Raw genomic sequence first — 72,089 nt, forward strand, 5'->3', positions numbered from 1 at the left:
CGGCGGGATCGAGTATTGGCGTTGGACTTTCCGGGAGGACAGATTTCCGCATGAACTTGCGCACCTTGTGAGGGTTCAGTTCAGCGACGTTAACCTGGCCGCTATCGTCGCTGACGGCCAGTCCGTACGGATTGCTAAAGGCGTGATCCCAAAGGCAGCGGCCTTCGATTTGTTTTGATGTTATGGACACTACCAGTCCGTTGACCGGTTCCGAGGTGTTGAACTAATGTCCGTTGACCAAGTACAGCAGGCTACCGTCACGTGGTATGTACTTGACGCTCGTACATCGAGTGCGATCTTGTGCACAATCGGTGACACAGATCAGATTCTTTCCGGCGGCGTACGTGAGGGCGTGCGGAATTGAAGTTGACCGGGGTGGGACCGGCTGGAAGCATGAAGGTCCTCGGCAGGACGAACGAGTTCTGGCCACATTTTCGAAAGCTAATAACTTTTCAGAAAAAAATTCTAAAAATATGGTGTCTTCGGGAAAGTTATTTAAAATTTAATGAAGATCCTACATCAAAGAGTTGATAAAAATTGGACGACTATTGCGCCCTCCACAGGTAAAAAACTGAAACAGTTGCTTTTCTCCATACATTTTGACGATTTTTCCCATACAAACTTCAAGCAATTAGAGGGAGGGGTTCCCGTGGTCAGAATGAGCTCAAATTTGGAATTTAGCCTAGTGATGGGTCAATCTATGATTTCAGGGGGTAGCCCCGAGAAAGCCCGGATTTGGACCACCCTATTGCACATGCAGTTCCGGATCATTGCGAGTCCCATGTCAGGTTTCACCATAGTTTCGGCAGGAAGAACCGCTTTGGGCGGGAAGCTGAGCTGGAGTAATACAAGTAAATTATTTCGTGGAGCTTCTGGAAGCGATCACCACGAAGTAACGAAACTCTTCCTTTCGAGCAGTTCTTGATTTTTCTACAATGAATTCCTTATGGGGTTTCTACCACTCGAATCCGGTGCTCCATTGTACATGTCCTCCAGTGATAGAGAAAGAGGTCAAGATGTCATCGAATCGGCTGAGCAGCCAGGTGTTAGACAATCTGCAAGAGTTTGCGAACGTGACGTTAGAGTGAATTTATTCGGCAAATATTTATCAATCACAAAATATCTCAATGTTTTCTTCGTCGGTACAGCACATGCATTATGATCTAGCAACTGAGCTCGCCAGCGGCCATCGAGTGCTAGAATCTTCGTAACCTGCACATTCAGTAGCGCCAGTGAATTTCTGATCATCTGACTGATTTTGGTATTTTTTTCACTCTTATCTTCTTCTGGGTCGCAACATGGGAGAGAAGGAAGAAGAAATAAGAAAAAATCACCTTCAAATATTTGGCCAAGAGAAGGGGAAGACCCCCTCTTCGGCGATGGTTTTGGACAGGTTATGAAATGTTCTTCGATAAGTTTCTGGTCCTGCTTATTCTCGGTCGGTGACGTCGACCTAGACAGAGTTCCGTGCCGTCAACAGCTCAGGGAATGGGGACAGCGGAATAAAAAACCCCAACGAAGGTGAAGGGCACTGGTTCCGGCCCCAGCGTTAGCGAAATGTCCATCGACCAGATCAATGCTAAGCATAGCCGGAGTGCGGGCTGGCCGAGCTGAAGACCTCGCTAAACAAGCTGCAGTATGGGATTGACAAGCTGGACCGGTTAAAGAAGATACGGCTGGAAGAGACCAGGAAGAAACCGGTTCCGCCGAGCCCGTTGACGGCGGCCAGGAACCTGAAAGAGTTTTAAACGTAAGAGCTGGAGCTGCAGGTGAACCCACACAAACCTTTCGTTGCAATTGCTTATCAAAATTTTGCACTGCACCCCGCTCAAGGACAACCACAGCACGCGAATGTCCCCGCAGAAATCGGCCATCACGCTGAATCTTCTCGCCGCTCTAATGACCCCCACCAAATCTCCCTCGAAAGCCACCCCGGTGACGGCAGGCCCGACCAAGGTTCCGGCCTACCAGCGTTTCCAAAAGCTGGCGGATTCAGGCCGTCCGACACTGCAGTTGCCGCACAAGTACCGCTGTCTGGACGAGCTGTTCAAATGCATTGACACCTTTTGCGCCATGTTCCATAACGTTCCGGAAGATGAAGCTGGCGGTGCATCGTTTAGCAAGGAAGATTTTTTACGAGGGCCGTTCCTGCACCACAAACCTGCCGGGGCCACCGGAATGAAAAGCGCAAAAAAAAATGAACCGAATTGAACAAAAACAAAACATAAAACAGCTGTTTCCAATGTTTGTAAATATTGAGTAGCTAACAGTGTTGCAAGAAAAAAATATGTTGAGGAAAACCAAGGGGTCTCTCAAAGTTACCGTGACTTTGATGCATCACGGCACATTCACGGGATTCACGGTGGGACCACATTTTGCTTTGAATTTTCCACCGAGTGTCTTGTCGTGTCGTCGGTTCAACTGTTTCAGAGATTTATGTTTTAATACAAACATAGTTTTTAAAAATCGTTCAAAATGCAATATTTTGGAACACCCTATTTCTACAAGTATCGGTTTCAAAATTTGAGGCAAATCAAGGCAAAGTTTTATTCTCTAGGCAGGCAAACGGATGACGAATTTGGAAACATTTCATTGTTTACGAATCCGTTAACAAAGAGCTGCCGGATATGCTAACAATATTTTTATTCGTATAACGTCATGATTCGAATTCCCGGACGCTTCGAAACCCGGACACTTCATCTTGTTTTATTAATTATTTGGATATAAGTTCGCATTATGAATGTCAAAACTGTGTTATTTGATGAATTTCAACATCAACTTTCATTTAAAGTTTGTTTGAACGCTGTAGTTAATGCCAAAACAATTAAATACAATAAAATAATAATTTTACCAAAAATGCGAAACATTTCACTTGAAATATTTCATAGGCGTTCGAAGCACCGGGAAGGCAAAGCAGAAATTTATGGTTTCGATTTCCTTAAATTCTAGCAAATTTTTATATAAACTATCGATTGTTTTGATGTTAACAGCTTATTTGATATCTAAACAATGCCATTCACTAACATTTCAGTCCAAATTTGTGCGATTCATAACTAAAATCGAGTGTCCGGAATTCGGAGCAAAAGTGTCCGGATTTCGAATCAGCTTTTATCAGTGTCCGGGAATCGAAGCACAACAAGTCACTTTAATTTTAAAATTCTGATGAAAAATGGTTTGAAAAGACATAGTTTGCATGCATTTTCTTGAAACTGACTGTTTATACTACATTCTGATGATATTTCTACATTTACAACTTATTACATGATTTTTTGCCAGCTATAACAAAAATGATATGCTACTAAGTGTCCGGATTTCGAAGCATGACGTTAGAGGGTGAGGATGCACGAGATTTTAAATTTCCCGGAAATCGAGAGTTGAATTTTGCAACTTCCTGGGAATTTCTAGGATCCGGGATTTTTTTATGCAAAATAATTGTTTTGAAGAATTATAACAAGTTTGAACTTTTGCATAAATTTAATAAAATAAAGTTATTCTTGACAATGTAAGTTTCAATACCAAAATTTCAATTACTTTTTGGAATACTTTCTTCTTGTTGAAAAAGCTTTTCAAATTTGCTATTACAAAACTGTACGGGGTTGTTGGGACTCAAAACTGTAAGAATTATTTTTTTTCAATTTTAAATTCTCACTAAATGATTTTCCTGAGTTGAATTTGACTGTGTCGTAGTTGGTGGTGTAGACATCATCATGTTATTTGTTATTTTTTGTGAAACTTAAACAATAGTTCAAATATTAATGTTCAAGATCGCGTACAAGACAAATCTAAGCAACATTTGGAAGTACCGTTAACCGGGGTGACAATCAAGGGTCCTGATTTTCGGTTCAATGAACAGAAACCACTCACTCATCGCCTATCCATTCAACGCCTATTCCAACCCGCTAGCATCCATGAGACACTCACACACTACCATGCTCAGAGAAAAGCCACTCTCACAAAATGCCAGCGCGGCAGTCTTTTTGCCTTCACGCCCTCAGTTTGCCATCAATTTGATTTTTTCTTGGTGGATGTTTCTTTGAATGTTGTCTATAATGTTATGAAATCAAAATAAATGCACAATTTAATTGATAATATTGATTTTAGGCAACCCAAATCAATGAGTATAACGCAGCGCATCAGAGAAAAAATGTTTTCATTTCAGAGTCATCGGAGACGATCGGCTTGTCTGAAACGTTCGGAGACTGAGCCGATCAGAGAGAGAGAAGAGTAGAAAAGAGAGTGTTCGGGAGCGAATGGTGATAGAGTGACAAACAGTAGGAATTCATCAGGGCAGTATCGCGTCGCCTGCTATTTGTACTCGCGAATGGAGTGGTTGATTTTGAGCAATCAGGACCCTTGGTTTAAACTTTATTCTCACGTCAAATGTACCATCACTATGGTTATTTATAAAGTTTTCATGAATAAAATCAATGTTTATATTTAGCAAACTAAGTTTATAAGCATTTTAACAAAATACATACAAATTTAATTTAAAATTATTAAAAATCAGAATTCTGCATGAAACTCGTTAAAACTGGTTGTGTTCTTGAAATTATCGATGAATAATGCATTTTAAACTGAATTCCAAGCATGAATCAAAAGTTTGCACATAATACATGAAATTTGTTCAACAAAAATTGCCTATAAATATGAATATTTTTTAAAATTATGTTTCAAAAACTCATAATATTTAATATTTACAAACTTTTTTAACCTTCTCCTAGTGGAATATTGTCCAATGATTCCAAAATGCATTCCATTTTCCGATTTTAAATCTTGTTCGTTGTGAAAATCATGACACTTTGAAAAGATTTAAAAAATGCTATTTGTCAATATATTCTACATTATTATAAACTAACTTCTTGAACTTTTTAAAATGTTATGAAAAGATCTTCTTAAGGTAATTTAAACACTTCTCTACCACGTTCAGAACGATTTTATACCATTCCGTACGAATTTCATTTGTACCCTTAATTTTGCAGAAAAATTTCAAACCTCACATCATTTTACGGTAGAGCAAAAATATGACCGAGTGAAATTGTTAATATTTTCAAATTTTAATCTTTGTATTTTTCTAATACAGCTGAAACTTTTTTGATGCCATCACTATGCCCAAAGAAGCCATTTTGCATCATTAGTTGGCCATTTTATTTTCCAAACAAATTTGGCAGCTATCCATAAAAAAATGATTTATGAAAATTCGAAAATCTGTATCTAGGAAAGATTTTTTTTTATCGATTTGGTGTCTTCGGCAAAGTTGTAGGTATGGATATGGACTAAACTGAAAAAAAATGAAACACGGTAAATCATTTTTTGGTGATTTTATTTCACTTTTTGTTACAAAAAATGGATTTGCAAAAAAACAATGTTTTTATTTTATTTATTTTTGATATGTTTTAGGAGACATTTAATGCCAACTTTTCTGAAATTTCCAGAACGGGCAAAAAATCATTGACCGAGTTATGAATTTTTGAATTAATATTGATTTCTTCTAAAAATCGAAATATTTTTCGCAACATTTTTAACTTTGTTTTTCGATGTAAAATCGAATTTGCAATCAAAAAGTACATCAGAAAAATTTTGGTAAAGTGCACCGTGTTCAAGTTATAGCCTAAATGGTTTGAAAATAGTCGCAGGTATTCATATTTTAAAGTTAGTGCCCGTGTTTGCCCACTTTTGAAAAATATATTTCAAAAGCTGAGAAAATTCTCTATATCGTTAGTTGTGTGCTATCTTGTGACAACGACAATTTAGTACTTTTTTGAGAAAATTGATTTTTAAAGTTTGTTGGTAAATAATTTCAAAACTATGAATGATAGAGCCAAACTTTTTGAAGCAATCGGTTGGTATACTATCGCTTAACAAACGCTCCAAGTTTCAACTTATTTGGTTACATCAGTCAAAAGATACAGTAAATAATGTAAACAAAAATCTGAAACGTGCTTGTCATAAGTGTGTTTCGAAAGTAAAATTGTACTACGTGTCACAAGTGTGCACAGAATTCCCATACAAACTAAAATAAGCTCAAATCAATAGTTTAATCGACTTAATCAGTATATTGTGTACATAAATTTGTGAAAAACTAGAAAAAAAATCTACATTTTCCAACAACATGTATGACGTGTCACAAGTGTGCACAATAGGATGTAACAAAAATGACTTTTTGGCGGGCATTCAGGGGTTTGTTCAGGTGGCCATACTGAGCCTAAATCCCAAATATGAGCTTGATTGGACGTAACAGGAGCTGGCGCTCCGCCCTTCAATTTTAAATGGGATTTAACCCGTAAAAACGTTACTTAATCCACCCTTAGGTGGTTGGTGCCTTCCTCACATTTAGAGAGTAATGCTATCCAAAATAGATACAAAAGGACGGACCTTTCAGTGTTCTATCAACTTGATTCATACCATCAGATTGGGTAGTAAGATCATCATAATTCAGGGCTCTTATGTGCCTATAACTTTTGATAGGGTTGTCAGATCTGCAATCTATTGAACTCGTTGGAAAGGTCTTTCGATTACCTATCCAACGACCAGTCGCATGATAGATCCGGACAACGTTCTCATCAAAATATCTGAGATTCTGCCTCTAAAATGTGTATAAATAACACATAAGTGCTTATAACTTTTGATAGGGTTGCCAGATCTGCAATCTATTGAACTCGTTGGAAAGGTCTTTCGATTACCTATCCAACGATCAGTCGCATGATAGATCCGGACAACGTTTTCATCAATATATATGAGATCCGGCCTGAAAAAAGTTCATAAATAACAGTTAAGTGCGTATAACTTTTGATAGGGTTGTCAGATCTGCAATCTATTGAACTCGTTGGAAAGGTCTTTCGATTACCTATCCAACGACAAGTCGCATGGTAGATCCGGGCAACGTTTTCATCAAAATATATGAGATGAGGTTCATAAATAACACTTAAATGCTTATAACTTTTGATAGGGTTGTCAGATCTTCAATGTCTTGAACGCGTTGGAAAGGTCTTTTGATTACCTATCCAACGATAGGTCGCATGAGGGATCCGGACAACGTTTTTATCAAAATATCTGAGATCCGGCGTCCAAAAAGTGCACAAATAACACTTAAGTGCTTATAACTTTTGATAGGGTTGTCAGATCTTAGATGTTTTTGACGCGTTGGAAAGGTCTCTTTATTACCTTTCTAAAAATGTATAGCATGGCGGGTTTTCTTACAAAAACCACCCTTTTTACAATCTTCCGGACTTTTGTCAAAATCGTTTTTTTAGCATAACTTTTGAAGTACTTAACTAAACTTTATAATTTTCAATAGCGACTTATGGGACCCCAAGACGGATCGAATGAGACCAAAACGGTCAGAATCGGTTCAGCCAGCGCCGAGATAATCGAGTGCATATTTTTTGGTGCACAGACCCACATCCCTACACACACACACACACACAGACATTTGCTCAGAATTTGATTCTGAGTCGATATGTATACGTGAAGGTGGGTCTAGGAGGTCAAATTAAGAAGTTCGTTTTTCGAGTGATTTTATAGCCTTTCCTCAGTAAAGTGAGGAAGGCAAAAAAGATTTTTTCAAAAATGTCACTTTTTGAGGCATTTCGGCCACCAATGCGTTTACCAAAAACATCACTGGCGTATAGGCCAGATCCTTGCGCATCTTTTGGTATATATAACATTGAAGTTTGGAGCATCCTGGAGCTCGGTACAGACCTTCAAAGTATGGATTTTTTTTTCGAAAAATCGGTCCCAGCAAAATCAAATGGCGTCTCGGGCGTCGCGAGGTGCGACGCATATCTTTTTTGCCGGGGCCGATTTTTCGAAAAAATGCCAAACTTTGAAGGTCTGTACCGAGCTCCAGGATGCTTCAAACTTCAATGTTATATATACCAAAAGATGCGCAAGGATCTAGCCTACACGCCAATGATGTTTTTGGTAAACGCATTGGTGGCCAATATGCCTCAAAAAGTGACATTTTTGAAAAAATCTTTTTTTATGGGTTAAATCCCATTTAAAATTGAAGGGCGGAGCGCCAGCTCCTGTTACGTCCAATCAAGCTCATATTTGGGATTTAGGCTCAGTATGCCCACCTGAACAAACCCCTGAATGCCCGCCAAAAAGTCATTTTTGTTACACTCTAGTGCACAATCATTTTGATTATAAATTGGTCTATGTCACAAGTGTGCATCGCGATATCCGGGAAACGGAAGCGAGTTTCCAAAATCGGGTTAAAGCATCTAGTGTTTGTTAAGTATAGAGCAGTTCTCTAGGATTTCGGTCATTCGATTTTTTTTGTATTTTTTAATCCGACTGAAACTTTTTTGGTGCCTTCGGTATGCCCAAAGAAGCCATTTTGCATCATTAGTTTGTCCATATAATTTTCCATACAAATTCGGCAGCTGTCCATACAAAAATGATGTATGAAAATTCAAAAATCTGTATCTTTTGAAGGAATTTTTTGATCGATTTGGTGTCTTCGGCAAAGTTGTAGGTATGGATACGGACTACACTGGAAAAAAATAATACACGGTAAAAAAAATTTGGTGATTTTTTTATTTAACTTTTTATCACTAAAACTTGATTTACAAAAAAACACTATTTTTAATTTTTTTTATTTTTTGATATGTTTTAGAAGGCATAAAATGCCAACTTTTCAGAAATTTCCAGGTTGTGCAAAAAATCACTGACCGAGTTATGAATTTTTTAATCAATACTGATTTTTTCAAAAAATCGAAATTTTGGTCGTAAAAATTTTTTAACTTCATTTTTCGATGTAAAATCAAATTTGCAATCAAAAAGTACTTTACTGAAATTTTGATAAAGTGCACCGTTTTCAAGTTATAGCCATATTTAAGTGACTTTTTTGAAAATAGTCGCAGTTTTTCATTTTTTTAAATTAGTGCACATGTTTGCCCAGTTTTGAAAAAAATATTTTTGAAAAGCTGAGAAAATTCTCTATATTTTGCTTATTTGGACTTTGTTGATACGACCTTTAGTTGCTGAGATATTGCAATGCAAAGGTTTAAAAACAGGAAAATTGATGTTTTCTAAGTTTCACCCAAACAACCCACCATTTTCTATCGTCAATATCTCAGCAACTAATGGTCCGATTTTCAATGTTAATATATGAAACATTTGTGAAATTTTCCGATCTCTTCGAAAAAAATATTTTTGGAATTTTCAAATCAAGACTAACATTTCACAAAGGCCAAACATTCAATATTACGCCCTTTTAAAATGTTTGTCTTGATTTGAAAATTCCAAAAATATTTTTTTCGAAAAGATCGGAAAATTTCACAATTGTTTCATATATTAACATTGAAAATCGGACCATTAGTTGCTGAGATATTGACGATAGAAAATGGTGGGTTGTTTGGGTGAAACTTAGAAAACATCAATTTTCCTGTTTTTAAACCTTTGCATTGCAATATCTCAGCAACTAAAGGTCGAATCAACATAGTCCGAATAAGCAAAATATAGAGAATTTTCTCAGCTTTTCAAAAATATTTTTTTCAAAACTGGGCAAACATGTGCACTAATTTAAAAAAATGAAAAACTGCGACTATTTTCAAAAAAGTCACTTAAATATGGCTATAACTTGAAAACGGTGCACTTTATCAAAATTTTAGTAAAGTACTTTTTGATTGCAAATTTGATTTTACATCGAAAAATGAAGTTGAAAAATTTTTACGACCAAAATTTCGATTTTTTGAAAAAATCAGTATTGATTAAAAAATTCATAACTCGGTCAGTGATTTTTTGCACAACCTGGAAATTTCTGAAAAGTTGGCATTTTATGTCTTCTAAAACATATCAAAAAATAAAAAAAATTAAAAATAGTGTTTTTTTGTAAATCAAGTTTTAGTGATAAAAAGTTAAATAAAAAAATCACCAAATTTTTTTTTACCGTGTATTATTTTTTCCAGTGTAGTCCGTATCCATACCTACAACTTTGCCGAAGACACCAAATCGATCAAAAAATTCCTTCAAAAGATACAGATTTTTGAATTTTCATACATCATTTTTGTATGGACAGCTGCCGAATTTGTATGGAAAATTATATGGACAAACTAATGATGCAAAATGGCTTCTTTGGGCATACCGAAGGCACCAAAAAAGTTTCAGCCGGATTAAAAAATACAAAAATTAAAATTGAAGAAAAAAGACCGATTTCGTAGAGAATTGCTCTATAGCAAAACGTCATCATTAACTCATTTTCGACCAAAATGGTCTATGTCACAAGATAGCACACAGCTGACGATATTTTACTTTTTTGAACTTTGTTGATACGAACCTAAGTTGCTGATTGCCATGCAAAGATTTAAAAACAGGAAAATTGATGTTTTCCAAGTCTCATTTAGTTGATTTTTTTTTGAAAATATTGTATTCTGAAAGTTCAAAAAAATTCACGAATGTTTCAAATTTCAACTTTGAAAATCAGATTATTAGTTGCAGAGATATCGACACATGGACACTAATTAAAAAAACAATTTCACTAAAGTACTTTTTGATTGTAAATTCCACTTTACATCGAAAAATGATGTTGAACAATTTTTGCGACCAATATTTGGATATTTGAACAAATCTGTATTGAATAAAAAATTCATAACACGGTCATGATTTTTTGCACATTGTGGAAAAATTTTGGGCCTCGTGGCACGGTGGTTAGCGGCTTCGGCTACCGATCCCTAAGTTGCTGTGGGGCGCGGGTTCGATTCCCGCCTTATCCTCCTGGCCTTCTATCGGTTGGGGAAGTAAAACGTCGGTCCATTTGCGTAAAAGAGGTTTTGGGTGACTTACCACACATAACCTTCGGACGCCTAGAAATGAGCAGAAACTTGGATTGCTTTACTTACTTGGTGGCCCACACAGTAAAGCCCCTTCAAAAGCCACCATCTAAAAGTATCTGTATCTTTAAAGGGTCACTTCCTAGCATGTTGGTATGTTCTACAAAGTTGTTCCCCAGTTCAAAACCTATCTCCTACTATAAAAATCAAGTCATTTCATCGATTTATAAAAAAAATCCTAATACAATGTAAAAAAAGATAGTTCCCCATGGATAATAAATCAAAATCCCATATAAATTTCAAATTAAAACTGGAGCTCCTAGACCTTACCAAATGGGCTCAAATTTTCAGGAGTGCTTCTGGGGACATAAAAGAACGGAATTCCGGTTGATGCAAGACAAAATAACAACTTTTGTCTTTTTCATAGAAACGTGAACCACGCTATTATCCATACAAACAACATTGCCAAAGACACTAAATTGATAAAAAAAAATCCTTCAAAAGATTTTTTTAATTTTCATAAATCATTTTTGTAAGAACAGCTGCCAAGTGTGGTTGGAAAAGTTATATGGGCAAACTTTCGAAAAATGTTAATGGGCAGTAATGGAATATTTACAGCTTCAAGAAAAACTGAAGTGACTATGAACAGTAGGCATTCCTAAATATAATAAAAAATGCCACAATTTTTTTAAACCAAAATAGATTTTTGGTGCCTTTAAGAAACTATTGTCGCTGACTGGATTGTCCAAACCATGCTGTAAATAAATAAAGCAATTATTAAAATTGCTTCTCAGAACCGTTTGCTCAGCTCAGCTTTGTATCTAGTGATTAAAAGAACCCCAGCACAATTTCTTTCCGTTTCCGAACACCTACAAAATTGTACTGACGATTACCATTGATTGCTTTTCCGGTGAATTCCTATTACATCAAATGGCCTCTCTTGTCTATGTCGTTCCGCCCTTCTGTTCCCTCCCAAAGGGGTTTACCGTGAGATTCGGGCCCGCTCGCAAGCAACAGTTGGTCCGCGATGATTTCGATGAATATTGCAAAACCGCCCATCTGGGCCCTACCACCTACGCGCACTAATGACTTTTCCAATTTTGGCGCTTCTCAACGGGGATTTTCGCTCGTTTCTTCCACCAATAATCGCAATTAGTGAAAAACATCTGCTCGAATCGTTTTCCAGCGAATATTATCGATATAATTCGTCGTTTTGTTGAGCAATTTCGGTGAAAATGGACCTGCCCCTCCCTCCGATCCTCTTCTCGTTCCGTTTATGGTCCAGCGGGAAGCTGCCGGCGGTGGAGCGCCAGATACAGCAGATAGAACACAATCGTTATGCAGATGATGCTTCCGCCGATCCGGAGGGACATCTGCAGGGTGGCTTTGGGATTTTCCTTCACCGGCTGGGTTGTGGGTGTCTGCGGGTTGAAGATCGGGCCAGGAATCGGCTCGGGGTGACGACGTGGGAGGGCTGGGTTTGGGCTGTGGTGTTTTATCATTTTTAAGGTGTTGATAACAACGATGACAACTGAACTGAATAGTTGTCATTAAGTAAATCGCTTACTGAGATTAATCTTGCAATACAGTAGTTGAACATTAGTAAATTGTATTTATTGCTTTAAGAGGCAGTATTTGTAGATTCTGCTCGGTTTGTTCTAGAGGTCGTATCGAGGTGCTCCGATTTGGATGAAACTTTCAGGGTTTGTTTGTCTATACATGAGATGAACTCATGCCAAATATGAGCCCTCTACGACAAAGGGAAGTGGGGTAAAACGGGCATTGAAGTTTGAGGTCCAAAAAACATGAAAAATCTTAAAATTGCTCGCATTTCCGTAAAACTTCATCAATTCCAACTCTCTTAGATGCATTCGAATGGTCTTTTGAAGCCCTTCAAAATGTGCTATAGACATCCAGGATTGGTTTGACTTTTTCTCATAGCTTTTGCAAATTACTGTTAAAAATGGATTTTTTTAAAACCTTAATAACTTTTCCCAACAGCCTCCAACATCCATACTCCCATAGGTCAAAAGTTAGGGAATTTCATGGACTATAAGCCTACGGTACTAACTTTTTGGCCAATCGCAGTTTTTCTCATAGTTTTTCGATTTTTCTAGATCAAACATTTTACAACGGTGATTTTTGCCCTGTAGACCGAGAAGACGGCACTTTTTGGTCTCAATTTTGTTATATTCGGAATCCTCGGACAATTTCACGTTAGTTAGAAGTATTGGTGTTGTAATATTTCTTTAAAAAATAATTAAATAAAACATTTTTGAAAAAAGAAAAAGATCTTATTAACCCTATGACCAATACGTCAAATGCTGTATCAAGTAGGCGAAAACATGTTTTACCCCCAATCCAACAAATTGTCAAAACATATTTTAATTCATTTTAAACGGCAATTTTTCCAATCAAATTTACAACTCCAATACTTATAACTTACGTGAAATTGTCCGAGGATTCCGAATATGACAAAATTGAGACCAAAAAATGCCGCTATGGCGGCCCACAGGGCAAAAACTAACGTTGTAAAATGTTTGTTCTAGAAAAATCGTCAAACTATGAGAAAAACTGCGATTGGCCAAAAAGTTAGTACCGTAGGCTTATAGTCCATGAAATTCCCTAACTTTTGACCTATGGGAGTATGGGTGTTGGAGGCTGCTGGGAAAAGTTATTAAGGTTTTAAAAAAATCCATTTTTAATAGTAATTTGCAAAAGCTATGAGAAAAAGTCAAACCAATCCTGGATGTCTATAGCACATTTTGAAGGGCTTCGAAAGACCATTCGAATGCATCTAAGAGAGTTGGAATTGATGAAGTTTTACGGAAATGCGAGCAATTTTAAGATTTTTCATGTTTTTTGGACCTCAAACTTCAATGCTCGTTTTACCCCACTTCCCTTTGTCGTAGAGGGCTCATATTTGGCATGAGTTCATCTCATGTATAGACAAACAAACACTGAAAGTTTCATCCAAATCGGAGCACCTCGATACGACCTGTTTCACATCGGTGAAAAACTCGCTCTTAAGTCTTCTTCTTCTTTCCCGAACAAGTCAGCCTCCAAAGTCAACGCGACAACGAGTCTGACCAAAACCGCCACCAACTCCCATCGAATGCCAACAAGAAGCTCACACCGAAGCTTTTCCTCGCCCCAACAACACCGATAAAGTCAACGCTGGAAGCCATTGGTAAACACAATCTTCCGTGCAAACAAGCGAATGCTTTTTTTCCCCTGATAGTCGTCACCATTTTTCAACGTCGTCGTGTCTTCCTGCGTGGGGTGGGTGTGAGTGGGTGGGTGGCGCAAACAACGTTCTTGACAGCTTCTTGCCGCATTGTTAAGCTTTGCGTTAATACCTCTCCGCCAGTCACCACACCCAAACCACTATCCACTTTGTTAAAAAGGGTTTGTGGAGATTGGTTCTAATAGTTTGACGGTGTCGTGCTATCTTGTTGCACGTCGCTTTTCGATGTTCCGAGAAAAACGCTTTTTACTGTTTGACCTTAAATAAAAAATAAATAGAGCACGCCATGTGAATAATAACAAACAAGTTTTGTTTGGTTGACCATTTTGTGCATTGTCCCAAAAATTGGTTGAATTTAGTTGCCAGAGTCCCGAGTTATAATTACAATTGTTTGTCTGACTTGTACGTGCGTCAAAAGCGTTTTGTCCTGAAATCCCATTGACCAGTTGTCGCACTTACATCAATTTTCAGGCTGTGTCAAAATAGCACGACAAGATTGAAACTTCTTTCACATGAAAAGTGACAAAAATGAATGGAGTTTTTTCGATTTTTATTGAATACCTCAGGATTGAAATCAAATTTTGGGCATCTGTGAAGGTCAAAAGGTGAGGCATTGTGAGCTGCACAAAATGGCGATCTTAACTCAATTTGGCCCAAAATGCACGTGCGACAAGATAGCACGTCAGCGACACGTTGTTCACCCACTGGTGGTTGATCATTCTTTGGAAGATCTGGTAAAATACATTAAGATGAGCAATTCTCTACGAAATCGGTATTTTTTCTTAAATTTTAATTTTTGTATTTTTTAATCCGACTTAAACTTTTTTCGTGCCATCGGTATGCCCAAAGAAGCCATTTTGCATCATTAGTTTGTCCATATAATTTTCCATACAAATTTGGTAGCTGTCCATACAAAAATGATATGTGAAAATTCAAAAATCTGTATCTTTTGAAGGAATTTTTTGATCGATTTGGTGTCTTTGTTGTAGGTTGTAGGTGCAAAGTTGTAGGTATGGATATGGACTACACTGAAAAAAAATGATACACGGTAAAAAAAATTTGGTGATTTTTAATTTAACTTTTTGTCACTAAAACTTGATTTGCAAAAAAACACTATTTTTATTTTTATTTTTTTAGAGGACATAAAATGCCAACTTTTCAGAAATTTCCAGGTTGTGCAAAAAATCATTGACCGAGTTATGATATTTTGAAAAAAAAAAGAGAAAATTCTTTATATTTTGCATTATTGAACTTTGCTGATACGACCATTAGTTGCTGAGATATTGCCATGCAAAGGTTTAAAAACAGGAAAATTGATGTTTTCTAAGTCCCACCCAAACAACACACCATTTTCAAATGTCGATATCTCAGCAACTAATGATCCGATTTTTAATGTTAAATATAAAACATTCGTGAAATTTTTCGATCTTTTCGAAAAAAATTATTTAAAATTTTTTAAACCAAGACTAACATTTCAAAAGGGCCAAACATTCAATATTACTCCTTTTTAAAATGTTAGTCTTGGTTTGAAAATTTTGAAAATATATTTTTCAAAAAGATCGGAAAATATCACGGATGTTTCATATTTTAACACTGAAAATCGGACCATTAGTTGCTGAGATATTTAAAAAAATGAAAAACTTCGACTATTTTCAAAAAAAGTCACTTAAATATGGATTTAACTTGAAAACGGTGCACTTTATCAACATTTAACTGATGTACTTTTTGATTGCAAATTTGATTTTACATCGAAAAATAAAAATGAAAAATTGTTGCGACCAATTTTTCGATTTTTTGAAAAAATCAGTATTGATTCATAAATTCATAACTCGCTAAAAGATTTTTTGCACAACCTGGAAATTTCTGAAAAGTTGGCATTTGATGTCCTCTAAAACATATCAAAAAATAAAAAGAAATAAAAATAATGTTTTTTTGCAAATCAAGTTTTAGTGACAAAAAGTCAAATGAAAAATCACCAAATTTTTTTTACCGTGTATCATTTTTTTCAGTGTAGTCAATATCCATACCTACAACTTTGCCGAAGACACCAAATCGATCAAAAAATTTCTCCAAAAGATACAGATTTTTGAATTTTCATACATCATTTTTGTATGGCCAGCTGCCAAATTTGTATGGAAAATTATATGGACAAACTAATGATGCAAAATGGCTTCTTTGGGCATACCGAAGGCACCAAAAAAGTTTCAGCCGGATTAAAAAATACAAAAAAATATCGAATGACCGAAATCTGAGAGAACTGCTCAGATGTGGAGTGAAATTGATGCGGATTTCCTAAGGAATTTACTGTATAAATTTCAAATTAAGTAATAACCCCTTTAGAGTTTTTTTACGAACTGAACTGATAAGCTTTCTTCTATCATAAACAGTCATGCAAAACAATCATAGAATAATATTGAAAACCATTGGACCATTCGGAACCGGTTCCATCGATTTCCGGTGGCCACATCCGGAACCGCAGTTGGAAACAGCATAAATTAGTCTTGCGACGTATCAAACTTTTTGATCTTGGATGGGGAAATGAGTTATACACTCCTCTTTAAAAACATAAAGTTTGATATGTCGCAAGAGTGGTTTTAGGAATTAGCCAAATATGATCATCGGATGTGGCCACCGGAGAACCGCCCAAGTAACATTTTTTCCAGGAGTTCTACAAGAGCTCTTCAAGATAGCTACAGCATAGCAGTTTGGACCGCGGTAGGATAAAATTCTCTTCAAAACTTTTTCAGGAGTTTGAAAGAGTACTTGAAGAGAGTTTTATCCTACCGCGGTCCAAACTGCTATGCTGTAGCTATCTTGAAGAGCTCTTGTAGAACTCCTGGAAAAAAAATGTTATTTGGGCGGTCAAGGAGGCAAAAATACATTTTAAAATGACTCTCCATCCAAAATCAAGAAGTGGGGATGAGAATGGGGAATGGGAAAATTTTGACCAATTTTGTCAAGGATCGGATGCCCCCCCCCCCCCCCCCTCGACTTTGATCAGAGTCGAGAGACATAAACTTAAAAAAATATTTGCAATGGCCTTATTGGTATATCAATAACATAAAGAATCCAAAAGTTTGAGCGAAAATGTTGTGCATAATTAAATATTTTCTCATTTTTTTTATCGCTAGAGCTTTCAAACATTTTGATTATTTGCTTACTTAGATATTTTGTGTGGTCATCTTTTCTAGAGTTTTTTAGAGGGTCCTATAAACTATTGTCTTTCATTTGTTCATAGGATCCTTTCCCAAAAATTTCTAGATTTCTTCAAGTATTAAAACAAAATTTGTAAGTTAACAACGAATGTTTGCTGTTTATATTCAGCATTTGAAAGTATGTTATATTTAATTGGAACCAACCAATAAAATTTAAATTTTAAAATCAGCTGATAATGAATACATATTTGAATCAATTTTTTATCAGCGCAAATAATATCTTACTAATACTAAATTCAGTTATCTGGAAGTTTTTTTCTTTGTTATCGAATTTCTTGTAATATTTTTTGATAAAAAATGAGTTATTTTTCAAAAAAAGTATGTTATTATTGTGTGTTATTATAACAGCAAATCTGGATTTTTAATCAACATGTTCTGACCTCCTGACAATAACAAAACTCCATTTTTTCCAGTTATTTCCACCTGCTCGAGTAAACAATTGTCTAAAAACCCGTCGAAAAAAAAATGCTTCCAAATATTGTGCACGAAACTTGTGTTGCCTACTCCAGTACATGTTTTAAGAATAACACAATCTTGTCAAACCTTAACCTGAAATCCTATCAATGTAATCCCAGTTTACGGTTTGTCGGTTTATACCAAATTTTTCAAACATTTGCAAACAAAAAAATAACCTGGTTGGAAAACATTCAGCTTCCCATGCAATGTTTTAAAGATTTGTTGAAAATATGCTGAGAAACATCCGCTTTTGAGAACATCAATTCACCAAAGTGACTGACATGCATGCTTATGCTGGTAAATTATGCAAATAAGAAAACTGTTTCTTTCACTAAAATTTATTCATATACTTTCATAACACTGCAATTTGCTTGGTCAAAAAAGTTAAAAAAATATAAATGAAAGGCCATGGTACCATACCAGCACAGTTGTTTGCAATTATAGTTTTCAAAATATCTAAGTAGGTACCTAATAGGACGTTGCAAATATTTTCTCAAGTTTATGTCCCTCGACTCTGGTCAAAGCCGGGGCGACATAAACTTTGAAAAATATTTGCACCGGCCTAAACGAAAAATTAAATTTGTAAAAAAGTTCATTTTTTATTTTTATTTTTTGCAAATATTCTCAATAGCTTGCTTATCATGACTTTCATCGCAGAAATATGCATTTTAAACTGTTTTCAGTGGATAAGACTTATATTTCCATTAAAACATTGAAAGTTTTGTGAAAAAAATTTGTTTTTTTTTCTGCCACCCGAGCATGGGTAAATAACAAGGGAAATGCGTAATAATACCTTTCTCTGGTATCAAAACCAAATTTTGGTATTTCTAGTCCCTTTAAAATTTGTCTTAAGGATTATGCAAGAGCAAAATGTGGTATGATACCAATTTAAGCTATTGTTTTGATATTGCAAAATTGCCAGTGTTGGTATTATCGCGCTCTCGTGAGAAAATTTTCTCTCTCTCGAGTTCTCGCCGCGAGTCTCGAGTTGCCGAGAGAAACTCACCGATTGCCCGTGCTCTCCTCCGCTCGCGAACGGGCTTTCTCGCGAGCCAGAATTGCCCGTTCGCGAGAAGTTGAACATGTTAGAAACGAACAAAAAACAACACAGCGATTGAAGTTACACCTGAGCCTGATGAACAAATTGCTAGCTTGAGACGAACGGCTAGCACGAGGCGCTCGCGGCGAGAGCGAGAACGCGAACGAAAATGCGAGCGCGAGCGAGAAGAGAAATGTACTACAAGTTCTCTCCCTCGTTCGCGAGCGAGAAATGCTTTCCTTCTTCTCGCTCGAATTCCAACAATGAAAATTGCAGAATGTGTCAATGGTCGAACACCACATTTTGGTATTATTTTGGTATAACGGCAATTTATCAAATTTCTCTGAAACTATGGGAAAATTTTGACCAATCTTGACAAAATAATTTATTTTTCGCTAGCGAATGCTTTTATTGAAAACCGGAAATTTCAAACCTGATTTCAAACATTTTTATATTCCCCCTAAAAAATGACTTGAAATTGTGGAAAATTCCTCTGGAACTATGGAAATTTTTTTTATAAATTTTGATGATATAATTAATTTTGCGCGAAAATGACTTACCCTCTTAAATATTTTTTTTAAATCGTTAAAATTTCTCTAAGGCAGGATAACCAAATACTTTTAAAAACGAGTCAATCGACGAATTATTGAATTTTGGTGAATTTCAATCCAGTTTCATTTTATAACACTTATTTTTCAATCTTGTTATTTTTCAGAATTTTCAAGAACTTCAAGCACAGGCCATTCATCAATGACAAATGCATTCGATGTTAGTGAATATCACTAAGAACAATATGGAATCATCAGGTGAGTAGATTTGGCTGTTGCATATGGATCATTTCCGTTTTTTCACTAACTGCAACTGCTGCACTGAAAATGGTTTGAAAATACCAAATTTTGGTATTACTTGTGCAAATACCAACGACCAAAATGTGCCCTTGGTTGCCCAGTAATAGATGGTAGAATACCATGAAACATGCCAAAATCATGGATGTGGAAGACCACAGGAATACCAAAATATGATTTTCCAAGGTCGCGGCAATACCTAAAAATAAAACCATGCCAATACCAAGTTTTGGTATTCAGGCAATGTTCGAAAATCGAGAAAAACCTCAACTTGGTATTGAAATGGTTTTATTTTGTGGTATTATTTTACCCTTGGAATAACATGGTTTGCTATTGTTGTGCCCTTCCACATACAAGACTTTGGTATGATTTTATGGTATTTTACCATCTACTGGGCAACCAAGGGCACATTTTGGTCCCTGTTATTTGCCCAATATTTGGTATTCCCATTTTATTTACCCCTGCTCGGGCAATTCTATTGTAAGAATATCCAACCAATCAAAATTAACTATAAAGTTAACCACAGTTGAAAGGAACACTTATAAAATAAATTCATTGAATTATTCAAATTATCAAATTCTATATCCCGAGCAGACGGAAATAACTTGGGAATAACAGTTTTTGATATTTGAAAATACTAGGCCAAAAACATTTTACGTTATTTATAACAAGATTTGTTATTCGTCATTATGAATTTTTTGTTATTGGAATGTTATTGTAATAACAGACTATAAACATTTTTAGTTATTCTTCGAACAAATCTTTGTTATTAATTTTTGTTATTTTAACAACTAATCCGATCATCCCAATAACAGTTGGAGTTATTCTTCCATAACAAAAAATGTTATTCCCAAGTTTTTTTGGCTTTCAACCAATACCAGACCAATAACAAATTTTGTTATGATAACATAAACCGTTATTAAACCATTATGCAGAAATAGATTTTTCAGGAAGGTTCCATAACACTTTTTGTTATTTTAACAGAATTTGTTATTGAAATGGCATGAATTTTGTTATTACCGTCTGCCCGGGATTCCAATAACCTTAGATAAAAGTCAAACAAGTCTGATACATTTTTTTCACTCCTCATCAAGATCTGAAGCATTTGTTAAAAATTCCAATTTATTTGAAAGGTGACACGGCAAAAAAAATTCTCCTTCAAAACATACCTTTCACCTCGCGGATGAAAATCTGCTACCCGAGCAGACGGAAATAACGTAGGAATAACATTTTTTGTTATTTGAAAATACTAGGCCAATAACATTTTATGGTATTTATAACAATATTTGTTATTCGCCGTTATGATTTTTTTGTTATTGGATTGTTATTGTAATAACAGACTAATAACATTTTGCGTTATTCTTCGAACAAATCTTTGTTATTCTTTTTTGTTATTTTAACAACTAATCCGATCATCCCAATAACAATTGGAGTTATTCTTCCAGAACATAAAATGTTATTCCCAAGTTGTTTTGACTTTCAACCAATATCAGACCAATAACAAATTTTATTATGATAACATAAACTGTTATTGAACTCTTATGCAAAAATGGATTTTGCAAGAATTTTCCATAACACTTTCTGTTATTTTAACAGTATTTGTTATTGAAATGGTATGAATTTAGTTATTACCGTCTGTTCGGGTAATCCATTAGCCAGGATTACGATTATTTTTTTCCCTTTCAGCAGCGGTGTAATCTGCAGAGCCTCTCGATCCCATCGCCCAACCTGGCCGGTCACCGGTCACTTTGTTTCGTCATCCAGGGTTCTTTTTTGCCATGCACGGGTCACTGACTTTTGCCCAAAACGAATTATTCAAATTAGGTTTTCGGGCTGCGTCAATCAAGCTTTTGTGCATCGCCATCACACCATCGTCGTCATCATCGCTGAATCTGGGAGTGGTGGGGGGTGGGTATTTGATATGTTTTTTGAGGCAACTCTTAATCTGGATTTTGTCCGCTGCTGACCGGAAATTGATTCCTGGTCCAGTGATCCGTTGGCGTTTGGGGGAGATTGGATTTGAAAAAAAAGAGAGATCAAATGGATTAGTTTGTTGAATGGGAAATGCGATGAGTTAATATCGTCTGATACAAGTTCAATTATAAAAGTGATTTTTTCCTACTTTGAACATTTAACATAAACATCATAAGTTAAATTAAAGTCAACGAAATTTAGATTATATGCAAACCCGTTATCATTTAAATTCACCCAGATTACCAATAAACTACAACGTTGATGTTGCAAAAATTCACGCAAAGAGTGTGACCCCATTTGCACTTTCGATCCATTGAGCAAACATTGCCAATCGCGGCTAAATTCGTATGAAAATATTTTCCACGCACCCGAACAGACGGTAATAACAAAATTCATGCCATTTCCATAACAAATACTGTTAAAATAACATAAATTGTTATGGAATCTTCTTGAAAATAATTTTTTGTTTTGTATAAAGGTTTAATAACAATTTATATTATCATAACAAAAACTGTTGTTGGTCTGATATTGGTTGAAGGCCAAAACAACTTTGGAATAGCATTTTTTGTTATGGAATACCTCCAAGAGTTATTGGGATGGTCGTATTAGTTGTTAAAATAACAAAAAATAATAACAAAGGTTTGTTCGAAGAATTACTAGAAAATGTTATAAGTCTGTTATTACAACAACAATATCCAATAATAAAAACTTCATAACGACGTATAACAAATCTTGTTATAAATAACATAAAATGTTATTCGCTAAGTATTTTTAAGTATCAAAAAATGTTATTCTCATGATATTTCCGTCTGCTCGGGAGTCCTCGCTCAGCTCGTACGATAATCGAAATTCCACTTCTCAAAGGAGGAAAAACCGATCAGAACCACGACAACGCAGTGGTGGTTGCTCAAAATCTGAGTGAAAAATCATTAGCAACGGTAATGAAGCTTTATCATCAGTAGGAAATAATCGTAAAAGTTTATGTACTTACTCTTCGGTGGGGGGAAGGAAAGAAAAAGGAGAACGATTTCTTTGGCGTGTTTTCTACTTTCATGCTCATCGCGATTCAAGGACCTTCACTGCAGGGAGGATACGAATCAAATAGCATTATCTCGTGTTTTAAGCGTGGCTTTCTTGAGTAAATTCAATGTTTAAAAAATATTTAAAAAAAAATCAATTCTCACGCTGCAATTGTTATGCAACTGGGCTCTATTTGATCTTAATCGCTTTTTAAGACGTGCCCGGTTTCCGGACGGACCAGCCCCATCCCAGGACATTGGAGAGAGTCCGGGGCAGAACCCCGGCTGGATGCATCAATTTGCATCAAGCCAGCAATAAACGGTGCTGCTGCTGCTGCTGCTGATGTGTCGTAAAGTAATTAGTCCAGAACGGGATCACCCCTTTGGAGCATGGTGATTGCTGATGACCGTTTTGCAGCTCATTCAGATTCCATTAAGGATGGGGTGTAATTGGGTCGTTGCCCAAGGGGGCGAAGAAAGAGGGGGGGGGGGGGAGTGGAGGGATGGGGAGGACGAGGGCTAGCTTAGCAAAGCTCTGTGTGTTAATTACCGATTCAGCCCATAAGCACTTAATGGGTCGCTCTAAGACTGCTGACTTATTGAAATGGTTTGATGTTCTGGGTGGTAATTGAGCGTATTTTCTTGGTTTTGCGCTGTTGGTAAAGGGAAGTGAAAAAAATTATATTTTCAATTTACTGTATGAGTTCGGCTAATTGAATTAAATATGAATGCTTACTTCCATAATTTAACAATCATTTAATCATCTTTTCTTAACACAATTTGCATCATAAAGTATTTTAGGTTTTGTGGTTGTTGGTATATAAAAAAGACAACCACTCACATTTTAAGATTTAATTGTACATAGAACTGTTGATTTTTAACATAAACTTTGAAAAATATGTAATAACGTATTCGTTGAAGTTTGAAAATACTGTACTTTTTTGGTAACTGGGCTGAGAACGTAGCCCAGTCCCCGAATGTTGCTCGCTGACTGGGCTGAACGAAAAATTACTGGGGGACCACCGACGCATAATATTTTCCTGATGAAATATGTGAATAAAGGTTACTCAAATTTATTTACAATGCTTACTTTTCATATTTCTTTATTTGTGATTAGGAATTAAATAAAAGTTTTTTTTTTGTATTTATTTAACATGACTATTGCATCCATTAACCCTCTACAACCCAATCCCGTTTTTATTTGGGCTTCGATTTGTAAAATCGCCAAATATAGATTTTTCAACCAATTTTTGATCTTTCAAACGCATTGGAAAGAAGAACTCTTAAAATTTTAGAATATTTATGGGTTGGAAGTTTGACTTGTGTTATGTGACTTTGCCAATGTTTTTTTAAAAATGTAGGGAAGGGGAAAGTGGGGCAAGTGAAACAAGCTAAGGAAATGCTCCTTATATTTTTTTTTATAATCATCTTATTCCAGGTATTGACTAAGACTTTGACAGAACAAGTTTTCAAAAAATCCTGTTTTTTCATGTAAAAAATTGATTTTAAATTTTTTGATTTTCCGTACGTTCTACTCAACTAGTGGGGCAAGACGAAGAAACCGTTGGGGCAATTAGGTTAGTTTTTTTTTTTAGTATTTGCTATAAAACAGATTAATTTACAAAAATTCTTATATTTTTAATTTTTTCAAGTTGCATGCGCTGCGTTGCCATTTTTATTTTTTAAAGAGATCACTAAATGATAACTTGTTAATCAGCTCTTACCCAAGTATGTAATATCATCATAACTCAAAAAAAACGCAATATTGGTTTTGTAGTCAGAAATATTTAATTGATTTTTGACTGCATCCTTTTGCCAATATTTATGTACCCTTTAAACTTAAATTTGACCAAAATTAATCCAGTTCTTTCTGAAAAAAGGACACACACAGGCATCTTATACCCCGATAGTGAATGGCTTGGTGGTTTTAAGTAAATCAATGTTCAGGAAAAAAGTTACGAGGTACATCCAAAAATATAAATAATAATAACTTTTTATAAAAATCGAAAACAAAAAAATCACTGACAGGATAACTCTTCCAACGATTATAACAATCTATTACTTGGAACTCAACATGCGCATTTTGTTTATGACTTTGTACAAAAAATTAAAAGTGTCTGAGAATGTTGATCCTAAGGCAAACTGTTTTGATATTGTTGCAAATTATCGCTGAACAAATCTCAAGATTTCAGGATAGGACAGGATTTCAAAATAAAAAAATATCTGTGACCTAGAAAATATTAATCCTGTAGATTTTTGTTTTTAATCCAATTCTAAGTTTTTTCATATATTTTAATGGAGGCGCACGAATGGTCGTTTGTTTAAGGTGAAGATGCACGAAGTATCGCGTGCCTCCTTTAAAATATATAAAAAATTGAAAATTCAAATAAATCCAAAATTCCTAAGTGAAATATTTTCTAGGGCACGGATTTTTGAAAAGGACCCCTTAAGCGTCCTTACCACGAAGATTTTTTTAGATACATTGATTTGTAATAAAAAACTTCTTCAGCCTTGGCGTGATGTCCATGTAGATCTTAAAAATTTCAATGGAGCTTTAAAAAATAATTTCGTTTAAAATTGTTATTTAAAAATACAAGGTGACTATGATAGTCACTGTGCTTCTTTGAAAAATGTCAACTTAAAAGTGAGCAAATTGAATTTATAAGTTAAATCAATTATTAAGGCCGAAAGCTGGCCTGTTCATTAAAAAAATAACAATTTTATATTTTAGCTTTAAATCAATTTAATGAAAATTTGAGGTTAAGTAAATCAATCAAAATTTACTTACCAAACTGTTCTCCTGAAAATCCCTTCAAAATTGGTGTTTTTTTATTTCTGTTTCAATAACGTCTGAAACTTGTAAAACTAGAAAAAATCTGGTTTTCCACTTGAAGAGTTTTTAAATAATTCTATTTATCAATGTTTTCGAAATAATAGTAACCTAACTTTTGAAATATTCAAAAATATGTGGAATCGGAGTCGGAGCCAACCATTTTTTTAAAGCTGGAGTCGGATTCGGAGTCGGAGTTGGAGTCGCTTGAAATGAGACCCGACTCCGCAGCCCTGGTTTCACTATAAGTCATTGGTAGAGACACTACCGATCTAGGAAAAAAAAATGCATTTTGATAAAATGAGCCTTAAAACGAACTCTTAGCCTTATTTTGAACTTTCCAAAAATTATAAGAAAACTAAGGTTTGGAAAAAAACTTCATTCAATCTTATGCCCCGTGGCACTAACGTCGTTTTGGCGGTTATGTGGTAGTAGAATCACCTTATTGTATTGCTAGCAACAATTCCTCTTACTGGAAATAATCAAAATTGTAAAAATTACGGCTTTTGCAATTCTCTCAGATTTCGTTCATCCGATTTATTTTGCATATTTTAATCCGACTGAAACATTTTTGGTGCCTTCGGCTTAAAGAAGCAATTTTTTATAATTTTTTTGTCCTTATAATTTTAAATACAAATTTGGCAGCTGTCCATACAAAAATGATATTTAAAAATTCAAAAATCTGTATCTTTTGAAGGAATTTTTTGTTCGAATTGGTGTTTTGCGCAAAGTTGTAGGTATGGATGAGGACTACACTGAAAAAAATGATACACGGTAAAAATTTTTTGGTGATTTTTAATTTCACTTTTTGTCACTAAAACTTAATTTTCAAAAGGGCGTTATATTGAATGTTTGGCCCTTTTGAAATGTTAGTCTTGATTTGATTTTTTTATAAAATTGTTTTCGAAAAGATCAGAAAATTTCACTAAAGGTATTATTAACAAGCCTTTCAGCCATAAACGCTGGTTCGGCTCGGAGGTTTCATATTTTATCATTGAAAATCGTATCATTAGTTGATGAGATATCGACGATAGAAAATGGTGGGTTGTTCAGGTGAGACTTAGAAAACATCAATTTTCCTGTTTTGCATGGCGATATCTCAGTAACGAAGAGTCGTATCAACAAAGTTAAAAAAGCAAAATATAGAGAAGGTGGGCAAAGATGTGCACTAATTAAAAAAACTGCATCTGTTTTCAGAAAAGTTACTTAAGAATGACTTTAACTTCAAAATGGTGCACTTTATCAATATTTCACTAAAGACTTTTTGATTGCAAATTTTATTTTACATCAAAAAATATAGATGGATTTTGCGATGGATGTTTTGATTGTTATTGATTAAAAAATTCAAAAAAATAAAAATAGTATTTTTTCGCAAATTTAATTTAAGTGACAAAAGTTAAATTACCAATCCAAAACCAAACCAAATAAATTTACCGTGCAATATTTTAATCAGTGCAGTCCTTATCCATACCTACAACTTTGCCGAAGACATCAAATCGATCAATTTTGTTTTTGTATGGACAGCTGCCAAATTTGTATAGAAAATTATATGGACTAACTAATGATGCCATATGGTCTCTTTGGGTATACCGAAGGCACAAAAAAAGTTTCAGCCGGATTTAAAAATAAAAAAATATAAAAAAAAACGATTTCGAAGAGAATTGCTCATAAGTGAAATGAAGTGATGTTCTAGAAAAACCGAAAAAAAAATAAATTTAATGAATAAAGTAGTGATAAGATGTTTAATTTTTTATTTAAAGATAGTTTTCAAAGAACAATTAAATTTTCAAACTTGATTTATTCAAGATAAAATGAATTGTGCTTCATGATATTATTTTTGATCCAAAAAGTCAGGCCTACTGTAATTTTCACACATTATATCCCAGGTTATTGTTATTTTTACTACTTTCCGTGAAATTTCTGTGAAATTTGGTGTTTTGAAATTATGGTTCCCGTTGAAATATCAATTTTGGGTCGTCAAAAATCACTAAAGAATGGAATTCAATACAATCACATAAAAATTAGAATTCAATACAATGTAATTACCGAATTCGGTAAACTTTAACGAATTTTGTCCTGATGAATAGTACGGTAAATCACAGACTACCAAATTCAGTATAATGTTACCGAACTTTGGTACTGAAGTACATCGTTGAACCGATTTTCAGTAATTTTTTATTCATTTTGATAGATTATATTTCCAATAAAACTTTATCGATTTTTCTATTACCGAGTTTGGTAAAGAAATCTTAGTGTGTAGGCTTAATGAATATAATTTGATTTCGAATTATGATCCGTTTGAGGTGTAATGCAATCACATTACAAGTTTTGAAAATATTTTTTGTACCGAATTCTATAGTAGAAAAATCTGAAATGTCTTGATCGGTAAAACATCTGCCTAAATGAACAAAATATTACTGAACACCGTTTATTTCAACCGTATTCGGTAATTTCAGTTCAACGAACTGTTCAGCAGTTGAAAAATCGGTAAACTCTGCCGAATTCGGTAAAAAGTCTAAGTGTGTATGCAACGAAAAGGAAATTTTATACGAATGATCAATTAAAAACAACAAATCAATGCACTGAAGCTTTTCCAGCGAATTTAATTTCCTGTCAGTTTCTTGAATTATTACACGTTACTGTACACAAGATGGCATAATCGGTCCGAATTGCTACAATTGTACGTTCCAAACATTTCACCGCTCCAGACCTCTAGGAGTCGTCTCCAGCGAGTGGCTCCTTTGGGAAGAACATTTTCATCCATTCCCCACTCCAGACATATACACGGTAAAAGGACACCGAACATTCCAACCGATCGAGCAGCAACGAGGAATGATGGTTGTTGCCTAGTAGGAACACAGGAAGTCTGGCGAAGGTACGGTTCCCTATGGACACATGTTCTCGATTGATGTCCACGGGCATTCTAGGGTTGGCTGGCTTCTGGGACAATGCGAGCAACGCTTCCCGAGCAATATGAAACAATTCCTGGCAATAAATTGCGCCTTCGACACAGGAAAGGGCGCAATGTTGCTTCTCATGCGCTGGTAGCTGGCTGGAATTTGTTCGTAGAAAATCTGCTCTTCCGAGGGTAACACAGCTTCGCCTCTTTGATTCCGGAGGTTCGAATAGCTGGAGTGAAGCGTTTGCTTGCCGTTTCGTTTTAGATAGCTTTATATTCAGCCGTTTTATGACGGTTTGATGTGAACAAAAATATTGTATCACCAATATGAGAATGCATCTGCATCTTACTTAGCAAAAAAACCCAAAAAAAGCTTTCGAATTATTTGCCAAACGCCAACAGCCAACCTAATGAGTATGTTCAAATTCCAAGTTTCCCCCTTTCCTAATTGAGCCACTTCCAGTTGATAATTATTCCGGCAATTGTGTACATTGGGTTATGAGTTGTTGAACCATCACACAGAGTCCAGGGCAGCCATCTGGAAATTTCCTAACCATCTCGGTTGCTGTTTGCTTGTGATTCTTTGAAAACGACTCCGACTCTATCCCCCTCCGGGCTGAACCGCACCCAGGTCCTGACCCCGTGTCCCCAAACTACAAAATGTTCATTTGATTTTCTGTTTGACTTTTCTCGCCCCCACTCATTCTCTTCGGCAAAAATTGTCCCCGGTCGCACTGGTTTGTTTGAGTTTGCTCATTCTGGGGAAATTTTCAAAAAAAAAAAGAAAAAGGTGGGAGCTCCCTTTCTTTACGGGTTCGATCCCCCGGGGGCCCAAAGCGGAGACCGGACCGAACAGGACACTTTAGACAACGTCACGGTACAGTGCACGGGCCCCGCAGAGGCCCATCCAGAACAGATGAAGCTGCTGCTGCATTTGTGTGGACAAGAAGTGTGCATTTTGCGCTCTACAAGATACCTGGTGCTGCACTTCCGTTTTGCCCCTGGGGGGAAAGGGCACGGAATATCACGAAGAACTTGTTTGACAAATTCATTTTGTTGAGTTTTAGAAAAGCAATTCTCTACGAAATCGGTCTTTTTTTTAATTTCAATTTTGTTTTGTTTTTTAATCCGGCTGAAACTTTTTTGGTGCCTTCGGTATAGCATTTTAAGTTTTCATACGACCTTTTCAAATGTTAAGCTTTGAAAATCACAAAAGAAATCACTTTTCCCTCCGCATATTTTTTACGACCACGCGCTCCCTTTGTCAATTATGCACTCTGCACTCGAACAGCGACACAAAAGAGACGGAAAATAACACGAAAAAACAGGACTTCACGTCCCCACAGGCACCGCACTACTGATCTGTTATTACATTGGAAATGTTTGAATGTCATTTGATACCCGTATTCAGAAATACTGAAATTGTGAATTTTGAATTTTTTTTCAAAAATACGTATTTTTGTGAAAACATTGGGTATTTAAAAAAAAAAAAGTTGTTCCAAATGTATAAAAAAAAACCCGATCGTTTTATACCCAAAAACTGAAATTTTGGGTTTTTTTTTCGAAAATACGCAGTTTTGTGAAAATTTTGAGTATTTTCAAAAAATGTTGCTGTTACATTCGAAATTAATATAAAAATTGCAATTATTTTAGAATATTTTGAAAAAAAAACTTTGAGTATTTTTTTTCAAAAAAACGTAGTTTTGTGAAATTTTTCAGTATTTTAAAAAAAAATTGTAATTAGGGGAACAGCATCTAATTCCAGCGTGCCTCTAATGTTGGCAGGTCAGAACTTTGACATTCAATTAAAGCTCATTAAAAGCGATTTCAACAGAAGTCGAGTGATAAATAGCTCAATAAGAAGTGAGCAAGCAAGTTTCTATCAAAAGTTTTGCAAAATTAGTTGTTTAAATAGTGAAAATCAGCAAATTGGATGGAGTTAGGAGCGAGTGCTTAACCTGCCAAAGATACGAGAATTTCCCCTACTTTCGAAATGCTTATAAAATATCGCAAAAAATATTTTTTGAGTATTTTTTCGAAAATACGTAGTTTTGTGAAAGTTTTGAGTATTTTCAATAAAATTGTTACAACTTTTGAAATGTATGAAAAATTTCAATATAGTAAAAAAAACTATAATTTTGAGTTTTTTTTTTTTCAAAAATATGTTCATGAAAATTGTCAGTATTAAAAAAAAACTACATTCGAAATTTATGTAAAAATCCCAATTATTTGATACCTATTTCGAAAAAAGCTGAAACTTTGAGTATTTTTTTTTCGAAAACACGTAGTTTTGTGAAATTTTTCAGTATTTTCAAAAAATGTCGTTGTGAGTAGTGCGGTGCCTGTGTGGACGCGCAGTCCTGTTTTTTCGTGTTATTTTCCGTCTCTTTTATGTCGCTGTTCGAGTGCATGGGGTGATTGGTCATTATAATTAAATAATGGCATCAGTTGTGCGGTGCCTGTGTGGACGCTCAGTCCTGTTTTTTTCGTGTTATTTTCCGTCTCTTTTATGTCGCTGTTCGAGTGCATGGGGTGATTGGTCATTATAATTAAATAATGGCATCAGTTGTGCGGTGCCTGTGTGGACGCTCAGTCCTGTTTTTTCGTGTTATTTTCCGTCTCTCTTGTGTCGCTGTTCGAGTGCATGGGGTGATTGGTCATTATAATTAAATAATGGCATCAGTAGTGCGGTGCCTGTGTGGACGCGCAGTCCTGTTTTTTCGTGTCATTTTCCGTCTCTTTTATGTCGCTGTTCGAGTGCATGGGGTGATTGGTCATTATAATTAAATAATGGCATCAGTTGTGCGGTGCCAGTGTGGACGCGCAGTCCTGTTTTTTTCGTGTTATTTTCCGTCTCTTTGGGGTGCTGTTCGAGTGCATGGGGTGATTGGTCATTATAATTAAATAATGGCATCAGTAGTGCGGTGCCTGTGTGGACGCGCAGTCCTGTTTTTTCGTGTTATTTTCCGTCTCTTTTATGTCGCTGTTCGAGTGCATGGGGTGATTGGTCATTATAATTAAATAATGGCATCAGTTGTGCGGTGCCTGTGTGGACGCTCAGTCCTGTTTTTTTCGTGTTATTTTCCGTCTCTTTTATGTCGCTGTTCGAGTGCATGGGGTGATTGGTCATTATAATTAAATAATGGCATCAGTTGTGCGGTGCCTGTGTGGACGCTCAGTCCTGTTTTTTCGTGTTATTTTCCGTCTCTCTTGTGTCGCTGTTCGAGTGCATGGGGTGATTGGTCATTATAATTAAATAATGGCATCAGTAGTGCGGTGCCTGTGTGGACGCGCAGTCCTGTTTTTTCGTGTTATTTTCCGTCTCTTTTATGTCGCTGTTCGAGTGCATGGGGTGATTGGTCATTATAATTAAATAATGGCATCAGTTGTGCGGTGCCTGTGTGGACGCTCAGTCCTGTTTTTTTCGTGTTATTTTCCGTCTCTTTTATGTCGCTGTTCGAGTGCATGGGGTGATTGGTCATTATAATTAAATAATGGCATCAGTTGTGCGGTGCCTGTGTGGACGCTCAGTCCTGTTTTTTCGTGTTATTTTCCGTCTCTTTTGTGTCGCTGTTCGAGTGCATGGGGTGATTGGTCATTATAATTAAATAATGGCATCAGTTGTGCGGTGCCTGTGTGGACGCTCAGTCCTGTTTTTTTCGTGTTATTTTCCGTCTCTTTTATGTCGCTGTTCGAGTGCATGGGGTGATTGGTCATTATAATTAAATAATGGCATCAGTTGTGCGGTGCCTGTGTGGACGCTCAGTCCTGTTTTTTCGTGTTATTTTCCGTCTCTCTTGTGTCGCTGTTCGAGTGCATGGGGTGATTGGTCATTATAATTAAATAATGGCATCAGTAGTGCGGTGCCTGTGTGGACGCGCAGTCCTGTTTTTTCGTGTTATTTTCCGTCTCTTTTATGTCGCTGTTCGAGTGCATGGGGTGATTGGTCATTATAATTAAATAATGGCATCAGTTGTGCGGTGCCTGTGTGGACGCGCAGTCCTGTTTTTTCGTGTTATTTTCCGTCTCTTTTATGTCGCTGTTCGAGTGCATGGGATTGGTCATTATAATTAAATAATGGCATCAGTAGTGCGGTGCCTGTGTGGACGCGCAGTCCTGTTTTTTTCGTGTTATTTTCCATCTCTTTTGTGTCGCTATTTGTGTACATGGGGTGATTGGATTTCTTCTGATTCGTGTTGTTTTCATCTCTTTTGTGTCGCTGTTTTTGTGCATGGGGTGATTGGTCTTCTTCTTCTTCTTTTTTCTTTATTTTTAGTTCGCGCGTTCGTTGGCCAATGAGTTTATTTTTGTTCTCTTTACATAGTTTTCGATAGAAACGATCCGAATTCTTTTTTTTCGAGACAAGCAAGTCGTATTGCTGGATTAAGTCCTTTCTATATCATCGATGATCGGAAGGCACGCCGACGAATATGTTTTAAGGCTTATGATATAAAATCCTTTTTATGAATAAAGCCCTTCTTACATCACCGTTGATCGGAAGGCACGCCGACGAAGAATTTCTGGAGGATCGCGGTCGAATTAATACTATATTTAAAATTCTAGATAGTTATCTTTCGGATTCGATTGTGAGTAGCGGGACTTCGCGGTTACTATGCAAAGTATTTTTTGGAGTCTTTTTATATTTTAAATTTATAAGTCCTTCTTTTATTATCGTTGATAGGAAGGCACGCCGCCGGTTAAGTTCGTTTAAGTTATTGTTTTAATTTCATTACAATCGGTTACGTGGTGTCCTGTTTTCTTTTCGTTTATATTCGTTGATCGTAATAATTTATTCCAACTGGCAGCTTTAGTATTAACTCATCTACTATTTTTGACATTTGCTCGCGTTATCTTAATTGTACCAACAGTAAAAATATACTGATAAGTCCAGCCCATAGCACTACCGCTCGGTTGGCACGCGTTCGATTAAAACAAACTTTTTAAATAATCAATTATTTATCTTTCCGCAGCCGGCTGCCTAAGATTTAAAATTTCAACCGATAAACAAAATGCTCATGGTCACATCACTGCCACTCGTGAATCCTGACCTCATACCCATCTACTAACCCCCTCAAAACTCATGTGATACTTTGTCGGAGAAGCAGTCGATTGGGCGGTCTCTATCACTCAAGTATCGGACTAACATTCCCATCCACTTCCCCGTGACCCTACCACTGGTCGTGGCCGGCGCCGGTATTGATCAGCATGATAGGGGCCTTTGAGAAGTTGCGAAGCGAGGAAAGATAGCACCCACTTATCTTCCACGGCTCGTGGATGTAACTTCTGGAGGTCCTGGTCAATAACGGAGTAGCAACTGCGGGTGGGCACCTATGCTTATGCTGCTTATGCTTATGCTTATTTTCAAAAAATGTCGTTGTGCAATCGCTAGATTTCAAAATATCTAGAGTAGTACGGGGCAAAAGTGCACACCAGCCTTTTAAATACTTAATTTCGACCTAAATAGCTTATATTGGGGGTTTCGACTTTTCTTAGGGTCAACTTCATGTACATAAAAAAATAATAAGCAAAAAATGAAGTTTGTTCAAGTTATTGGGAAAAGTCAATTTTGCCATTTTGATCTAATATTTTAAATTTACAAAATAAGGTTTACAGAACTTCAGGTTCACGAAATTTTTTAAACCATTTATTGTTTAGCCTAGCCAATTACCTTGCTAACCCTTGTATTTTTTTAAAATTCCTTTTCTTCTTATTTTGAAACATATTTTTTCCTAAAAAAATTTCCTGCGGGGCAAAGGTGCGCACTAAAATTTCCATACATTTTAGTATGAAAAAAAAAATCAAACACATTGGATAAGATTTAATTTGTGATGGTGTCGATTCCAAATCACTAAAAAATAGTTTTTCTGCCAACAAAGGACCAAATAAATTAACTTAAGCGAAAATAGGAAGGATTTCATTTCTAAAAATGTTTTTTTTTTTGTAATTATACTTCTTAGTTCAAACAAGTTACTATACCATAAAATCATCTTCTTTTGTGGTAAAAAACAAACAAAAATTAACTCAAAAATCACTTTGCCTCGCACCGTGCGCTCCTTTGCCCCACTCTTCTCTAAGTTTCGACGAAATTTTTTTTCGTCTAAAATTTTTATTTTCAGAACTGTACAATGGAATTTTACAAAAAATCAAAATATTTGTAATCGATCCTAGACATGCTTAATATGATTATAAACGCAGGAAAATGCATTTCAAACTGTTTTCAATTGATTTAACTTCTATTTTCATGTAAATTTTTAATTTTTTTGAAAAAAAAAATGGCCCTGATTTGAGTTGAGGTGTACAGTTGTAGAGTTGTAGAGTTGTTGAGCTATTGAGTTGTACAGTTGAAGAGTTGTAGAGTTGTAGAGTTGTAGAGTTGTAGAGTTGCAGAGTTGTAGAGTTGTTGAGTTGTTGAGTTGTTGAGTTGTAGAGCTGTTGAATTGTTGAGCTGTTGAGTTGTAGAGTTGAAGAGTTGTAAAGTTGAAGAGTTATAGAGTTGTAGAGTTGTAGAATTGTAGAGTTGTAGAGTTGTACAATTGTAGAGTTGTAGAGTTGTTGGTTTTGGTAGTTGAGTTGTCAAATTGCTGTTTTTTTTAAATTTTTGAGTTATTCAATCGTTCAACTTCCAGTGCTTCTCTGTTCAAAGGTGAACGATGGTAGCTTCTTCCTTCCGTCCCTACGGGAAACTTGTACACCAGAGTTGATGAGCTTGGCAACCGTCCAACCAACCAAAGGAAAAGGCCAGAGCTCCCCTCGGATTCAACCGTCGTCGCATTTTCCCACTGCAAAGTGCACACGCTCCTATTCTCTGTTTTATGTCGTACCGTTTGCCCCGTCCACAAAAGGGACTCTCCAGCGTCATTGCTCCGGGGGTCGTCTTTGTGATTTTTCTGCTCGCTAAATTATGTCATTTCGTACAAAACCTGGCAGGATGTCCCCGCTCTGTGTGTCTGTTTGTGTACTTTGGGGGAAAGCTTGCACACCCCCAAAGGGGTGGGAAAATTCCTGTAATTCTCAATTAGATTTTTTTCAAATGGTGTACTTGGCCAGTCCAGTGGCTCGCGCGCTTTGACAAGCATTTTGATGAAATTTCTCTGATAGCGAAGTGGAATTGTTTGTTGCCAAGTACTTGGAGAAAATTGCAAATTGGAATGTCGACGGGTATCGTTAAGATGATGTTTTTTTCGATGGCAAGAAGCAAAAATATCACCGGCCAAAATGTTGACGCTGGACAATAAAATGCATTGTTGAAGAATAGTAAAAATCGTAACATTTTGAACGTGTTATGGTCGACATCATAAAACTTTTAACCGTCTGGAAAACACGTCATTTCTTCAAATATCGACAACATACAATGTTTAAAAAAGACTTACAGTCGACTCTCTGGCTGTCGATCTTCTCGATATCAATATTGCTCCATCTATCGATGAATTCTTCAGTCCCTTCAAACTGCATACTTCGATTGTCTTTATTCCTCGATATTTTCTCTTGCTTGAAGGATCTCTTCCTCGACGGTCCCTTGGATTCTTTTTGATTCAAATATCTATTCCGGTTGTCAATAATTTCACTTTCTCATGGCTTACATAGACATTTTTCTTTGAGAAACGAAGCTTTGAAGGGTGTTTGACATTTCTTTGTTTTAGTTTGCTGGGCGTTGCCATGATTCTCTCCCAAAGCTGGTTATAAAGAAAAAACTAATTTCAATCGAGTCTTCATTTTGCATCGTTCTGTAAACTGATGCTTCTCTTCCTCGACGGTCCCTTGGATATTGACAACCAGAGAGTCGACTGTATTTTCAAACAAATGTTAGCATATCAAAACTTAAAATATTAAATTCAACTCAAATATCCCAGTGTCAGAGCGCACGTGAGGCCAAAATTAAAACAGTTTTGCGTACCTTGCAAACAAGTTGGTCACACGTTCCACCGTTGAATTAATATTTGGAAAAGTGCAGCGAAAAGTTTTTCCCACCTTGCAGCGTTAAAAAATTGAACCATGTTCAACCTGCTGTTGCTAACAGGAGCCGCCCGAAAGTTACACGTGTGACTGTGATACACCGTGTACCGTGGACGGAAGGATGCTTGTGATCTTTTTTCGCCAAAAAGATAAAATCGAGCTGAAGTCACTCCAGTGTACAGTTCAATAAGCTCTTCAAAAAGAAGTGAAAAAAGAGCAAGGATTGTGCCAGCACAAAAATCAAACTTGGTCCGGGAAAGTGAATAACTTTTTTTTCACCGACAGAATGCAAATTTAATCACGCTCACATGTCAGGGGAACCTGTCCTGAGTTGTAGTTGATGGAAAATTTGACTCATGTGAGTGGTAAAATGAATTAGATTTGAGTCAGCAGGTTTAATTTTTATTTTGTTTTTATTTTTATTTTTTTTTTTTTGTAAAGTTGGGCACCATATTTCAGCGTACTCAAAATTCCAAAATCACGCTTAAAAACCTAAAACTGTTTCCAACAACCTGCAATTTTTTTATAAACTTCAGTAACTTTCAAGGGACATTTCACTTTATAGGAAATTTGATGTACTTTATGAAGCTGCAATTCCCAGATAGGTCTTCTTTATTTAGAACAAAAATTTACATTCGTGTTTTCTGTAACGTAGCAACGTTATTTTTTAGAGTATGATAATGTTGTACAAATTTGTAGACCAGGTTATTAAAATAACACTACTCGACAAAACAAAACTTGTGTCAAGGGATTAACGTTATCTCATCCGTTCCTGAGAGAAAAGGCATCCCCGAATCCGATGCAATCGACAGAATTTGATTTTATGTCCACGCGGACTGACGAGAAGTTGGTACATTTTTTAACATATAAAATCGAACAATTTAAAAAAAACCATGCGTCTCCTCCCAATTATATGAGCCATCTACAAGAATATGGAAGCGCCTGGTGCATAGCCATTTCCTTTAAGCACAACGGAAACAACCAATACAAATGTATAAAAAAGTTGTCAAGTTCTCGAGGGGTCCACAGCTAGCATTTTTTGTACGATTATAAAAAATAAATATTAAAAGTTTAAAATTAATTTATTTAAAAAACATATTTTTTGATTTACTTGTTTACTAAAATTTTATGTATCTCAAAGGTCTAGGGGTACTTCGGGATGTCCATGGGCATCCAAGGACTGCCTGGAGTTAAGATCTACGAGTCTACCGCCGTAGCAAGCAAGAGGTCGTCGGATTTTGACCCGGATCATGTGCATATAGCATCAGTGCATATGGTAGACTACTATATGAATGTGTTGGGATGTTCATGGTCATCCGAGGACTCCCTGGAGTTAAGATCTACGAGTCTACCGCCGTAACAAGCAAGAGGTTGTCGGATTTTGACCCCGGATCATGTGCATATAGCATCACTGATGGTACGAGTCTACCGCCGTAACAAGCAAGAGGTTGTCGGATTTTGACCCGGATCATGTGCATATAGCATCAGTGCATATGGTAGACTACTATATGAATGTGTTGGGATGTTCATGGTCATCCAAGGACTCCCTGGAGTTAAGATCTACGATCTACCGCCGTAACAAGCAAGAGGTCGTCGGATTTTGACCCCGGATCATGTGCGTATAGCATCAGTGGATATATTAGACTACTGTATGAATATGTTGGGAAGTCCATGGTCATCCGAGGACTCCCTGGTGTTAAGATCTACGAGTCTACCGCCGTAACAAGCAAGAGGTCGTCGGATTTTGACCCCGGATCATGTGCCTATAGCATCAGTGCATATGTTAGACTACTATATGAATGTGTTGGGATGTTCATGGTCATCCGAGGACTCCCTGGAGTTAAGATCTACGAGTCTACCGCCGTAACAAGCAAGAGGTCGTCGGATTTTGACCCCGGATCATGTGCGTATAGCATCAGTGCATATGGTAGACTACTATATGAATGTGTTGGGATGTCCATGGTCATCCGAGGACTCCCTGGAGTTAAGATCTACGAGTCTACCGCCGTAACAAGCAAGAGGTCTTCGGATTTTGACCCCGAATCTTGTGTGTATAGCATCAGTGCATATGATAGACTACTATATGAATGTGTTGGGATGTTCATGGTCATCCGAGGACTCCCTGGTGTTAAGATCTACGAGTCTACCGCCGTAACAAGCAGGAGGTCGTCGGATTTTGACCTCGGATCATGTGCGTATAGCATCAGTGCATATGATAGACTACTATATGAATGTGTTGGGATGTTCATGGTCATCCAAGGACTCCCTGGAGTTAAGATCTACGAGTCTACCGCCGTAACAAGCAAGAGGTCGTCGGATTTTGACCCCGGATCATGTGCGTATAGCATCAGTGGATATGGTAGACTACTGTATGAATATGTTGGGATGTTCATGGTCATCCGAGGACTACCTGGTGTTAAGATCTACGAGTCTACAGCCGTAACAAGCAAGAGGTCGTCGGATTTTGACCCCGGATCATGTGCGTATAGCATTAGTGCATATGGTAGACTACTATATGAATGTCTTGCTTGCTACGGCGGTAGACTCGTAGATCTTAATGGTCATCCGAGGACTCACCGGTTTTAAGATCTATGAGTCTACCGCCGTAACAAGCAAGAGGTCGTCGGATTTTGACCCCGGATCTTGTGTGTATAGCATCAGTGCATATGGTAGACTACTGTATGAATGTGTTGTGATGTTCATGGTCATCCAAGGACTCCCTGGAGTTAAGATCTACGAGTCTACCGCCGTAACAAGCAAGAGGTCGTCGGATTTTGACCCTGGATCATGTGCTTTATTCATTCACATTCATATAGTAGTCTACCATATGCACTAATGCTATACGCACATGATCCGGGGTCAAAATCCGACGACTTCTTGCTTGTTACGGCGGTAGACTCGTAGATCTTAACTCCAAGGAGTCCTTGGATGACCATGAACATCCCAACACATTCATATAGTAGTCTACCATATGCACTAATGCTATACGCACATGATCCGGGGTCAAAATCCGACGACCTCTTGCTTGTTACGGCTGTAGACTCGTAGATCTTAACACCAGGTAGTCCTCGGATGACCATGAACATCCCAACATATTCATACAGTAGTCTACCATATCCACTGATGCTATACGCACATGATCCGGGGTCAAAATCCGACGACTTCTTGCTTGTTACGGCGGTAGACTCGTAGATCTTAACTCCAAGGAGTCCTTGGATGACCATGAACATCCCAACACATTCATATAGTAGTCTACCATATGCACTGATGCTATTCGCACATGATCCGGGGTCAAAATCCGACGACCTCTTGCTTGCTACGGCGGTAGACTTGTAGATCTTAACTCCAGAGAGTCCTCGGATGACCATGAACATTCCAACACATTCATATAGTAGTCTAACATATGCACTGATGCTATACGCACATGATCCGGGGTCAAAATCCGACGACCTCTTGCTTGTTACGGCGGTAGACTCGTAGATCTTAACACCAGGGAGTCCTCGGATGACCATGGACATCCCAACACATTCATACAGTAGTCTACCATATGCACTGATGCTATACGCACATGATCCGGGGTCAAAATCCGACGACCTCTTGCTTGCTACGGCGGTAGACTTGTAGATCTTAACTCCAGAGAGTCCTCGGATGACCATGAACATCCCAACACATTCATATAGTAGTCTACCATATGCACTGATGCTATACGCACATGATCCGGGGTCAAAATCCGACGACCTCTTGCTTGCTACGGCGGTAGACTCGTAGATCTTAACTTCAGGGAGTCCTCGGATGACCATGAACATCCCAACACATTCATATAGTAGTCTATCATATGCACTGATGCTATACGCACATGATCCGGGGTCAAAATCCGACGACCTCTTGCTTGTTACGGCGGTAGACTCGTAGATCTTAACACCAGGGAGTCCTCGGATGACCATGGACATCCCAACACATTCATACAGTAGTCTAATATATCCACTGATGCTATACGCACATGATCCGGGGTCAAAATCCGACAACCTCTTGCTAGTTACGGCGGTAGACTCGTAGATCTTAACTCCAGGGAGTCCTTGGATGACCATGAACATCCCAACACATTCATATAGTAGTCTACCATATGCACTGATGCTATACGCACATGATCCGGGGTCAAAATCCGACGACCTCTTGCTTGCTACGGCGGTAGACTCGTAGATCTTAACTCCAGGCAGTTCTTGGATGCCCATGGACATCCCGAATTACCCCTAGACCTTTGAGATACATAAAATTTTAGTAAACAAATAAATCAAAAAATATGTTTTTTAAATAAATTAATTTTAATCTTTTAATATTTATTTTTTATAATCGTACAAAAAATGCTAGCTGTGGACCCCTCGAGAACTTGACAACTTTTTTATACATTTGTATTGGTTGTTTCCGTTGTGCTTAAAGGAAATGGCTATGCACCAGGCGCTTCCATATTCTTGTAGATGGCTCATATAATTTGGAGGAGACGCATGGTTTTTTTTTAAATTGTTCGATTTTTTATGTTAAAAAATGTACCAACTTCTCGTCAGTCCGCGTGGACATAAAATCAAATTCTGTCGATTGCATCGGATTCGGGGATGCCTTTTCTCTCAGGAACGGATGAGATATCGTTAATCCCTTGACACAAGTTTTGTTTTGTCGAGTAGTGTAATCAATTTAAATCAATATAAAAGAAGTCGAGCAAGGAAAAATGGCGGAGGTTCTAAATTTATTTTGGTATTTTTTTTTTCGTTTGAAGAAAATAACCGAAATAGTTTTTTTACTCTGAGTACGCCATTAAATCGAGTGTCTCATTTTACATAAAAGTTCAGTTGCGCCAAATTTTCAAACAATCTCCTTTTTTTCATTTTTGGCACCATTTCAAAATTTCGCACGTTTCGTAAAAATTGTGAAAACCCTCCATTTTTAAATAGGATTATGGCTGGGGCCACAAATCGATAATAATTAATCCATTAAAAGAGAAAATCATACGTTTAATGGATTTTTTTTTTGAAGGACAAAAGGTCAAATGTTATAAAATTAAACAAATATTTAAAATTATAAACCTTTAAAAAACTCTTGAAAAGAAATATTTTCTTAAAAACAAATCTGATTTTTCTTCTGTGAGTTTATCCTTGGTTTATCCATCCTTTTAGTATTTTTTTTTAAACAGAATAATTTTCAAAACATTTTTTGAAAAGATTCCCATTCTTTCAAACATGAACAGCGCTTTGAAAAAAAGTTAGACTTCTGAAATATTTTGAAGGTTTTTATTTTATTTTTAAAAATAACCTATTATTTGATGCCAAAATATTTTTGTGAGTTTGTCTATTCTTTAAAAAAAGCACTTTAAAAAAAAAATTCGACTTTTAATAGTAGTTTATGCAACAAGGTGCAAAAAGAGGATTTTTTCAGCACGAGTCGTACATTTATCCAACGAGGTTCACCGAGTTGGATAAATACGAAGAGTGCTGAAAAAAAAACAAGTTTTGCAATGAGTTCCATACAACATTTTTTGCAATTCCAAAAAACACAAACTGAGTGAAATTTTAAGTCAAATTTTCATGTATTTTGTCAATAAATCGTTTAAATTTAAAAAATGTTGAAAAGTGTTACTTTTCGAAACAAGTGCTAAAAAGTTCAACTTTTCAGCACCCATTTGAGTGCTGAAAAATAGAACTTTTCTGCATTTATTTTGAAAAGTGTTGCTATTCGATTCTATTATTTTTGGTACAGAAAAGTACGCTATTTCGTCGTTCAAGAATGACAGGAAAAGTAAATTGTTTCACGACGGAATTGCAAAAAATATGTTTTAATTTTGTATTTTATTTTTCAAAACAACCTATGGGTACTTCTCCGCCAACTCACAGCAGTTGCCCCGACCCCTCTTCGAATTGCGTGAAACTTTGTCCTAAGGGGTAACTTTTGTCCCTGATCACGTATCCGAGGTCCGTTTTTTGATACCTCGTGACGGAGTGGCGGTACGACCCCTTCCATTTTTGAGGTGTTTTTCAATAATTTGCAGCCTGAAACGGTGATGGTGTCTAAGGGACTTTTATGTAAAATTAGACGCCCGATTTGATGGCGTACTCAGAATTCCGAATAAACGTATTTTTCATCGAAAAAAACACTGAAATTTTTTTTAAATTCTCTCATTTTCCGTTACTCGACTGTAAAATTTTTTGGAACAAGTCATTTTATGGGAAATTTAATGTACTTTTCGAATCTACATTGTCCCAGAAGGGTCATTTTTTCATTTAGAACAAAATTTTTCATTTTAAAATTTCGTGTTTTTTCTAACTTTGCAGGGTTATTTTTTAGAGTGTAACAATGTTGTACAAAGTTGTAGAGCAGACAATTACAAAAATTTTGATATAAAAACATAAGGGGTTTGCTTATAAACATCACGAGTTATCGCGATTTTACGAAAAAAAGTTTTGAAAAAGTTGGTCGTCATCGATCATGGTCATTCATGGTCACCCGCGACAGACATGGACGACGAAACAAAGAGAAACGCAAAAAGTTACTTTTTCAAAACTTTTTTTCTTAAAATCGCGATAACTCGTGATGTTTATAAGCAAACCCCTTATGTCTATATATCAAAATTTTTGTAATTGTCTGCTCTACAACTTTGTAGAACATTGTTACACTCTAAAAAATAACCCTGCAAAGTTGGAAAAAACACGAAATTTTAACATGAAAAATTTTGTTCTAAATGAAAAAATGACCCTTCTGGGACAATGTAGATTCAAAAAGTAAATTAAATTTCCGATAAAATGACATGTTCCAAAATTTTTTACAGTCGAGTAACGGAAAATGGGAGAATTTTTAAAACTTTTTTAGTGTTTTTTTCGATGAAAAATACGTTTATTCGGAATTCTGAGTACGCCATCAAATCAGGCGTCTAATTTTACATAAAAGTCCCTTTGACACCAAATTTCTATCTCATCGCCGTTTCAGGCTGCAAATTATTGAAAAACACCTCTTTTTCGCATGTTCAAAAATGGAAGGGGTCGTACCGCCCCTCCGTCACGAGATATCAAAAAACGGACCTCAGATTCGTGATCAGGGACAAAAGTTACCTCTTAGGACAAAGTTTCACGCAAATTGAAGAGGGGTCGGGACAACTTTTCCCGATTTCGTGTGAGTTGGTAGAGAATTACCCAAAAACAAATCTGATTTTTTTTCTGTGAGTTTATCCTTGGATTATCCATCCTTTTAGTAATGATTTTTTTTTAAACGGAATAATTTTCAAACCATTTTTTGAAAAGATTCCCATTCTTTCAAACATGAACAGCGCTTTGAAAAAAAAGTTAGACTTCCCGAGCATACGGTCATAACTTTGGAATAACAATTTTTGAGATTTGAAAGTACTAGGCCAATAACATTTTATGTGATTTATAACAAAATTTGTTATTCGTCGTTATGATTTTTTTTGTTATTGGATTGTTATTGTAATAACAGACTAATAACATTTTTAGTTATTCTTCGAACAAATCTTTGTTATTATTTTTTGTTATTTTAACAACTGATCCATCCCAAAAACAGTTGGTGGTATTCTTCCATAACAAAAAATGTTATTCCAAAGTTGTTTTGGCTGTCAACCAATATCAGACCAATAACAAATTTCGTTATGATAGCATAAACGGGTATTAAACCCTTATGCTAAAATGGATTTTTCAAGAAGATTTCATAACAATTTTTGTTATTTTAACAATATTTGTTATTGAAATGGCATGAATTTTGTTATTACCGTCTGCCCGGGTTCTAAAATATTTATTTTTGTGAGTTTTTCTATTCTTTGAAAAAAAGACACTTTTTTTCAAAAAAAATTTCGACTTTTAAAATATGTTTAAAGTTTGTATTTTATTTTTCAAAACAGCCTTTCTTAATATTTTTGTGAGTTTTTTCATTCTTTTAAACCTGAGCATGTCTTTTAAAAAAAGGGTCGACTTCTGTTATATTTTTTAAGTTTTTTTTTAATAAAACAATTTTACATTGAACAAAAAGGAGCAGTTCTTCAAAAATAAAAAAAGTTCAACTTCTAAACTATTTTGTAAGTTTCAATTTTATTTATAAAAATCGTTTGAATATTTTGAAGACTTTTAAATTCTTTCAAATTTAAATAGCTTCGAAAAATGAAAACAAAACTTGCTTCTTAAATATTGTTGCAAGTTTTCAACCATTTTTCAATCTATCTTTTAGGTCACAATAGATCCTAAGAAAAATCTGACTTCAAAAACATAGCGGCATATATTAATAAAATTTGATCGATCTGTATATTTAAATAGAATCTCCATGCCAAAAAGTCTCCAACAATCATTATATTTTTCGAGCTTTTGCCATACATTAAAAAAAATTGCGAAAATTGAGAAACTTCATGGTGGTGCCAAAATTAGTTGAGTGAAAATCGAATTTCATACTTGTTTTGTTAGAATCAATTTGATCAATAAAACGAATGCCGAAAAAACAGCTTGACCAGAAACCGTTGATTTAAATTTTTCATTTTTTTTTAGGTAAATGATCAATACGTTTCAGTTAACCATACAAGGCGTTTTTGTAGCCACGGAGAAGAGTTTTTTTCATGGAAATTTGGTTTATTAAAAATTCATGATTCATCAAAAATGAATGAATACAAAACCGAATCGGCAATCTCAAAGCAGAATATTTCGGCCTTTTTTCGAAAGTATTTCTTTATGCCCCTTTTTCGTAAAAAAGGTAGGTTGTTTTGTCATTCGAGAATGTCAAGAATTATGCTGAAAAAATAAATCGGAAAAGTTATTTTTTTCCTATGTATTCCAATCAGCCTCATTTTTTCAATTCTCGATTTCTCGGTCTCGATCCAAGATGTTACAAAATAGTATATATTTCAAAACTACCAAAATTTGATGTTGAACTTTCACAAATATTCATAAAATTAATCAATTCACTTGATTCTCACAATGTGTAGGTTTCATACAAAATCTGAAATTAGTTAGTAAACACAAATTGAGTGATTATTTTTTTTTTTTACATTATTGTTAATTTGTTTAAGTAAGGGGTGACTAAAGTATGGCCCGCGAGTTGATTTTTTGTGGCCCGCGGACCCGTTTTGAAAAATTATATAAAATGGCCTTTTGATCCATATGTTGAATGATCTTTAAAAAAAAAGTTAAGTTTTCTGTGAACCTTTTCATTTTTTGTTTATATTAAAGAAAAAGTTAATCAGGAGCCTTAACCTCGCTCAGGGTTGTAAACATATCAAACTATCCGTTCTCATCAACTACAATTAAAAACGAAACTATTGGCACTACGCCCCCCGGGGCATGGCCTTCCTCTAACGTGGGATTTCTGCTCCAACGCCTCTGACGAGACAGGAGAAACCGGGACCGACGTTTTACTTCACCATCCGATAGAAGCTCAGTGGATAAGGCGGGAATCGAACCCGCATCTCATAGCATCATCGGGATCGGCAACTACAATTATCATGCCTAAATACACATGTCTAAAATTACACTGCTCTTCTTTCCATATTGATACTTTCAGCGCCGAAAATAGCCGAACACGTTTTTGTGTTTACACGACACAAATATTTCGTTGAAAAATCTATCTAATTGAATTGTAAAGTTGTAAATTTCATCAAACATTTTTGGAAATGAGTTATAAAACGTTCAAGTTTGACTAAAGTAGGAAAGTATAAAAATAGCGAAAATACAGGAGTTCCAAACTAATTGCACTTAGAAACCTTCCACCATGGGATTCGAACTCATCGCATTTGGATTACGAATCTATTTGACTAACATCTGAATCAAGCAGACCAAAATTTATTCAAATTTTTTTGAAATTGAAAACAGGAATAACAGCTGAAAACCCCTTCTGCAAGGTTTTTACATTACTGAATCATTATGGTTGCACTTTATTTAAAAATGAAATAGCACTATTTTCAAAGTTTTTGTCACCTTTCTTAAATAATATCAATTAAACTTTTTGGGAGAATACAAGGGCATTCAATTAAATACCTTATTTTTCTTTTCATTATATTTAAGAAATTACGATCGTCATCAACCTCGACTTTAACCGGTCCGTGGTATATCAATTTGTTACTAAAATATTTGTATTGGCCAATGTTTGCATCTTTGCTACAATGTTGTTCATGTGAAAAATTAATTTCGAATATTTTTATTTTGTTCATTTTTAAAAAGTTGAACCAACTGATTTTGAATAAAACTGTTGAAAAAATGTCAGTATTTGGCCTCTAATATTTAAATAACGAAAATGTTAATAAACTACATGGAATTACAGAAAAAAAATCTGCTGATATTTGTATTCTCAGTTTTTTAAGTGGTAACAAAGTAATTTCATTTTTCAAATAAACATTTTTTCACATTCAGCCCGTAAGCTCATTTGAGCTTGAAATTAGGCCCGCCATTCAAAAACTGAGCAGCCTTGGTATAAGATGATAAAATATCGATTTAAAATTTTTGTCTTTGTAAAAAAATTTAATTCCATAAAAGAATAAAATTGAAACTAGATGTTTTTTTTACCAAATCATCTATGTTTAAAAAAAATTACTCTGGTGCCTTTTTGCTTGTTGAAGAGTATTTGATGAGATTGGTTCATCGTGTGGTACATAATCAACCATGAAGATAAATAAGAAACCTCTTACTTTTACCATAATGAAGTGTTTTCGAACGTTTTTCGAAAAGTTCTTTTTTTGTTTGCTTCCTTTCTCATGCTGAGAAAACGATAATAGGCATCGATTTGCTGGAAGCTGATTTTTTTCTGGATATTTCGCAGCATGTGTTTGCTAAGCCGATTATTAATATTTAATTTGGAAGGCTTTCCCCATTAGGATTAGAATCGATTTTCTTAGGAAGCGCGTAAGCTCTTAATATTAGAGCTGACATTAAGCTTAGATATTTCGCTAAATCTGCACAAATAAATCACTCAAGCCAGCAGCTAGCAAAAAAAAGCAAACAATTTATCACACAAAGTATCTCAACCCTACCGCAAACCCACACACACACCCTTTGAGTACGGTTGACACCTGACCTGGCGTGCCCACAAATGGAAGCCACAGCACAAAACCAAATTACGTTGGCACTCACCCGGTAAAACAAGAAAGTAACCACAAGCCCTCTCCATTCTTTCAAACCCGACCAAAAGATGAAAGATCTCCGGGCGTCAGTTTTTGCACGTGTCGCACGGAGTCCAGAGGTGAGAGTAAAGTACTGAGAGGATGGAGATTGATCCACCTACACGTCATTGTCAAGTCATAGTCAAGTCATACTCATGTCAATCACTCAACCCTTCCCCAAAAAGAACAGTAACTCCGAATCACACTCTGTCCAAAGTAGATAGTACTTGAGGCAGAGAAAAACGATTCAATCAGCATTTGTCTTTCTTACGTGGTTTTCCCGGGAAAAGCTTCCCTCCCCGGTTTTTACATGGTGCGGTGAGCCCTTTTCCCGTCGTTTTTTGGTCACAACAATGTGAAACAAAGCGGAGCATCGTCCTGAAGGGTACAGCGCTGGAAGGGCCATTTCGCAAAATGCAAAACAGGTAACCCCGTCTGTGGAATTGGATTCGTCGGAATCGCGGTGAAGAAATTTGGGAGTGAAAGTTGGAAAATTGAGAAATTTGCTTGAATTTTCTCCTTTCAATTATCGATCTGCTCCGTAGCCTTGCCAGTGACATACTTTTTTTTATTTGCCAAGGACTCGATTTTCTGTAGGGGCCAGTAAACATTTTTTTTGCTGTTTTCCTTCGAACGACACAGTTTCGATGAATTGTTTACTCCAGACAACTGCCAGACAGCAAGTTGAAGCTGAACCTTTCGATACACGATGTTTGTGTTGTTGCCATTGGCACTTGGTTGATGTAGACTTGTTTTGTTGGATTAAATAGTTTCCAGCATTTGAATTCTGTTTTATATTTTATCTGTTTTCCTGCATTTCTTCTTCTCTACTTCTCTACTTTTCTGTTTGCTTTCTGTTTTCTACGTTTCTAAGTTTCTGTTTTTCTGCTTGTTTTGTTTTTGTTTGCCACATATCTGCTATTCTGATTTTTTACCTTTTTGCTTTCTGCTTATTTGTTTATCAGCCTTATTTGTTTATTTTCTGCTTTTCTGCAACTTTGCTTTTCTGCTATTCTGTTTTTTTGCTTTTCTTTCTGTTTTAAGTTTTCTGATTTTCTTTCTAATTTTATGCTTTTCTGTTTGTCTGTTTTCCTGCTTTTCTTCTGCTCTACTTTTCTGTTTTCTTTTTGTTTTTCTGTTTTCTACATTTATGCTGTTCTACTTTTTGTCTTTCTGCTTATCTGCCATTTTTGTTTATTTTTGTACTTTTTTGCTTTTCTGTATTTTTTCTGTAATTTTTTGTGTTTATTCTACAATTCTGTTTTAATGTTTTTATGTTTTTATGTTTTTATGTTTTTAATGTTTTGATGTTTTTATGTTTTTATGTTTTTATGTTATTATGTTTTTATGTTTTTATGTTTTTTTATGTTTTTATGTTTTTATGTTTTTATGTTTTTAATGTTTTTATGTTTTTATGTTTTTATGTTTTTATGTTTTTATGTTTTTATGTTTTTATGTTTTTATGTTTTTATGTTTTTATGTTTTTATGTTTTTATGTTTTTATGTTTTTATGTTTTTATGTTTTTATGTTTTTATGTTTTTATGTTTTTATGTTTTTATGTTTTTATGTTTTTATGTTTTTATGTTTTTATGTTTTTATGTTTTTATGTTTTTATGTTTTTATGTTTTTATGTTTTTATGTTTTTATGTTTTTATGTTTTTATGTTTTTATGTTTTTATGTTTTTATGTTTTTATGTTTTTATGTTTTTTATGTTTTTATGTTTTTATGTTTTTATGTTTTTATGTTTTTATGTTTTTATGTTTTTATGTTTTTATGTTTTTATGTTTTTATGTTTTTATGTTTTTATGTTTTTATGTTTTTATGTTTTTTATGTTTTTATGTTTTTATGTTTTTATGTTTTTATGTTTTTATGTTTTTATGTTTTTATGTTTTTATGTTTTTATGTTTTTATGTTTTTATGTTTTTATGTTTTTATGTTTTTATGTTTTTATGTTTTTATGTTTTTATGTTTTTATGTTTTTATGTTTTTATGTTTTTATGTTTTTATGTTTTTATGTTTTTATGTTTTTATGTTTTTATGTTTTTATGTTTTTATGTTTTTATGTTTTTATGTTTTTATGTTTTTATGTTTTTATGTTTTTATGTTTTTATGTTTTTATGTTTTTATGTTTTTTGGCTTTTTTGCTTCACAGAAAAAGAAAATTAGCTTTTTTGTTTTTGATCTTTCACATTTTTGCTGTTTTGCTTTTTTGCTTTTTTGTTCTTGATCTTTCACATTTTTGCTTTTTTGCTTTTTTGATTTTTTGCTTTTTTGCTTTTTTGCTTTTTTGCTTTTTTGCTTTTTTGCTTTTTTGCTTTTTTAATTTTTTGCTTTTTTGCTTTTTTGCTTTTTTGCTTTTTTGCTTTTTTGCTTTTTTGCTTTTTTGCTTTTTTGCTTTTTTGCTTTTTTGCTTTTTTGCTTTTTTGCTTTTTTGCTTTTTTGCTTTTTTGCTTTTTTGCTTTTTTGCTTTTTTGCTTTTTTGCTTTTTTGCTTTTAGCTTTTTTGCTTTTTTGCTTTTTTGCTTTTTTGCTTTTTTGCTTTTTTGCTTTTTTGCTTTTTTGCTTTTTTGCTTTTTTGCTTTTTTGCTTTTTTGCTTTTTTGCTTTTTTGCTTTTTTGCTTTTTTTGCTTTTTTGCTTTTTTGCTTTTTTGCTTTTTTGCTTTTTTGCTTTTTTGCCTTTTTTGCTTTTTTGCTTTTTTGCTTTTTTGCTTTTTTGCTTTTTTGCTTTTTTGCTTTTTTGCTTTTTTGCTTTTTTGCTTTTTTGCTTTTTTGCTTTTTTGCTTTTTTGCTTTTTTGCTTTTTTGCTTTTTGCTTTTTTGCTTTTTTGCTTTTTTGCTTTTTTGCTTTTTTGCTTTTTTGCTTTTTTGCTTTTTTGCTTTTTTGCTTTTTTGCTTTTTTGCTTTTTTGCTTTTTTGCTTTTTTGCTTTTTTGCTTTTTTGCTTTTTTGCTTTTTTGCTTTTTTGCTTTTTTGCTTTTTTGCTTTTTTGCTTTTTTGCTTTTTTGCTTTTTTGCTTTTTTGCTTTTTTGCTTTTTTGCTTTTTTGCTTTTTTGCTTTTTTGCTTTTTTGCTTTTTTGCTTTTTTGCTTTTTTGCTTTTCTGCTTTTCCGCTTTTTTGCTTTTTTGCTTTTTTGTTTTTGCTTTTTTGCTTTTTTTTCTTTTTTGTTTTTCTCTTTTTTTTTGTTTTTTTTTTGTTTTTCTACTTTTCTGTTTTTCTGTTTTCTGCCTTTCTGCTTTTCTGCTTATCTGGTTTCTGCATTCTGATTTTCTGCTTGTGTCTGTTAAGTTTTTTGTGCTTTTTTATGTTTTCTGTTTGTTTTCTATCATGTTTGTGTTCTCTGTTTCTTTTTGGCGTTTTCTGTTTTTTTTTGTTTTGTTTTATTTTCTGTTTTTGCTGTTTTTTGTGTTTCTGTTTATCAGTGTTTTATGTTTTATATTTTCCGTACTTTTGGGTGTTTTTGGTTTTTCCTTTTTTTTTTGTTTGGTTCGAATTCCTTCTTTTTTATTTTTCAATTTCACTGTATAGATTTTTATTTCTGTTTTACATTGCAAATCGCTCACCGCTCGATGTTCTCCGGCAATGAATGGCACCGTCATTTTGAGTGAGGTGAATCCTACCTTTCGTTACCTGGTGACCTTGGGCATCCCTTAAGGCGTTTTCGCGTCCACGTTCGGGACGAAAAGGGCACCCTCCCGAATGAAGTGTCAAAATTTATGAGACAAAGTGTTTGCCCCCCCGACCATCGTAATACCATTATCAGCGTTTAGTCCGTTTTTGCAGGCAATTTGGGCACCGTGGAAGAAGAATGGGCAAATGTTGGAAAATTACTTGGGTGGAAAAAATGGGGGAATCCGTTTTTTTGGAAGGAAGGATCATCTCACGTTTCGGGAGCCACTTTCCCATTTGTGATGAGAGGAGAATTTATGCGAATTTCATAAGGTCAAACTGATTACTGCCCTCGAACTTTTCGGTCATCCTGTGAGGATAATTTTAAAAATAAATTTGCGTGCTGCATGAAGCTCTTCTCCTGAATCCGGAGCGTGAATTCTAAAATGCTGGAGTTGATAGCGATGACAGTGCCCAAAATAATTAGTTTCGCAAATTTAGTTTGTAAATTTGACAAAACCATAAATAATACATCCCCCGTCGTGCTGCTCCTGCCAGCCTCAACATTTTCCGAGTAGAGACACAATGTTGTCATAAATGTCTAATTAAACCGGAATGACACCCAACCATCACAACATTCGTCCTTCCTTTTTTGGAAACTCTGCAATTCTCCGAAAATGTGGTGCCCAATGTGGTCGGAAATGTAGGTGTGGCATAATGACTGGTCGGGTGCAACAACGATTCATCATTCAGGGGGGCAGCAACACTTTGAGCGTTCCACACATGGTGAAAGTTATCTGGGTTTCCTGCTACTGTTGCATACTCAATTTGCCCGGAAGGATCGCACAAATTTATAATGCAAATGAACTCTCGGGCGTCGGGATGCATTTCAAATTTGGCAGGAGAAATGGAATTGATTAGATTTTGAATGATTGTTGAGTGCTCGGGGAACTCGAAATGGAAATATTTGCGTGGTCAATAATTTGATTAAAATTCTTCTCACTGATTGCAACAAAATTTATCAATTTAATTTGAATGGAGACAAATAAAGCAAGATAAAATTTTTGTATCAACAACAAAAAGAGACAGGATCTTTTGAAAAGCTTGAAAATTAAATTCAAAAGAAATTTTTTAAAGAATGGTTCTCTGCCTATATTTTAACGAAAAATACGAAACTACTTATTTTACTTAAAATGATAATAAAAAAAAGTTTCAAAGTCACTGCTATTTCTCAAAACTCAACTCAACTGAAACTTTTTAGGAAAATATTATACACTTTTCAAATCTGCAATAATTTTTTTCATTAAGAACAGAAATTTGAAACAAAAAAAATAATCCTTTATCATGTTTTGAGTAACCTTTGCAAAACTTAATCCTTAATCCTAATAATCCTTTTTGAATCCATTGTTTCATCAATTTACAAAGGTCAATGTTTGCATTCTCGACTTAATTAATCCTGCTCACACCAGAATCCACTCAGCTTGTCATGAACAAACAAGCCATCTGCAGATAGTTAAAAAAAATAAACAGTGCTATCAAGCAGATAGCTTACTTACTTTACTTTTACTGCTCGTACAACCTCCGGGTAATGAGCTGTCTCCAGATGCGCTGCCACTGGACTCGGTCCTGGGCTGCTACTCTCCAATTCCGCTGCGGAACTCCCACACTTTCCAGATCTTCCTCCACTTGGTTCAACCACCGTGCACGTTGCGCCCCCCTCCGCCGCGTTCCAGCCGGCTCCGAATTAAACACCAACTTCACCGGATTGATAGTCTGGTTCGGTTGGCGCGCATCCAGCGCGTCCGGCATTCTTGCGACGTGTCCGGCCCACCGGATTCGGCCAGCCTTGGCGACCTTCCGAATACTTGGCTTGCCGTAGAGTTGCGCCAGCTCGTGGTTCATCCTTCTCCTCCATACAGTGTTCTCACGCACGCCGCCAAAGATCGTCCTAAGCACTCGTCGCTCGAAAACTTCAAGCGCTTGCAGGTCCTCCTCGAGCATCGTCCACGTCTCGTGCCCGTAGAGGACGACGGGTCTTATCAGCGTTTCGTACATGGTACACTTTGTACGCCGGGAAAGGTGACCAGACCGTAAGGTCTTGTGGAGTCCGTAGTAGGCACGACTACCGGTGATGATGCGCCTCCGAATTTCTCTGCTGCAGTTGTTGTCCGACGTAACCAACGATCCGAGGTACACAAACTCCTCCACAACCTCGAACTCGTCGCCGTCGATCGTCACGCTCGGTCCTATGCGAGTCCTAAGGGACTCGGTTCCTCCTGCCAGCAGATACTTCGTCTTCGCCACATTCACCTTCAATCCAACCTTATCCGCTTCCCGCTTCAATTCGGTGTACCGCCTGGCCACCTCCTCGAACGTTCTGCCGACAATGTCCATGTCGTCGGCATAGCAGATGAACTGGCTGGATCGGTTGATAATCGTGCCCCGCATGTTGAAGCCCGCCCGCCTCATAACACCTTCAAGCCCAATGTTGAAACAGAGGCCGGAGATACCGTCGCCTTGTCGCAGTCCCTTGCGCGATTCGATCGGGTCGGACATCACTCCCGAAATCTTCACGCTGCACCGCGCCCCGTCCATCGTCGATTTCACCAGTCTGATCAGCTTCCCGGGAAAGCCGTTCTCGTACATGATCTTCCATAGCTCTTCGCGATCGACCGAGTCGTACGCGGCTTTGAAATCGATGAATAGGTGGTGCGTCGGGATCTGGTACTCGCGACACTTTTGGAGGATTTGGCGTAGCAAAAAGATTTGGTCCGTCGTCGATTTCCCCTCCACAAAACCGGCTTGGTACGTCCCAACGAAATCCTTTGCTCGCTCCGACAGACGACAGCAAATGATCTGAGACAGCACTTTGTAGGCCGCGTTGAGAATAGTGATAGCTCGATAGTTCTCACATTCCAACTTGTCCCCCTTCTTGTAGATCGGGCATATTACTCCCTCTTTCCACTCCTCCGGTAGCTGTTCTGTGTCCCAGACCTTGACTATCAGCCGGTGTAGACAGGCTGCCAGCTTGTCCGGGCCCATCTTGATGAGTTCAGCACCGATACCATCCTTACCCGCTGCTTTGTTGTTCTTCAGCTTCTTGATGGCATCCTTAACCTCCCTCATCGTGGGTGCTGGCTCGTCCTCGTCGTCCACCATACCGCTGACGTCGTTTCCCCCGTCGCCCTGGTACTCCGCCTCTGGGCCGTTCAGGTGCTCGTCGAAGTGCTGCTTCCACCTTTCGATCACCTCACGCTCGTCTGTCAAGATTCCCCCGTCCTTATCCCGGCACATTTCGGCTCGCGGCATGAAGCCAGTCCGGGATTGACTGAGTTTCTTGTAGAACTTGCGCGTTTCGTTGGAGCGATACAGCTGATCCATGTCCTGGCACTCCAACTCTTCCAAGCGGCGCTTCTTATCCCGGAAGAGATGGGTTTGCTGTCTTCGCAACTGTTTGTACGACTCCTTGTTCCCACGGGTGTTGTGCAGCAGCCACTTGTCCCGCGCTGCTTTCTTCTCGTCCCAAATCGCCTGACATTCCTCGTCGAACCAGCCGTTCCGTCGAACTCGGTCCACGTACCCGATGGCGCTCGATGCCGCTGCGTTGATGGCTGCTTCCATATGGCTCCAGCAGGCCTCCAGAGGGGCTTCGTCGAGCTCACCCTCGTCAGGCAACGCAGCTTCGAGTTCCCGCGCGTACTTTGTAGCGACCTCATGGTCCTTGAGTCGCTCCAGGTTATACCGCTGCGGGCGACGGTACCGGATCTTGTTGACCTCGGACAGGCGTTGGCGCAGCTTTGCCACCACCAGGTAGTGGTCCGAGTCGATGTCCGCGCCACGGTAGGTTCTGACGTCGATTATGTTCGAGAAGTGCCGACCATCGATGAGAACATGGTCGATTTGCGTCTCCGTGTCGTTTGGTGATCTCCAGGTGTACTTGTATAGGGAGGTGTGCTGGAAGAAGGTACTACGTATGGCCATGTTTCGGGAGGTAGCGAAATCGATGAGTCGTAGGCCGTTCTCGTTCGTCTGCTGGTGAGCGCTGAACCTCCCAATAACCGGTCTAAACTCCTCCTCCTGGCCGACTTGAGCGTTTAAGTCGCCGATGACAATCTTGACGTCGTGTTTTGGACACTTCCTGTACTCGCGGTCAAGAAGCTCGTAGAAAGCGTCCTTGTCATCGGCGTCGCTTCCCATGTGCGGGCTGTGCACGTTGATGATGCTCAGATTGAAGAATCGGCCCTTAATTCTCAACCGGCACATTCTGTCGTTGACTGGCCACCACCCAATCACGCGCTTCGACATTTCGCCCAGCACTATAAAAGCTGTCCCCAGCTCGTGTGTATTGCCGCCGCTCCAATACATAGTGTAGTCACCGTACTCCCGGTGGTCCTTCCCCGTCCAGCACACCTCCTGCAGCGCCACGACTTCGAGACCGCGGACCCGCAATTCGTTGGAAAGAATGCGGTCGCTCCCATCGAAGTTGAGAGACCTGCAGTTCCACGTCCCGAGTTTCCAATCCCTGGATCCCCGAAAATCGGGTCGGCGATTGGATCGGCTCGCATCTGGAGCTCTCTGCACTACTGTTTTACGGCGGGTGCGTGTAGCCATCACCAACCCCCTGTCTCGCCGGAGGACCGTCGTACCAGGACTGTTTAGAGTCCCACCCTGGCACTGGGACTGTTAATCAGCCGCCCCTAACCTGGGGAACAGACGCTGTTTCGAGCCGCCCCTAACCTGGGGAACAGCCGCTCGAGGGGGGGGGGGGGGGTCTGAACTCTATCCGCTGTAAGCCGCCCCTAACATGGAGAACAGACGCTTACCTCGACTATGGAGCCAGACACCAGTTTCTTCGAGCCGCCCCTAACCTGGGGAACAGCCGCTCACGGGGAAAGGGAGTCGAAACCCCACGTTGTTTTGGGCCGCCCCTAACCTGGGGTACAGCCGCCCAAAAACTGGATGCGGAGGGGGGAGGGGGGAGGGGCTTTGGTGCACGTACGCAGCGGTCACTTGCGTTCACTTTCCCTTTAATTTTCTTTTTAATTTTTACAATAAAAAACTTTTTGCCGATTTTTTTTGTCGCACTACTATTTCACTCCGACCCACTGTGCGCCTTCCAAAACTCTTCCACACTTCCAAGCAACACCACACGCAGACCGTTCGTGACGACGACGGTACGATCACACAACACTACCGCGATGCGAAGGAACGAAGACGACGACGACGACGACGAGCTTCTTGTTGCCGGGGAGCACTTTATTGTTCACTTGTTTGGCCAGATCTGAACCGCAAGATCGACCAATTTTTTCGTGCGAAATATTGGCGATTTCGCGATCGCTGGACGCGGATTTTGTTTTGCACCGCTTCACTACAGGTTCCAACACCTGCTGACGGGAACTTCACGTCGCGGCAAACCGGATAACCACGGATTCGCGAGTAAATTCGACGGACCGGCCGAAGTACAACACCGCGTTAGTACGCACGCACACTCGCAGATAGCAGAAGCTTTCATATTCCCGGGAAAACTCAAACCATCCAGCTGCAAATGGCATCACAAGCTGTTTCTTCAACGTTGTTGGTCAGCTGCAATGATTTCGTTGTCGTCTTTTTAATGTTATTCAAAGAAACAGTTTTTTCTCATCTCAAGTTTAATCATCATGTAAAATCTTGTTTTAAAACTTTAAACAGACGCAGCAAACACACTTCAAAGTGAATTACTCTCCCGTGGATCAGGCCTGACGCCAGTCATCATTATCGACCATTCTTGCAGGATCTGGTCAAGCAAATGGGAAATACGCATTCATGAATAAATCCCGAAGTAAGTAAGGTGAAGTGCAACGTCCTAGATCCACCGAGCGTTCCAACTGACAGCTCATCCTCATCCGAAGGTACAAAGTGGCAAACTTCACCTTGAAAACAACGCAACAGCAGCATCGTTAGGGGTTGACAACAGAGCCGAGTAATTTCGCCATTTGCACGGAAAATGGGCAACAAATCGATGCTTTGTATTGGAAGCTCGCAGAGAGATGATGGCTTCCTGGAAGCGTTTCCTGTTTTCATTTGAAGTGAGTGGGTCTTCCAGACCGTGGAAGTGAGGATTCAGCCGGTGTGGGAAGAATGCTGTTGTTTACCATAAATTGGTGGTTTGTGACTGTTCAGAGGAGTGGGTTTTATCAAAAGTTGTAAAAAAAAATAAAAACTAAAAACTAAAAACTAAAAACTAAAAACTAAAAACTAAAAACTAAAAACTAAAAACTAAAAACTAAAAACTAAAAACTAAAAACTAAAAACTAAAAACTAAAAACTAAAAACTAAAAACTAAAAACTAAAACTAAAAACTAAAAACTAAAAACTAAAAACTAAAAACTAAAAACTAAAAACTAAAAACTAAAAACTAAAAACTAAAAACTAAAAACTAAAAACTAAAAACTAAAAACTAAAAAATAAAAACTAAAAACTAAAAACTAAAAACTAAAAACTAAAAACTAAAAACTAAAAACTAAAAACTAAAAACTAAAAACTAAAAACTAAAAACTAAAAACTAAAAACTAAAAACTAAAAACTAAAAACTAAAAACTAAAAACTAAAAACTAAAAACTAAAAACTAAAAACTAAAAACTAAAAACTAAAAACTAAAAACTAAAAACTAAAAACTAAAAACTAAAAACTAAAAACTAAAAACTAAAAACTAAAAACTAAAAACTAAAAACTAAAAACTAAAAACTAAAAACTAAAAACTAAAAACTAAAAACTAAAAACTAAAAACTAAAAACTAAAAACTAAAAACTAAAAACTAAAAACTAAAAACTAAAAACTAAAAACTAAAAACTAAAAACTAAAAACTAAAAACTAAAAACTAAAAACTAAAAACTAAAAACTAAAAACTAAAAACTAAAAACTAAAAACTAAAAACTAAAAACTAAAAACTAAAAACTAAAAACTAAAAACTAAAAACTAAAAACTAAAAACTAAAAACTAAAAACTAAAAACTAAAAACTAAAAACTAAAAACTAAAAACTAAAAACTAAAAACTAAAAACTAAAAAACTAAAAACTAAAAACTAAAAACTAAAAACTAAAAACTAAAAACTAAAAACTAAAAACTAAAAACTAAAAACTAAAAACTAAAAACTAAAAACTAAAAACTAAAAACTAAAAACTAAAAACTAAAAACTAAAAAACTAAAAACTAAAAAACTAAAAACTAAAAACTAAAAACTAAAAACTAAATAATAAAAATTAAAAACTAAAAACTAAAAACTAAAAACTAAAAACTAAAAACTAAAAACTAAAAACTAAAAACTAAAAACTAAAAACTAAAAACTAAAAAACTAAAAACTAAAAACTAAAAACTAAAAACTAAAAACTAAAAACTAAAAACTAAAAACTAAAAACTAAAAACTAAAAACTAAAAACTAAAAACTAAAAACTAAAAACTAAAAACTAAAACTAAAAACTAAAAACTAAAAACTAAAAACTAAAAACTAAAAACTAAAAACTAAAAACTAAAAACTAAAAACTAAAAACTAAAAACTTAAAACTAAAAACTAAAAACTAAAAACTAAAAACTAAAAACTAAAAACTAAAAACTAAAAACTAAAAACTAAAAACTAAAAACTAAAAACTAAAAACTAAAAACTAAAAACTAAAAACTAAAAACTAAAAACTAAAACTAAAAACTAAAAACTAAAAACTAAAACTAAAAACTAAAAACTAAAAACTAAAAACTAAAAACTAAAAACTAAAAACTAAAAACTAAAAACTAAAAACTAAAAACTAAAAACTAAAAACTAAAAACTAAAAACTAAAACTAAAAACTAAAAACTAAAAACTAAAAAACTAAAAACTAAAAACTAAAAACTAAAAACTAAAAACTAAAAACTAAAAACTAAAAACTAAAAACTAAAAACTAAAAACTAAAAACTAAAAACTAAAAACTAAAAACTAAAAACTAAAAACTAAAAACTAAAAACTAAAAACTAAAAACTAAAAACTAAAAACTAAAAACTAAAAACTAAAAACTAAAAACTAAAAACTAAAAACTAAAAACTAAAAACTAAAAACTAAAAACTAAAAACTAAAAACTAAAAACTAAAAACTAAAAACTAAAAACTAAAAACTAAAAACTAAAAACTAAAAACTAAAAACTAAAAACTAAAAACTAAAAACTAAAAAACTAAAAACTAAAAACTAAAAACTAAAAACTAAAAACTAAAAACTAAAAACTAAAAACTAAAAACTAAAAACTAAAAACTAAAAACTAAAAACTAAAAACTAAAAACTAAAAACTAAAAACTAAAAACTAAAAACTAAAAACTAAAAACTAAAAACTAAAAACTAAAAACTAAAAACTAAAAACTAAAAACTAAAAACTAAAAACTAAAAACTTTTTATGTTTTATGTTTTATGTTTTATGTTTTATGTTTTATGTTTTATGTTTTATGTTTTATGTTTTATGTTTTATGTTTTATGTTTTATGTTTTATGTTTTATGTTTTATGTTTTATGTTTTATGTTTTATGTTTTATGTTTTATGTTTTATGTTTTATGTTTTATGTTTTATGTTTTATGTTTTATGTTTTATGTTTTATGTTTTATGTTTTATGTTTTATGTTTTATGTTTAATGTTTTATGTTTTATGTTTTATGTTTTATGTTTTATGTTTTATGTTTTATGTTTTATGTTTTATGTTTTATGTTTTATGTTTTATGTTTTATGTTTTATGTTTTATGTTTTATGTTTTATGTTTTATGTTTTATGTTTAATGTTTAATGTTTTATGTTTTATGTTTTATGTTTTATGTTTTATGTTTTATGTTTTATGTTTTATGTTTTATGTTTTATGTTTTATGTTTTATGTTTTATGTTTTATGTTTTATGTTTTATGTTTTATGTTTTATGTTTTATGTTTTATGTTTTATGTTTTATGTTTTATGTTTTATGTTTTATGTTTTATGTTTTATGTTTTATGTTTTATGTTTTATGTTTTATGTTTTATGTTTTATGTTTTATGTTTTATGTTTTATGTTTTATGTTTTATGTTTTATGTTTTATGTTTTATGTTTTATGTTTTATGTTTTATGTTTTATGTTTTATGTTTTATGTTTTATGTTTTATGTTTTATGTTTTATGTTTTATGTTTTATGTTTTATGTTTTATGTTTTATGTTTTATGTTTTATGTTTTATGTTTTATGTTTTATTAACATTAAACATTAAACATTAAACATTAAACATTAAACATTAAACATTAAACATTAAACATTAAACATTAAACATTAAACATTAAACATTAAACATTAAACATTAAACATTAAACATTAAACATTAAACATTAAACATTAAACATTAAACATTAAACATTAAACATTAAACATTAAACATTAAACATTAAACATTAAACATTAAACATTAAACATTAAACATTAAACATTAAACATTAAACATTAAACATTAAACATTAAACATTAAACATTAAACATTAAACATTAAACATTAAACATTAAACATTAAACATTAAACATTAAACATTAAACATTAAACATTAAACATTAAACATTAAACATTAAACATTAAACATTAAACATTAAACATTAAACATTAAACATTAAACATCAAACATTAAACATTAAACATTAAACATTAAACATTAAACATTAAACATTAAACATTAAACATTAAACATTAAACATTAAACATTAAACATTAAACTTTAAACATTAAACATTAAACATTAAACATTAAACATTAAACATTAAACATTAAACATTAAACATTAAACATTAAACATTAAACATTAAACATTAAACATTAAACATTAAACATTAAACATTAAACATTAAACATTAAACATTAAACATTAAACATAAAACATTAAACATTTCACCCAAACTCACTTCCACCAACAGTTTCAACCATTCCAGCGATATTCTTGGTCAGCTGTGGCAACAATACCGCTGCTCGTTATCCGCTCTTTATATTTTTCCAGTGCCACACAGTGCTTACCAAGACCGAAGAAGGGCTTCACTCCTCTGATCGCCGGCCATCGTGCCGGTTTCAGTCGTCGTCGTTCTGGTTTCCGGTAATGAGCTGGATTTATTTTCTCTCCTCGCCTCTGTGTTTTTGTGTTCTCGTGGCATTGGAAGGAAAAAACACAACCAGCACAAATAACGATAGCGATGCCAAAGTAAAAATAATTGCCCCAACTAACAAACCGACGAGGGAGATTGTGGGGCCTTGCGTGATTCCGACTAGATTCGGTGGATTAATTGGATTACTTTATTTGCTACTGCGAGAGCGCATGTTATGCCTGGTCCGCACAGAATGTGGCCATTTGTTAGCAAATTACCATTTTATGGTGAATGTGAACCAATGGAGTGTACTCGTTTGGGGATGAGTTATGGGCGTTTCTCCGAGAAAAACGAACCTATAATAGGAGAAGCGCGCAGGAATTAAGCGCAAAAACCGCTGGAGCTGGGTTTTGGTAAATTGGCAAACATTCCGACTGTCATAACTCAATGAAATCATTAAGGTCGATCGGATTTTTAAAGGGACATTCAGTGAACGCTGCGTTCGAGGAACATTGTAATTACATTATGATTAATACTATTAGTAGCATCCAAAACATACCTTCGACACAGTCATTCTCGAACACATTTTGGTCGAAATTCTTTGAATGGTATGGCATGCATTGTTATGCGTAACCAAACCACATTTTTACATCTCACTTGGATATCGCAACATAGATAAAATTATCACGAATTCGTTAATGTCATGCTGGGAAAGGATCTGTTACCAGTAATCAACTCGAGTTATAAATTTCATGGTAGATTTACAACGGTTATAGGTTAAATAACACACAATTCGCTTTTGATCGAAATTTAATACATCGTGCAGTTTCCACGATTGATGTAGTTAGAGAGTGACATTTCCAGGAGTTGAAAACTATCGGGAATAGAAAATTGTATTTTGAAGAATTCCAGAAATTTTAAAATCAATTATTTTCTTGTGCATCCTTTCAAAAAGTTCTTTGAATAATATTTATTTTTTATAAATACTTTCTGAGTGATTTTAAATTTTAAAATAACGGAAGCACATCAACTTTAGAAACAAGGACTGTAGATTATAATGTTTAGAAAAAAAAAAAATCAAAAATATTTTACAATCAATTCTTTTTCAAAATTAGCCTTTTTGAATATTTTTTTAATATGGCTCAAACATTATGGGGACCTTCTTTCTGACCAAATATTCCATGCAATATTTTTAACATATCTTTGATTCATTGTAGGGTTAGTGAATTTTCACGATTTCACGGACAGCGTAAAAATAGTGAAAATCCAATTTTTTCGCGAAATCCCGTGAAATTGATGGATTTCCTGAAATCAATGCAAATTTAACAAATATTTTATCTTTAAAGGTTTAAATGTTAATTTGATTAGTTTTCAATTGAAAAAAAATTCAACTCTTCAGTCGAAATCTAATAAAATTAAAATAAACACAAACATTACAGTATAATTGTCACAATTTTAAATTTGAAATACTCGTAGCATTCCGGGATTATTTTATGAAGGATTCAATATTCAATTTTATTTTCACAGTAGCAAGTAATTTTAACAAAGTATAAATCATAATTGAATACTTTTTGCTAGAAATCAAGAAAATAAATTGCTTGAATTTGTTTTATCATATTTAGTGACAAACCTTCAATATCATCGCTTTAAGCACGATTGGGCTGGCTTTTTTTATTTAAGTGAAATTTATTTGTACCGTTCGTGAAAAATTCCGTGCAGTAACAATTTGGCTACCATTTATTCTATCGGTAAAATTACAAAATAAAATTGAGGTTGAATCCACGGTTTATTCAAGATTAAATTACTTAAGTCTTAAAAATTTGCTATTTTTTTAAATGTTTAAGATTATTTCTTAGTCTCATGAAATTACAATAAAATTTAATGTTAGTCTGATCGGTCCCGTAAAAACTGGAAATATTCTGCTTGAAAAATCACTTATCTTCTAACAATGCTTGGGTTGTTTGATAATCGATTTGCAAAATCGCCAAAAATCCATTTTTCAACCAATTTTTGATCTTTAAAATGCATTGTAAAGAAGAACTCTTAAAATTTCAGAAAATTTATGGGTTGGAAGTTTTACTTGTTTGATGTGACTTTGCCATTGTTTTTTAAAAAGGTCATTTTTTTAGGGGTCAACTTTGACTGTGTTTTTTACTAACATGTCCTATGTTTTAAGTAAAAAGAAGTATGCATTAATTTTTCCAGTGTCCTAGGCTATGCTTCTACGCATTTTTTACAATTTAAATGATAATGGTGCCATTATATAGAAGAAAATGTGAAAAACAAGCAAAAAATTGGAAAAGTGACTGTAAAAACATGAAAAAAATTGGAGAGGCAAAATGTAATGATAGGAGGTGGAAGAATAAGCCAAATTCTACCAAAAACAAACATAAACTAAACAAGATAAATGCAAATTAAAATTCTTAAAATAAAACAAGAAAAACATAAAACAAGAGATGTAAAGTTTTTCGTAGGACAAAAGTTGCTCAAAATGACTTCCTAAACACGAAGAAAATAAAAATTTTCGAAAAAGAATTGGGCAGTAGGGGGTTAATGCTCATTTTGAACAACTTTTTGATTAAAGTAAACAAAATAAAAAAATAAGAACGTTTTTTTTCTTAACGAAAATGTAAATGCAACATTTTTTAGACCGTAAAATCAGTTAAACCATCTGAATTCTACAAACATAAGAAATAATTTATAACCTCCCTCCCCTTCACTATTTAGAATTGTTAGATTTTCGTCTGCCAGATTTTTTTCAGATTTTTATCGATATTTTGCCAGTTTTTTTTTTTCAAATTTTGACCAGGCAACCCTGTGCTTAATAAAAAATCAGGTGTACAAAAATCTATCCGGTTGCATAACATATGATTAAATAGGTAATTCTTTAATTTTTCACGTTCAGTGAAATTTCCGTTAAAATTAGTATTATCAAATATTTTTTTCCCGTGAAAATTGCCTTTTTAACCAGGAAAATCACTCCTGTTTGTTTTTCTTTTATCAACTCTATCTCAGCAACCAAAAGTCAAACCTTCAATGCGAAAGGAATGAAATAATCACTTTTTTGAACTTTTGAAATATATAAACACTGCCAATTTTTTATTGAAATCAAACTTCTGGTTGCCCTATCTCGAAAACTTTTCATTTTTCAAAATTCTTTCATATTTTTTTCGATTGCAAGTGCAATTTTCCTGTAAAAAAATTTCTACTTTATATTTTGAAAGAAAAAACGCATTTTTTTCAAAAATTCATTACTCGATGTATGGCGCGGTTTTGTTCCTTAAAAGATATAAAAAACATCAAACATTAAAAAAATTTTTTTTTTCATAAACATTTCATCTCTTCAAAAACAATAATTTATTTTTTTACAAGACTAACATTTGAAAAGGGCGTAATATTGAATGTTTTAACCATTTAAAATGTTAGTCTTGATTTATAAAAAATGAAAATATAGTTTTCGAAAAAATTTTAGCAATGACAATCTGACCATTAGCTGCTGAGATATCGACATTGAAAAATGGTGGGTTGTTTGGGTGAGACTTAGAAAACATCAATTTTCCTGATTTAAAATCTTTGTATGCCAACATCACAGCAACTAAGGGTCGTAACAACAAAGTCAGCCATTCAATAATATTTTATTCTAAATATAAGAAACTGTTCTTTAAGATTACAACGAAAAATTAGTTTACAAAAATTTTGCGACCAACATTTTGATTTCTTGAAAAAAAAATCAGTAGTGATTCCAAAATTCGTAACTCGGTCAAAGTTTTTTTTTGCATTTTCTTGGCATTTGGTTTCCCGTAAAACACATAAAAATATTAAATATATTCAAATAGTGTTTTTCGCAAATCAAGTTTAAGTGACAAAAAGTGAAAATGATAATCACAAAAAAATTTCTACCGTGTTTATTTTTTACATTGTAGCCCTTATCCTTACCTACAGCTTTGCCGAAGACACCAAATCGATCAAAAAATTCCTTCAAAAGATACAGTTTTTTTAATTTTCATAAATCATTTTTGTATGGACAGCTGCAAAATTTGTATGAATAATCATATGGACAAGCTTATGATGAAAAATGGTTTCTTTGGGCATACCAAAGGCACACAAAAAGTATCAGCCGAATTAAAAAATATAAAAATTAAAAAAAAAACGAGTTCGTAGAGAGTTGCTTATTCTTTTTAAAGAAATTTTGATGACCATTTTGTCTGCATTAATTCAAAGGGTATTTTTATCATCAAGTGTAATAAACTTTACAAAAATGTCATCACTCATGCTCATCCATCCGGTTTCTCCAGAAAAAAATGCTCCCTTGGAGTGTCTGCCAAAATGTTGTCCAAATTCCCTCTCAGATATGGCGCAACTTCATTAAAGTGTTCCTGTCGTCATTCCATCACCATCCATCTGAGAGTGCAATATGTCCAGTAGCAGCAGCAGCATAGTCCAGTACATAGTGATTGAGCCGTGATAACAAACATTGGGCCAGAGATTTATTTCCATTTCTGTACTGCTGGCGTACAGGCTGGATTTATTTTCCCTCTGTACGAGCATATCTACAATGTAGAAAACCGTGCCAAAGGTCGTCCACAATTTGCCGAGAAATTCTAGTCAAAATCAAAATTCGCTTAATTTTCTAGTTGTTATTAAACTTTTTTTTTTAATTTAAAACCCACAAAATGTCTTTTTCAAAAAAAAAAAAACCAACATAAAAACTAAAAAAAGTCGAAAACAACATTTTCTTAATTTCCCAAAGACCTCCCCACTGCTGCCGCTGGAACAAAACTAGCTTTATGAGTTCGGAACCCAGCGCAGCACACTGGACCAGGAATTGGGTCAATGGTTGCGGACGACGAGATCCTGGCCTGTCCTCTCTAGCCTGACTTGGCCTGCCCCAACTGACTTTTGGAGCATATCGACTGAGCAAACCAGAAAAAAAAGAAGAAAAAGCTAAAGGCAAAGAATCCCATAAAAGGGAAAATAACTATCAACGACCGAACAGTGGGGACAAATGTGAGGCGGAAGACACTCGTCCGAATGCAGTTATGCGGACACTTTTGGGTTTGGTTTGCAGAGGAATTGGGGGTGGGAGAGGTCCCCGGGATGCCCTTTCATTCCGGAAAGACACCCTGGCAGTTAGCAGGCGATGGTCGAATCGAGCGAGGAGTTTCTTCCAAAAGGGCTAACTGTTTCAAATGGTGAGGAACCGGTAAATGTCGTAAATTTAAAAATCGTTTATTGAGTTATGTATGTGAACTTTATTGTACCATACAAGCTTAATAAGTATGACTTTGAGTAAAAAACAGTCGTATGAAAAATATACAAGATTTATTTAAAACAAAAAATCATCGAAGTTCAAAAAAGCAAAATATAGAGAATTTTCTCAGCACTTCAAAAAGAAATTTTTTAAAGTGGGCAAGAATGTGCACTTATTTAAAAAAATTAAAAACTGCGACTATTTTCAAAAAAGTCACCTGAAAATGGATTTAACTTGAAAACGATGCACTTTATAAAAATTTCAATGGAGTACTTTTTGATTACAAATTTGATTTTACATCGAAAAATGAAGTTGAAAAATCGATCAAAAAAATCCTTCAAAAGATAAAGATTTTTGAATTTTCAACAATCATTTTTGTATGGACAGCTGCCAAATTTGTATGGAAAATTATATGAACGAACTAATGATGCAAAATGGCTTCTTTGGGCATACCGTAGGCACCAAAAAAGTTTCAGTCGGATTAAAAAATACAAAAAAAATCGAATGACCGAAATCTAAGAGAACTGCTCATATTTATTAAAATAAAAATGTCTTCTGGTAAAGCTTTACGTTATTTAGAAAATATTTTTTTTAATTCACAAATGACAAGTCATAATTTATTGATAATAAAATGTTTTTGGAAAAATAAATGCAATTATATTCAACATAACCTCTCGTTGTTATAAAAGTAGCGGGGTATTAGTATGTTTCCTCCTTTCATTTTCTGTTAAATCTTGTTGTATCAAACATGTCTTTTTTACACAGTGGTTCGAATTCGAAATCATAATTAGTCTGTTATTACAATAACGACGAATAACAAATCTTGATATAAAAAACATAAAATGTTTCAAAAAATGTTATTCCCAAGTTATTTTCGTCTGCTCGGGAACAAATGGTCAAGGTTAATAAGGGGGCACGGCGTGTTTTCTAGAACAACCTTATCAGGAAAAAATAGTCATCGCCACTTTCAAATGTGTCTTATAGGAAATTTTCTCAGCTTTCCAATGCTTCTAAAAGCGAAATGTTTCATCGGGAAATTTCTGAGATATCTCTATTTTAAGTTTTTTGGTTTTAAATTCCTTTTTTATTTATTGGAAACTTTATACTAACAATTCAGAAAACTTATCAAATGATGTGTTTCAGGAGTCATTTACTCATCAAAATGTTTGCACATTTTGATGAGTAAGACAAGAAACAACTTTGTAGAAGGTTGCAAACCGCTAAACATTTTGAAAATTATGTTTTGTCTAAGTTTTTGAATATATGGGATTTATTCAGAAATTAAAATCATAAACAGTGTAAAAATGTATTTTTTACAAAAATTATTTGATAATTACATATTTTTTGTGTACTAATATCACGTGTCTACTCTGATTTAGCTTGTTCAGCCGAAATTTTGGCGGGTTTGTGATTGTTAATGGTTTTATTGAATTTTAATGAATAAATTTGATATTTTCATAAGCAAACATTAACCAGGAACATAAATACAAATATGATTTGAAAACGAAAATGTACTACATATTACTATAGCAAGCTTCAAAAGTCATATTTTCATGAGTATAAAATAAAGATAAAATTTTATAAAATGTTTTCTGTAGAAAATGCACATAATAGTAACAATAAAACTCGAGTCTTCCAATTCAGAATTCTGAAAACACCGTCACAAACATTTATTTTTGTTTGAACAAAAATTAAATAGTATTTTAACAAAAAAAAATCTGACAGAAACTTTCTTTCCAAACTATTTCAACAAAAATCAAGACATATATATTTTTTTTAAGATGAGATTTAAGATGAGAGTCTTATAAACTTCTAAAATATTGCTAATTCCTTGATCATTTAATACAAAAAAACTGAAACAATCATTTCATACTAATGAAAAGTATTTCTCCTAAAGCTAGCAACAGTCATTTGCAGTATAATTTCGAGTATAAAACATGTTTTGTATCGATGTAACTAGTTAGTGTTTGATTAAGGAAATATGATACTTATTCATAAAAATCTTGTAATATCCTATCAATCTCAAACATGTAGAAATTTCGGTTTAATCAGCTAATTCCAAGCTGAATCAGAGCAGACCGGTGTTATTTGTACACACTAATTATGTAATAATCTATTTGTTCTTGTAAAAATAAGATTTCAATACGGTTTTTTTATTTTATTATTTGAATAAATCGCACATATTCAAAAATTCGGTTAAAACTCAATTTTCAAAATATTTAGCGGTTTGCAACCTTCAACAAAGTTGTTTCTTGTCTTATTTTGCACATTTTGGTCAGTAAAATACACATGAAACACATCATTTGACAAGTTTCCTGGACTGTTATTTAAAAGTTTCCAATAAATGATCAAGGATTTTAAAAGAAAAAACTAAAAAAAAGAGATATCTCAGAAATTTCCCGATGAAACATTTCGCTCTTAGAAGCATTGGAAAGCTGAGAAAATTTCCTATAAGACACTTTTGAAAGTAGTGATGACTATTTTTTCTCCTTAAGGTTACCCAGAAAACACGCCGTGGGGGATTACGCAAACAAAATATTTAGCAACTTTTCTGAATCGCAAAAAGCTCTATCTTCAAATGGAAAGTTCAAGAGCCATTTTTTGTGATTTGAACAATTCTCATCAACTTTTCCTATACTTCTGGAGAAACGAAACGGTCTATTTTTCCCTACCAAAAATAAAGGAATGGTAAATCAATAACTTTAAAAACCAGTGCTGAAAAGTCCTACTTTTCAACATTTGTTTTGAAAAGCAACATTTTTTAATATTTGTTTTGTTTTGAACGATATACACAAGGATGATTGACATAAAATTTCATTCAAGGATGGTTGACATAAAATTTCATTCAAAATTAATTTTTCGGAATTGAAAATAATATTGTAAGCAACTTGTTACAAAATATGACTTTTTCAGCACTCTTCGTATTCATCCAACTTGGAAAACCTGTGTTTCTTACAAAATTTCAGATTATAATGTGTACAACTTAATAAATAACGAACATTAGGAATTTAAAACTTCTCAAATAAATGCTTATTATACTTACTGACTTTCTTAATAGAAAATTGTTCTACTGAAAGTGCCAATCAATTTGGAGATATATAACTTATTTTTAAAGGATAAAAATGAATTACCTTCTTTAATTGTGTTTTATTGGACACTAAATGCATTATTTAGGTCAAAATTGTCTAATGGACGATTTATTTTAACATTGTTATATTTTTTTAAGTTGATGTTTTTGGAAACATTCATAAATTCATTCTCAATGAATCTTTTTTTTTATTCAGATTTAAAATTGCTATGAAAATGTACTAGTAATTATGTCGAGTATCATTGCCAACAACAATTCTGTAATTTACTTTGAAAAGGTCCAATAACCAAAATTTTCAGTTTTACTTTTTCGGTATTTTTTAATACCCCTGACTCAAGGCGGGTTCAAAAACACTCAAAAAGCAAAAAAACTGGAAATTTGGTTGGTTTATGGGATCTTTTCAAAGAAAACTCTAGAATTCATCCATCATAAATAAAATATGCATATTTATCAAGAGTTTTCTAGGTGAACTTTATCATAACTTACAACTTTGCCGAAGATTGCCCCCTGGGCTTTGTCATAATGAGTGTCATAGGTTTGATGCTTGTTTGGCAAAGAGTATGATTTGATTCGATGTGGAAATAAAATCGAAGTGTTCAGTATATTGCTGAAGCTTCCATTTTTACACATGGACACCACTTCATGCTGCGAGAACCCACTTTGGCGTAGTCTCAGGGCTTAATCGATGGCCGGTAAGCTGTCATCGAGACAAGGAGGTTCTCTGATAGTGGAAATATCACATTTGTACAATGAACCGCTACATATGTGATTTTTCCCTATCTTAATGTGGGTGTCAGGTTAGGACGCGGGTTAAAAAAAAATCCCTGGGCTTTGTCATAATGAGTATCATAGGTTTGATGCATATTTGGCAAGGAGTATGATTTGATCCGATGTGGAATTAAAATCGAAGTTTTTAGTATATTGCTGAAGCTTCCATTTTTACGGAGAGTTCGGTTTGTGCTGTCATCGAGTGCGGATCGTCGTGTCTCGCGCGCGTTTATTTTCTGTGTATTTGGGTGTTTTGTTGTAACCAGGCGCTCCATTTTTTAATAATTCAGCCCGGGACTAACCGTGGATCAGTTTTCTGGTGGAATTTTGTGTGTTCTTTTGTTTTATTTCGGATGAATCTGATTTTTTTTTCAAGTGTTTTCCTGTCCATGTTGATGGCTTACACGGCGTCGGTTCGGTTCGGCTTATGTATTGGTGTCGGCGAAGGAGGAAACCGAATACGTCTGGTTGTCTGTATGCGTGTGTGGTTTTGGGATGACATGAAGGTTACAGCAGGTTACATCGTGCGTGGTCGCGATAGTGTGAGTGTGCTGAGTAGTGAAAGGGCAAAAAAAGAGCTGAGCTGCTGTAAAGATGTGATAATGCGATACCCGAATTTTGCGTGAAGAGGGGTTTTTCGGTGTTTCGGAACTTAATGGCCTTTCTTGGTGTTTTCTAAAAATGGTGTCTACGGGGGAAGGCCTCAAAGAAGGCTGAACGGCCGAATGTAAGTGCTGATCCATCAAGCTTCGCATGTGGTTTCGGAAGCCGGTGTGCGTTGGTAGTGTGGAAACCCGGTGGTCGCGTCGAGCGCACGGCAATGTGTACGATTGTCAACACGGATGGCACGCGCTCTTCGTCGTGCTTGTGTGCAACAAGGCTTCGGAATTATGTGTACGGGTGGGGAGAGCGGAACACGAGAACGAGGCAAAGCAGCGATTCTGGCGCTGGTCCGCAGCAGTGGCGGCTCTCTCAATGCCTTTTCTACCATGCGCCGAGGATCACGTGGGTAGTGGTTAAAGATAATGCGGAATTCGGGTGAGATCAGTCTTATTTGTATTGTTATTATGTAGCCCTACGAGTGACAGTGTGTGTGTGCTTGGTAAAGCTTGATCGGATGAGAGAGAGAAAGAGAGAATCATGTTTACTAGCCAGGGATGCAAGAACGGAGCATTAATCGACGGATAAAAAATAATGCCAGAAGTTTTTTTATTTGTTATTATTGAATTAAATGCAATCTCAAATATTGAAACAAATAGAAGGAAACAAAAATGAATTTATGTGTTACATGTATTGTTTTGCTGGTTGCTTCTTCTACATTCAATATAGCGTCAACAAACTTCAGAAATAAGCTTGAACTAACGTGAATTTGGAAATTAAAATGAGATAAAACAGAGATTACTGTAGTTTTCAAACAACTTGCAAATTTTAACGGTTAAGGTCTCGGTGAGTGAGAGAGTGTGGTGTGTAAGAGTTTGTATGAATGAGTTTTTTTTTTTTTTTTCAATATAAATCAAATTATTTTTCAGGGATTGATTCGATGCTGTTAAACGTTCGCGTCGTGGTCGGTTCTCCCCGCTAAGTAATTTCGTCGTTATCGTTTCGTACCGCCGGTTTGTCGTTATCTTCAAATTGATTAGGACTGATCGAAAAGTTGTTTATTTTTGTTCGGCTTCGATTCGGGCGCATTTGTTTCTGTTGATTATCCAGTCATCCTTATTGTAATCATCGTTTTTATCTATTTGTCGCGCGTGGTTGATTCGACTTGACATTGCTTTTTGAATGTTTTCTCATTTTTCTTAATGGCTTAATACTATTCTTTTGCCGCGAAACAAATAAAAATCGGTCGATAATTAAAAATGATTTCTTGTGATCAATGGGATCATCACGATTGAGTGCGTGACGACCGACTCACGCAGGATTTTCGTTACCGTT

General features: G+C 35.1%; 1 protein-coding gene across 1 annotated transcript; it reads left to right on the forward strand.

Moving 5' to 3' along the window:
* Positions 1-1,785: 1,785 nt before the first annotated feature.
* Positions 1,786-56,268, forward strand: LOC120425399 (uncharacterized). The gene is made up of 3 exons (XM_052709322.1): positions 1,786-2,207; positions 12,058-12,237; positions 56,139-56,268. Exons 1-3 carry the CDS (start codon positions 1,852-1,854, stop codon positions 56,266-56,268), a joined length of 666 nt encoding a protein of 221 aa, XP_052565282.1. The 5' UTR covers positions 1,786-1,851.
* The last annotated feature ends 15,821 nt before the right edge of the window (positions 56,269-72,089 follow it).

The sequence above is a fragment of the Culex pipiens genome, chromosome 3, assembly GCF_016801865.2.
Source record: "Culex pipiens pallens isolate TS chromosome 3, TS_CPP_V2, whole genome shotgun sequence".
Classification (NCBI taxonomy): Eukaryota; Metazoa; Arthropoda; class Insecta; order Diptera; family Culicidae; genus Culex; species Culex pipiens.

What these genes read in the sequence shown, in the direction of transcription:
- LOC120425399 (XM_052709322.1), top strand. Translation starts at nt 1,852, where the DNA reads ATGTCCCCGCAGAAATCGGCCATCACGCTGAATCTTCTCGCCGCTCTA. An exon ending in GCAAAAAAAAATGAACCGAA is followed by an intron (nt 2,208 to 12,057) that starts TTGAACAAAAAC and finishes TTTATGGTCCAG; the next exon opens with CGGGAAGCTGCCGGCGGTGG. An exon ending in AATCGGCTCGGGGTGACGAC is followed by an intron (nt 12,238 to 56,138) that starts GTGGGAGGGCTG and finishes CACCACACGCAG; the next exon opens with ACCGTTCGTGACGACGACGG.